Here is a 72,089-nt window from a genome sequence, read left to right on the forward strand (position 1 = left end):
GGAAGGAGAAATTGCTTGGATAAGAATCTGCTTTTTATTTGAACTTTAAAAGTTACATTTCATTATGAAAATGAAATCAATTAGTGGCAAGGGACTATGTGGGAAGTATTACAGTGGTCTATTATTTAGAGGCATTTTTACGGGCATCTAATGTAACAGCTGTGTCCTAGGCATCCTGCAGCCTGGGATGATGACAGAGCATGACTCTCCTGCAGGACTGGAAGATGGAAGAACCATTCCTAAGATCCAAAATAGTAGGACCGTAGCTGAAGAGAACATGATTTGCCAAGAGAGTGAAAATGAGATAGTTTAACGTTTTCTGTAGTTAATGGGTTCCTTAAAAAGTCCCAAATTAATCTTATTTTTTTGCCTTCCTGTTGTGAAGTACTTTAATAAGAGTATTCCAAAGAACCTTCAGATACATGCAACATTAAAAATCTGAAATATTATAAATGAAAGTTGATAAGCATCCTATGTGTGGCAGAGGGAAAAAAATGAAAAAGCACGTTCATTTTTGGAAGAGCAGAATTGATTATTAGGTTGTCAGAGGTCTCCCTACTGACAATTCCTGCAAGGCATCATGTTTTTTTTTTTTTTTTTTTTTTTTTTTTTTTTAAAGCAAGAAACAACTGAAGAAGAATAATTGAACTGACCACGGAGGGTCCTTGATGTTCCCCAGTTTCTCAGCAGCATCTGGGGAAGGAGGCACATGGGGAATGGAAAGTTAAGGTGATATGGTCCACCCTGGTCCACTTCTCTCTCTGCACAGAAGTCATACAAAATCTGTGGCTTCTGTGCATCATTACCAGCGGAGGACTGCTTACCTTAACCAGCTTGTCATGGGGTTTTATGGTCTTTCAGGCTTTGTATGAAAGACAATACTTGTTTTAGAAAGCCACTTCTTTTGTCCTTTGGAAACTAATACTAATTTGAATAAAGAAACAGTGACAGGGGAAAGACAAAAACAACAAATAAAAGGCACAGCAGATGTAAATCAGCAAGAATCTATTGACTTCAGTGGAGCTACACCAGTGCAGACAAACTGAGGTTATCAACTCCATTATCACTGGAGATGTGACATTCTCTTTGGGAGGAGTTTTAACTGTGACAGTTTATTTTATTACCTTTTCTCTGCTTAGCCCATACTTGCTTGAGATTGCATTGGCATCTTCTTCTCTTCTAGATGCTGAAGTTAAGCATCTTTTTCTCTTTTAGGTGCTGAAGTTAAGCACTGTGCAACTTTAACAGTGCATCAAGCTGGAGAAGTGGCCACTGGCATCTTGTAACTCTTCAATGATTGTGCATTAAAAGAAAATCGAAGAAACTAGGACAATTTGGTTAAAAAGAATGTTGTGTGAGTTTAAGGCTGCTCAAGGGCAACCTTAATTTATGTGCCAATAAGTTACACAAATATTTTCTCTACTATTCAATTAAGAACAAGTAGTTTCCTTGGCAACGGCCACATTACATGGAACTTACCCGAGCCCTGAGTTCCAGCAGAGTACTTTCCCTAAGAAAGGAACATACTCATCTATCATGTAAATGTCTAATTTGTACACGGTTTTGAGAGAGAAGGGAGAAAATGGAATTTCCGGCAAATTAACACAGCCCTTCTCTTGTACTGGAGTCAGAGATATGCTCTTTTCTGTAGTTTTCTCCTGCTTTTCATTTCTCTCTCAATGTTAACTTGCCTATGAAAATTGTGAAAGAGTAGGATTGTGAAGTGGATATATTAAAAGCTGCGAAAGGAGGGCAGGCTGTTGGCCAAAAGGATGGATTGGGGGGCGGTGGTGTCTGCTTAAAAAACAGGAAGGTGGCAGTCTTCTCCATTCAGCGTTGCTGCTGAAAATGTGCTCTGTAGTTCAGTTATGATGACTGCGATTAGTCCTTTTGTGGGAAAAAAAAAGATCCCAGCCTGATTATGCTTCAAGTTGCTGCTTCCTTTTAAACTATCATCTTTCTCAGTGATACAGTTACTGTGGCCCATAAACGTTGCCAAGTTTCTGGCTTCTTGTGTATGCAGGTCCCTTCAGAGATGTACCTCCAGAATGGCTGTCACCATGCTAAGAGACCTCTTCAGTTCCTGAGGCATTCCCCCAAAACAAACTGAAAAGCTGCCATTGGATCCAAGAGTAAACATCATCCCTGGGTGTGGAAACATCCAGCTCTATAGAAAGGGGGAAAAAAAGCCTGCTCCACCTTCCCCTTGGAAGCAATCCATTGTTTCCCTTCCATAGACTCCAACCCTATTTTCAGCTGAGGCTGTGATGGGCTTCCCCAGCAAAGTCCGTGCTTTGCTCTCCCACTCTCATGACCCAGCCATGGAAAATGGATTTGACATTGTCAGATTTAATCTCCCGTGGAATGTTTCTGCAAAGCTGGAATAAAATTTTTCCCTCTGCTTTTATCCTGTGGATTACATTCAATCCATAAGTCAATTTTAGGTCTTTAGGATGTTGTTACCCCGTTCCTGTGTCCATCAGCAGTATTAAACTGGAATTCATTATTTTGTTAGTGAGAATATTCCTATAGTGGCAGGATGCTGCACTCTGTGCCTATTTCACTTTCCTCCCATCTGTCTATTTGATTTAGTTCAATTAATATGAAAATGAAAGGTCTCTGGTTTAATCACATCTTTCATCCTTTATACACACAAGCACATTTAGGATTATGTAACAGGCTTCTTATTGTAGCTCCCCTATCCTACTGAAACAGTCATTCTGTGTAGCCTTGCAAAATCATAGTAAACAATTAGATTAATTATTTTCTGTTTTACATGTCTCTAAGGTACCAAACCCCAGAGAGGATATGTAATTACACTGCTCCAATTACAGGTCGGCATGAAAGTGTGATTGTGATGAAGCACACACTTCTCACTTGGTAAAACGTACAGGGCAGGCTATTCTGTGGCTAATGTAAGATTTATGGAGCCTGTCATAATTTATTTTCTCTAAGTGCCTGAGCATTGTATATGGTGCAATAAATACATTCTCATAACGATTGACCTTATCTAGTTTTGCTCCCCTCCTCCCAGCATTTAGCCACACATCCTTCAGCCAGCCATCTCCCACTGAATTACATGTCATAACATGAATTTCTCTGGGTAGTGGCTGTTTGCAGGCAGGGATATGAAAAGTCACAGCAAAGGCACCTCATCTGTGAACTGCCAGAATAGGGGTGAGACAGGAAGCACGGGTCACAGGCTGTTGCTGTGTGTGAAAACAAGATCTAATTTTTCTTTTGTCCACAGGGAACAGAAACATTTTTGCTAACTTTGGGATATTTTCCTTGCCCCACTAACTCCAGTCAGAAGCTGCTACAAACTGGGATTTTGCTAGTTCAGGAGATGGCGTGAATCTTTTCCTCATTTTTGTGGGATGAGGTAAAAACTGCCCAGCGTCTGTGTGGTGACTTGCAAGCCTGTTTGCTTGAATTTTGGAGAATGTGTAAATATGTAACTTCCCCCCCCCCCCCAATATATCAGTAGTGCTAAGTTACATCATTAAATACTGTACTGTCCTGCTATGCTGGAAAGAAATAACTTATAAGACCCATTTTGAACTAGATGCTAAATATTGTCCTATCTCCTTCTAGTTAAGTTGTTTGACAAAGTCACCAGGGACACAAACAAAACCTGACTTCTCTTAGTCCCTTAAACTCGTCATATCCTTCTATGGAGCTCTGACACATTCAGCCAAACCATTCTCATAAATCTGGACATACTTTCAAATCAAAATCACTCTGACATACTCTAAATTTTCCTTCCTTCAAGTCATAAAATACGCCTGGCCACAATGCTGAATTTATTTAGCACTATCTTAGAAAATGTTTTCCATACCCATTTCATACACTATCTCCTTTAAAGAGGAAAAAATATGCTTGAGCAGCAAAAAGACGTAACTGAAACCGTCACTGTGCATACCAAGGCCACTAAAAAGGCACACACACAAAATAACACACACCCTTTGACATTAGCCATCAATAAAATCATAATTTCAATATTTGAGGGCAATAACTGTAGCATCTTCTTTAAATGCTACAAGAACACACTTATATGTGTCTTGATTAGGCAGCACAAGGTTTTCTCACCTCTAGTCAAATCACACCCAGCTAGGAAATCATCTGTAAGGGGGTTCAGAGATGGTGGTGATAGACAACTGCTCAACTCATCGAGGCATTGAATAAGATTCACTTAACCAATGCTGGAAGGCTAAACACCAGCATGGGCACAGTGAAAAAAAAAAAAAAAAAAAAACATTTTTCTACAAAAGTCATAAAAGTACAAGATTTTATTTGAATCACAGCAAGATAACATTTTTCTTAACTAGTACTTTGCTTATTTCATCTGTATCAAGAGTTAGTAATTATCTGTGTGAGGAAATGCAGTTACTAACCAGGTACTAAACTATTTTATATTTGACTTTTGTTGAAATAATGAGTCCTTTCCACCACTACTTATCAGTAACATGTTCAAGAATGGTTTTCACTCACTGGAGAAAGGCGTGTTACCTCCAGAAGGTAAATGTAGGATCATACTGATGATCTGATTGGCCCTATACCTGCCTATTTTTACAGTTGGAATTAGATGTGAGCTTTATCAATTTGGCCCTATCTTTTTAATAAAATGTGCCAACTTATCTTTATCAAATCAAATAGTCATGGTTCTCTGTGCTCTATGATAGCATATATCCTACTCATTTGTCTAATGGTTATGTTTTTGTGAACATACTGTAATGTTGAAATGGTCATTCTAGAGAACAGAGACCATTTCCTCTGAGTGAAACATGTTCTGATACTGTGAAGATTTCACTATTGTTTTCATCTTGGCTTCTGATGCCCTTCCCACTGAAAGCTTGAAGTTAGGAAGAATGTAAAGGATGAAAGACTATAAGATAGCTCTATAATGAACTAGGTGTCACTGATATGTAAATTACTATTTAAAAGATTGTCTTCTAGCTCTGACCTTCAACTCTCTGCTGTAAATAAGAGTCTCTACTTTATTTTGAAGAACCTCTTTGAAATGTTGAAATGCTACAGCATTTCAACAGACATCTGTGACACAAGCACAAAAGCGGTTTTAAACATTAATCATTTCCTCTTTAATTTGTTTTCTGTGGAAGTGAAGCAGTGTCTAATTATTTATTTTGCTGATAGAGTTAAATACGTGACTTAATTCATGCCCCATTCCTGGAGGTGTTCAAGGCCAGGCTGGATAGGGCCTTGGGCAACCTGATCTAGAGGGTGGCATCCGTACCTGTGGCAGAGGAGTTGGAGTTAGATGATCTTTAAAGTCCCTTCCAACCCAAGCCATTCTATCATTCTATGATTCTATGATTGGCATTCTTGTTGCCTGCTTTAATTATTCAGCTGCCTAATACACCACATCTCTATTTTCAAGACAGCTTACAGTGCCGATTCTTTTTGATGCATTTTTTCCTGAGTATATAAAGCCCTAAAGCCCACAGAGCAGCCCACAATTTGATCTACCAGTCGTAAATGGAAAGTTTTGGAACAAGTTCCATCAGCCTGACAATGACTGCATTGACTATATTATTGAGACAAGAGTCTGGTCTTCTGCAGTCACAAAAATATTGTGAAAGAGGTGTGTAGGTAAGGAGTCATGTGCAGACATGTGGAGACAATAGCCCTTCACCCTTTCCTCTTCAGGATCAAGGCAGAACTATTGCCTTTACACAAATAATATGGCAAATGCATCCCTCAGTTGCTTCAGTAGCATCCTACTACATTTCAAATTGCAGTGGTAATGATGTAACAGAGTTTGGTACAATATGCTTTGTTCAGCCATCTGCCAAATTTAATGATAGGGAAGTGACAGAGAATCTTTTAAGCTGGATTTGGCCTGCATCATATGATTAAATGGGGGAAGTGCCCCCATTATGTGTTAGATGTGTACTTTTGAGTAAAGATGAGATTTGCCTGACTGGCTGAATTTACAGTATTTTACCTTTCTGGCTCCATCAAATCTGATAATAATTTTCAGAATTATTTTGTGCCCCATTCAGATCAGCTGTCTTCCATTCTGTTGACAAGGAGCCAAGTTCCTTGTACGCCTTATTAAACTTTATTTACCATCTTTCTACTTTTCATTATTTCTATATTTTGAATCAGTCTCTTTCAACTTCATTAGAAAGACCATTTGGTCCAGAAACCAACAAAATGCCTGTAGATCTATCCCCCCCCCCCCCCCCCGCCTGTAGGGCCAGCTAAACATCTGGAACCATTATAAACAGCTTTTTTTTTTTTTTAATTAAAGTTTCCTCTTGTTATAGGAAAGTCAAAACATTTAATCTAGGTGCTGCTGCTCCAAAGGCCTCATGGAGGCAGAGGTATAACAATTAACAATTTCTTCCACTTTTTAGTGGTTTTGGGGTGAGTGCTCAGAACCTCCACTCTCCACTGGCAGGGTCCAGGCAGAAAATCAGAACTATTTCAGCACTACCAAAGAAAGAGTGTGGTGGAGGTGAAACTCAGACACCAGGCAGAACATTTTATTTAGTATTGTTCTTACAATAGGATCTGAAAGTTTCAGCTAAAATTATAGCTCCATTTTCATAGACACTGTGGGATGGTAGAAAGACAGAGTAAAAGATACAGCCTTCAGGAGTTTACAGTCTAATGAGAAGAAGACATAGATATTAAAAGTGGACAATTCCTACAATTGTTATTCTATATTTTGTTTGTTTGTCTGTTTTGTTCTGCCTTTTTTTTTTTTTTTTTTTTTTTTTTTTTTTTTTTTTTCTTCCCAGGATCAAAACTCATTTTACACAGGCCTTAGGGCACTAAATCAGGGAGTAAACCTGAATTAGTCTCAGAACCTGGGATACACACATCCATCTCATCCTCTCTGCCATAACTGAAAGTTTGAATATGGTGAAAACATAGAATAATGTAAATCTATGTTCATGATGCCTGCAAATCCTTGCAGCCACATGATATTATCCCAGGGGCAGAGCAAATGTATCCCTGACCCATTCACTCTCAGTTGTTGATTCTGATTCCTAATCAGCCTGAAGCTAATCAGGCCAGAAATGTGGCATAGACATAGCTGGAAAATATTGATGTAACATGGAAGACTCTGACAGCACATGGAGCATTTTTTAAGTAACCAGACTTGGATATATGTTACTTGTATGAGAAGAAAAGTCGTGCTTTTATGGTGATACTAGCACCACTGCACATAGGTGGCAGGCAGGTGGTAAATGCTGTAACAGGACTTGTTCTGAGCAAAGCAGGTGACACTATAGGCTCAGTTTGCAGCCACATTTTATTACTTAGGAAAGAGACCGGGGGAGATTTTAACTGGGGGGTGGCAACAGAGTGCTGGTCATAAGGTTTCATGACCATTTCACTTGTGAAATATGGGAACACAACTGGTATGTCATGACATTGGTGGTGTGGAGTGAACATCATGCAACATTGCTTGGTTTTGATTATGCGGCTGTTATGACTGGGGCTTTTGTTGCACGTTGGGGCTCGGTGTCTGGGCTGTGTAGCACTGCTTTAGCTGCAGCTGCTGCTGCTAGCAGGCATTTCACTTCCCTGGCCTTGATCTTAAGAGCTGCACAAAGAAGCTTCAGACTAGATGGACTGGATACAGTGCTTTTTCTATTATTCAGGATGATGAAAACAATGACCTTATAGGGTGCTTCTTCCCTTTCCTACATGACAGTTTTGGCATAAAATTTTCCTCAGACTTGACAGGCGTAAGAGCTTTGCAGCACTTTCCTCCAGAGTAGAAATATTGTTTCCTGCAGACAAAGGACATAACAGCTCTGGGTAGTACTGGTATTTCATATTCATATTACAAAGTGGCAATGTCACCACTAGTGTGGCACAAGAGGCAATATTTACGCAGGAAGCAGCAGCTAAAGGACGTAACAGGTTGGGTGAGGACATCCTGATGCTGATGTGGTGCTCTACAAAGAGACATCTCTGCTTTGCTTATGGAGATCAAACTAGAAGAAGCAGCCAAGCTGCCTCAGGCTGAGCCAGATAAGTGACTGTTGAAGGCTGTTGTCACTAGCAAGTCCCTCAGGGCACTGCAGGCCTCCGTGGATGCTGCTATGGCACTTCCATACTTCATTTGATATGTCCATGCAGAGCTTTGCCCCACCCTGTCTCCTGGCACTGCAGGCTCTCAGGAACATCTGCAGGGTGCTCCTTGGCACTGAGTGGATGTTTTCTGGTATCTTGAGTCTGGCAGCATGCAATTGCTGTATAGGCAGTTACTGAGTCAGCCTGGTAAGCAGGGGTGTTGCTCCATGCTATCGACAGAAAGGAAATAACCAACATTATCTTAAAATTAAATATGGGAAGTGAGATTTCAGAATCAAAGCAAGATAATTTTACATTGCTTTGCCAAATTCTGCATGTTGTAATAATGACAGACTGAGTACTACAACCAACACACTACCTCAGATGCCTCTTGAGAAAGATGTACATTTAAAAATGAATTTGTCATACAAAGGTGGATACCTTACAGATAATGTCTGTTACCATTCTTCTTTGGTGACACTGGGAGTCTGTGCACTAAGGTACAGGACAACAACCTTCCTTTGCTTGCTCAAACCTATACATTACATCTGTCAAGCCAGAGAAAAGATATGAAATAGTCCAAAAATCATAAGGACCTTGCATTTATAACAGCATGACACTTTCATCATGTAGCTGACCTAAGAGGAGTGATGTAGAAGTCACTCTCTCTTCCTTTGCATCAGGGCTGTGCCTTTGCCCTTGACAGAAGCCACTGAAACAAAATATGGTCAGAAGAGGCTGAATCACACCCATATTTATTTATTTATTTTTTTTTTCACTTGTTAGGCAAAGGAAACAGCCAGTTTCAAAAAAACAAGGTTCAGTGAGCTCCTCTGAAGCAGTTGCAAAAATATACTTTCCCCTCTACCTGTCATTCTGGGGAGCTGCACACATATTGACACATTCTGAGTGATCTGGGCAGACTGTCCCATGCCACCACATTAGGAAGGATGGTGTATCCCTCAGGGGCCATGCCTGGAGACGGGCACAATGGAGAAAGCCACCTGTGGGTGACCTAACATGCAAGTGGTGGGAGAGGAAAGGGATGGGCCAAAATAGTCACTGATTAGAGGCCTGGCACCCCAAAAAGAAGTTATACTGCTCTGGTTACAGGAAGAAAGCCCTGTGCCAGCCAAGTCTCCTGGCTAGGATGAAACATAGTAAGTTGTCATGATTAATCCTATACTGTGAGGCATCAAATATACCCAGTGCCCACCACGTCACTGACACTTTAGAAATTCATGGAGGAGATGGAAGTCCACAGGCTGTGAAGAGCTGCCAGTCAGTGGCAAACTAGGGCAAGGATAAACATTTCATCAGGCTGCTTCCTGAGACTTAGGGCTCAGAGGCTGACCTGCTTCTGGATCCAGTATCCTACATCTTCCACAAGCAGTGAGTGAAAGACCTACTGGGCTCAGCAGTTGCACCACCTCTGTCAGTTTGATGCTATTGTTGTGGTATATCCTTAGAGCCGGAGGGGCTTAGGTTCATACACTATGAGATGCAAACTCTGTATTCCCCTTTTCCTTATTTTAACTATTATCTTTTTCCTTGATTTTTTACAATGGCATCAGAGAATCTTACAGCCTTGCAACCCGTCCAGCCCCACAGCAACTCTTCTGGCGGCTGTCTTACTCTTAAAACCACAAAAACCATGGAGAAAACAGGAAAGAAACTTGAAGTAAATAACAGATTGACCTGAAGTCTCTGAGGTCCAGGTTATCAAATCAGAAACTAGTTTTTGCTCAACAAACAAAAGCCCATTTTGCTGTTGTTCACTTTCCCAGCTCTTACCGGCAGACATCCCTGTACTGCACACAGGCAGGACCCAGAAGAAAGAAAAACAACTGCAAAATAATGTTGTAAACCCAGCCAGTGGCATTTCTGTGAAATATCTCTGAAACAAATTTTAATCAATGCATCATATCTGATAGCTAAATATTTTCCAGTTGATATTACACTCCAAAATATAAACTTTACCACATATGACCCAGATGTATTCAACACTTTTATTATTCAATTTACCCATTCCTTGCTTTACTACTAGGTGAATATATTTCCATTCATGTCTTCTGAACAATAAGCTTGTCCTTGGGGCCACTACAGATATTGTAATCCAAGCATCAAGAAATGGGTGCGTGTTAGCTCAGATTGTCTCTGAATTCAGGTCTCCTGACCACAGGTCTGATGCTGGCAGTCAGTGGTTTATACAAATTTTAATTCTTTTTAGTTTAGTTTTTATAGCCTATTTATGTTGTGTAGCTCATAAATTCATGAGCTGTGATGAACTCCTCTAAAAGCATTTAGACAGCTGTTTAAAATAATCTTTGCTGTCAGCTGAAGAACTTTGGGAGTATCTTGCACAGTATTTCATTCATGTAGGTAACCTTAACAATTAAACTTCTATCATAATTCCTGCGACAGCTTGCAGTCAAGACTGTGCTGCAGAAAATAGGGTCTGTTCCCATTCTCCTTTGGGAGAATGGGTCTCTCCCATTCTCTCTCCAAAGCAGAGAGTCTAGTAGGGAAAAGAAAGCTCCTTCTTTAATGGGGAAAATCTCTCCTACATGTTGATCACACTTAGATATACACCCTTTCTGTTGATGATTTTTTTTTCTTTTTTTCTTTTTTCTTTTCTTTTTTCTTTTTTATATGTGCAACCCACTGGTTATTGAGTAAAAATATGGTTCTAACTTCACCTTGTAACTCATTGTAATGCATAGGAAAAAACAGAGTCCTTTGGCATTAGAATAGTCTAGTACATGAAGACACAGTAGAGGGACTTTTCCTTACCCCAGTGATCAGACGTAAAACAGTCATTTTTCTCCTTTGATGTTCTTCCTCTTATCTGTGATATTTTGAGTAAAACACTATAAAATAAGATCCTTTATAATCTGTATGCTTGTGAAAGGGATGTATATATATACAGAACAGTCTCCTAAGAGGAAACAGTTTCTTTACAAGCATAACCACATTTTAAATGTGAATAGTTCCAGAGATTTTTATTTTTGGTTGTGACCTGATGTTCAGACTACCTTAAAGAGAGTGCATTGTAAACAACTCCAATTTAGGGCAAGAGGAATACAAAGAATTTGGGATTTTTATTTAATTTTTACATTGCTAATTTAATTCAACATTTGTTTTCACTAATCTTAGTTATAAATGGAGCTAAATTTCAGCCCCAAGCATTTTTTGCAGGGAAGATATATGGGCTTGCAGTGGAAATGCTGAACAAACACCAGCTTCCCTCAGAGAGAACGAGCTATGTAAGGGGAAGGTGGGGAACACAGGAAAGCACAACTCCCTTCCAATCATTTGGGATTTTCTCTGTCTCAGCTTTCTGTATCAGGGATAATCCCTTGGAGTGCTGCGAAAATTGGTTACTGGTGGTGAAATTTCCATGACTGCTTAGAGGGGTTACATGCTTCGGTCCTACTGACTGCAGTACAAAGTAGACGTTTAAACCCTTGAAGTGCCTTTGAGAAACTGATACTGAAATGTGCACAAAGGTTACGAGTTCAATTTGAGGCTGCTTTGCAGGCACTGGGAAAGCACAGTCCTGGCTTCTGCTACCAGCAACTTTATGAGCAGTGTCCCAGGTATTCCCACTCGATTCAGCGGTCTCCCCCATGTTGTAACAAAGACCCCACAGCTTCCTGACAAAGACCAGCATGAGCTGAGTGTACCTTCTCCTCAGGCCTGATGCTGCATTTCCCTTCCTCAGGTTTTGACCGCTGAGTGTGAAATTCAGAAAGGCTTATCACACTCTGTGGGTGGCACCAAGGACTGCAAATTAAATCCCCGCCACACAGACAGGTTGAGAAAGGGAGCAGCTGACTGTAACCTTTTGAACTTTCTGAGAAAGTCAAGTATTGCCTCACAGCCCAATGTTTCTGTTTGTCCCTCCAGTAGCTGTTTATATTATTCTCTGTGGAAAAAGCAAGATGTTGGAATCTTGAGGACTTTTTATATGTGCTCCTGAGTAGCCCAGTGCACAAATAAACCGTGTAGGTGCTTTGTGATCAGAGTAATCTCTCATGATCAGTCATACATTGTTCTCTTGTCAACGGCAGCCATCTAGGACCAGCCTTGTGTCCTGGAATGAATCCAGAATAAACAAGCACCCTGATGGAAATGCTCCATAAACACCCAGAATCTGGAGACATTCTCAACTTGCAGGATGCCTTTTTTTTTTTTCCCCTGGGAAGAAAAAAACCCTGCTGTATTCAATATACAGCCATTTAATTGGATGAAAGATTTAAATATAGAAAATTTCAAGAACATTAACATATGAAGAAAGTTTGGAAGTTGTTCTGATCTTAATCCCTCCTTCTTCCAGTATTTTTTTGTTTTGGAAAAAAAAAAATCACTTTTCCAAAATACTGAGTAGGTTATACAAAGGGCCAGATCTCTGATAACATAAATGAGAAAATATGCTTGGAGCTAATGAAGCTGCTTCTCATTTTTCTCCTTAGGTTTTATGGTCCCCTCATGTTGCTCAGAGGACTATGTGAATTTATTATTTTAGCACTGCACCCTCTGCTCCCTGATTCTCCAGAAGGATATATCTCCTCATTCCACACAGCCAGGTCAGGGCATTCCTCTACACCTAATGCACATTTGTAGTAGATAAAGGTGAAAGTGTTTATCTGGCATTTGTGCTTCAGCAAACTTCATTTACATGTGGAATTATCTGTCAACGACTTTCAGTTTCAATTAAATAAAGAAAATGCATTCCAGACCAGAGCTGAACCTAACCTATTCTGGGATCCATAACTTTAATGTGATTGTGAAAGCCTTACCTTGTATGTAGGGGTCTGATAGGATTCTAAATGAGCTTGCTGGTTTTTGTTTGTCTTTTTTTTTTTTTTTTTTTTTTAAACTGATCTGCAGACTCCTGGTGGGGATGCTACAGATCTGCAATGTGCAATCAAATGCAATGTGGTGCTACCCCTTTTGGTCAGTAGCCAGCTAGTATGTCCAGGGCTGGCTCAGCACCTCTGTACAGCACCCATGTTACATTGCACAGCAGTACCCAGAGTGGCATAGGGCACCAAATGGATATAGACAGCATTCATAAATGAATGATCCTGTGGAATATACAGAAATAGCACAGGTTCGTATCTGACAAAGGGATCTCTAACTACTCTCCAGTATTATCCCATTTACGGAAATTGCTGTTTCTCCATAAAATCAGTAGTAAGAATACTTCCTCTGAGAAAAACATTTCCATCCTCAAACTGCCCAAGGGAGGAATTAAAGGGAAAAGTATATACATCACAACAGGATATACTCCAGTGTGTTACTGCTATTTCGGTATGCAGGCCTCTATCTCCGTTCCTGCATTTCCACTTGTTGCTGTTCATTATCTTTCCCTTTGCAATGAAGCACCAGGGCATTTCCACGCTCTGAAACTGAGAAGGAAGGGATACTAGTGATGAATTAGGTGAGGGTGTGGAGGAGGAATTCTCACACTTGGGGTTATGCCCTCAGCAAGCTGTGTCACAACTTCTGCGTGTTACTGTACTGCAAAGTGTCCCATTCTGATGGCCTCCTATGCCTAGGGAAACCTCCCAGAAGTCCTAGAGTTTTACCCTATTTATATATTTGATTTAATCAGACTTTAAAAAGGACTGGTTGAAACATTTGCATTCAAGTATTTATTTTCACACACACACAAAAAGCTATTCAATAGATATGGTTTGGGAGAAGGGGGGATTACTTTGACAGAAGGAAACATGACACTTATCAACAGGCATGTTGGGAGAATTGCAGAAACATCTCAGAGGTAAGAAGAAAAAGAAACAAGAGAATTGGTGCACACTTTCCTCTTTCTCTTCTTTCTGCACTCTGTAGAAGAAATAGAGATCTACCAAGAAAGCTGTGGTCATGTTGGGTCCCAGCCTAAGGAAACATTGCGGATTGGGTGGTTGCTGTGTCACACATGAGGGAAGTTGTAATGCCTTGGGGGGCTTTGAGGAGATCTTTAAAACACGTATGAATAAAATGTTAGAAGGACATCTCTTTCAGGAAGTGAAAGGCATTGGCTACTTGGATCAGAAGGGTATAATAAGGAAAAATGTGACAAGGCAAAGAAGTGGTCTGTATTGTTTGCTCAGTTATCAAGGACAAAAATAAAAACAACTGAACTAGAAGTTAGTCCGAGCCTGGACTTGTCTCACATATATCCGGGATTCCATGGCGAAAACCCTTCTCGTGAGAGTCATTTAGGACAAAATCAAGATGATTTTTACATTTAGGACAAAATCAAGATGATTCGGAGGTCCTGTTTTTGGGAAGGGTGCTCTTGAGAGAGCAGGATCTACTCAAAAGCTTTGGCATGTGACATGTAGGATTGCAAGGGGTGTCCAGACTGTGCAAGATGGTCTTTTACATCTTTCACAGCTCTGTTTCCTCCAGACCTGAAAACAGTGGGGAATCTTGTAATAAGTCAAGGGTGAGTCAGATGGTGAAATGAAAATAGTATCTTTGCCTCGAGCTGTCTCTTTTGTATGATTATTAACGCTACAGGGTTATTTTCTGCCAGATGTACCCGAGACTCTCCCATGTGTTTCTTTATAAAGATAACAGTGAATGGAGTCTAAGGAAAAAAGTCAATAAAGCTTCATTAATGCAGTGATGTTGACAATTATTAGGCATGCACAAAAACAGATTTAGAGAAGACATTTTTACTAAGCAAAATACATAAGTGTTTTGCAGAACATGGAAATAATCTCCCAAATAGTTACTAATGCAATAGTGGTAATGGTTAACTACCTTAGTAGTGGTTAACTACATAACCTTGTTTGTAGGAGCCATCCACCAGAACAATATTACCTTCAATCTGTGTGTACATATCTAGCTCTTCAGCATCTGAGGACAGAGCACTGGCTGCTGAAGTCTGAGGACCTTTATTTGTATCAGCTAAGGGACTAGCTCAGAGCATCTTGCCTTCCTGGTGAGACTCTGAGTATTGTCTGCATAGGTCAGAGACTATGAACCCAGCAGATATGAGTTTATAGTCCTGAATAATGAACTCCATGAGCATCTCCACATGGTAAAGCAAATGTTAGGAGGCTGAGAGCTGGTCCATATTGAGTGCCATCAGATTCACATAGGGTCATATTCTGTTCTGTCTCTAATAAAGGCACCATGATTAGGAAGGTATAGAAACTCAGCAAGGGGCAGATAATGAAAAATCTGTCCCCTGTAGGTCCTCTGATCTTAACAGAGAGCAGTCAGGTCTGGGATGTGAGGTGGGGGTTGGCCTCTAGCGAGGTGGGGGTTGGCCTGTTCTCCCACGTGCCTGGTGACAGGACGAGGGGGAATGGGCTTAAGTTGAGCCAGGGGAGTTTTAGGTTAGATGTTAGGAAGAATTTCTTCACTGAAAGGGTTGTTAGACATTGGAACAGGCTGCCCAGGGAAGTGGTGGAGTCACCATCCCTGGAAGTCTTCAAAAGACGTTTAGATGTAGAGCTTAGGGATATGGTTTAGTGGAGGGCTGTTAGCGTTAGGTTGGAGGTTGGACTCGATGACCTTGAGGTCTCTTCCAACCTAGAAATTCTGTGATTCTGTGATTCTGTGATGTGAGCTCCTATAGCCCTTTGGAAAAAAATTTTCTATGGAATTGTTTCACATTCCCATGGATATTCAAAGGACCATCTCTACTTTACACCTTGCTAAGTTCAAAACTTTTGTATTAGAAAACTGTCCTTCTCCTAAAGACAAGCATCCACTACATATTCCTCTGAGCCCCAGCAGCCAGTTATCAGAGATGAAGGCCAACATTTCAGCAGCATCTGCAAGTATGACAACACCTTCTTGTCCTAAAACTTTGCTCTGCAAAGGCAAAGCAAATTTCCACGCATGAACATTATACCTATATTAATGCCGTAAAAATATTCTTGTAATAGTGTTGCGACACTATTGTGTTAAGGAAAAAAGTATTCATCCCATTAAAAAACATCCCACAAACAGCATACAAAGATATGAATAGCGTATAATAAAACTACACATTCATTCCATGAACAACATACAAAGTCACATCTAAATCTGTTAGTGGAGAACTGAAGAACTTGTCTGGAGACAGTGAGGTTGCTCAGAGGACACATTTCACATTATATGGACACATTATATGTATAGCATAAATAAATAGCATTCGTTTATGTGTATAGACTATGTTTATTAGTGACAGAATATGGTGATTGTATTTTATTTACCTCTTTCCAAAAATATGACTAAATAATAATAAAAAATAACTCCATGCTTGAGGTGTTTTCCTAGTTTTTGCTTCTGCAAAGGCTGAGAGAACATAGAGGAGGAGCAGTGAGACACAAGGGAGGCTTTGGAGAGAAACTACATTTAACTCTGATTTGTGGGACTTACAGAACTGCCATAAAAGGAAAATTGTGCAAATTTCAAACATGAAGCCAAATTGATTTCAGGGGCTGTTGAGCAAACGTCTGTGAAACCCCACCAGAAAGGGCTTTAGTGTAATATTGTATATGAGGAATATGTGAAGTTTATTCTTCTAAAGAGAAAAACTTGAAAAGATCCTAACATTACACCATTACGCCTTGTTACTTTGGAGCCATAATTCAGCTGTTACAAAAGTTAAAATCAAAAGGCTGTTTATAGACAAATGTGCTGCACAGCATGGATGTGTACAACCATGGCTGCTGTTGCATGAGACCTGTCCTTTGCCAGCACCTTCTGGGCCAGCAGCACCTGTGTAGCGTATGCTGGAGCTGTGGTCAAGAGGATGGAGCTGGTGGTTCCCATCAGCCTTCTCTTGCTGTGGTCCTCAGCAGCAGCCACGTCCTGATCTTGTTGGCATGCCCTCCCTCCCAAGCTCACTTGTTGACAGGTCACCCTAAATCCCAGCGAGGTCAGTCCATCCATCAGTGCCTTTCCAAGTGTGAAGGTGCTGCGTTGTGAGCCAAAGACTGAGGAAAACATTCAGCTGATAACCTTTGCTGTGAACAGATACTTGGTTTGTCATCATACCGTGTGCACCCTGATGAAAGCCTAGAATTTAGAGCTGTATATTAGAATCAGTGAGACACCACAGAGCTTGGCAAATGGAAGGTATGGTAGAAAAAAACTGGTACCATGTTTTGTCAAAAAGCTGCAAGATAAAAAGCATTTTGACTAGTACTACTGAGAGAAAATGTATCTGTATTCCTACTGCGGTCTTGAAGACACTTACGTGGAGTTAAGTACAAAACCAGATTCCTGCTTTATATGAAGTGAATTGGTAAATCCCAGTACAAATCCTTGTACACAGATCTTTTGGACTTTCTTGACTTTAAAGAAGACATGCAACCCATTTAAGGTTCACAGGACTTTCCCGAAAGGTTGTAAAAACATATAGCTGCAAAAAATTACTGTAAAGTCAAACCTGTTGAATTGCCCACATGCTTGCCTCGGCCCTGTAGTTTGCTTCACTTATTCATGCTTTTGAATAAAAACTGCTGCTTGCAAAAAGTGTTATTATTAACCCTATTTCTCCCTGTGTGATGTCTTCAATAACAAGTAACTTCTTGGCATATGACTGGAACAAATGTACATAAGCTTTATCCATAAACTTTCAATGTCTTTTTATTTTTTTTGTTTTTAATGAAGTTTTCATTAAAATAGATAACAAAAGAAACCATCACCAGTGGAATAAGCAGGCTCTTCATCTAGTGCCAACAGAATTATTGCCAGGTCTTTTTATTGAAAAAGAATGAGATTCTTTGTGGAAATCCAAACAAGGTTGCTTCTTAGATGTAGGGCTGGCAAGTGGCAAATTAAAGAGTTCAAACCAAAACCCATTTGTATGACAACGAAGCTTGGAAGGATTCTGCATCTTCTTTTCCTCCCATTTCAGCTTTGTTATAATTATCTCTTAGATACTCCAACTTAAATTCAATATGATTAGTGCTTTTCTAAATCATCCAGAACACAACAGTACGAGTCTTTTTTTTTTTTTTTTTTGTACTGCCAAAACATACATGTACTCATTCTATTAAAAATACCATTTTCGTGTTTTAGGCATTTTTAGGCTCTGATATCAAGAAGAGTTTTTATAAACCTTTCTCAAAAATCACTTGCTTCTTATGCAGTGTGGGTTATACCCAGGCCCAGTACAGATTCAGCTGCCACAATTTAATAAATAAAACAGCGCTGTCTGAAAATAAATGTGGTGGATATCTGCAATCCTTCCAAATATATATATCATTTTAGATGAAGGGCAATCAAAATGCATAAAAGTACTCACTGTATAGTAATGCACTGAAGATTACAGGTGAAGCTTACTGCTTCACTTGCATAACTGTAAACTGCAGGATTGGATGTGGGTGCAGGCATTAAGATCTGGACATGAAACATTTGTGGACAGACACCAACTGAAAAAGTAGGAAAGCTAATGTAAATGTCTTGAATAGTGATATGAGTCCTGATCTTGCCTCAAGAACAAAATTCTTAGTGGATTGCACATGGGATGGGATCTTCCTCCTTCTGCGTTACTGCAGGATTCAGCAGACCCAGAGCACTAGAGGCCAAAGGTTTTCTGTATAGATGGAGGAAATGCAATGCAATGCAAAGATGGGTGAAAAGTCTAACCATATGAATACCACAGAAATTAGTGGATACTGATGAGGTCAAAGATCAGTGGCTGTTTTGCTGTGCAGCAGTGCAGGTGTGCAGCCCAGCAAAGAGGGTAAAAACAGCAATTTTATTCTGGTAAGTACTGTTTCTTGCTGGGTTAATCAAACTTGTTAAGATGCCAGGAGCAATGGAGGGTTGTTTTAGTTTTACAGATATATAAAAAGAGTATAATCAGTTAAAGCTGCCACTGTGCATACATTCTAATCAGGATGATTCCCTTCAACTCTTTATCAGTGAATGGCATTATTCAACACATGTAATCCTTCCGAGATTAAGAAACATTAGCTAATAAGCTATGCCTTGGTGGATCTGCAACATCTGCAGTTTCCTGGTCACAGAAATGCATTTGTCACAGCAAGTAAAGAGAGGAAACAGGCAACCCGTCCCCAGCTGAAAACTTTACGAACAGGGGGACCTCAGGGAGGAGGCCAGCTCTGCACACTGTTTTATCCCTTGCACAGGGAAAGGGTAGATGCTTAAAAATAATCTGCCGAGATCCTGGGTTTTAAAAGATAGCCCCCCCCCCAAAAAAATAAACAAACAAAAACAACAAAAACCCCACAAACACAACACACTGCAATACTTGTGGATTTTCAAAGCAGAAAGGAAGGCACCTTGAGAGCAGCGAAGGCAGCTCACCCCTGTGAGCAGCTCGCCCCGCGCTCACCAGCCGTGTCTATCTCGTCACAACGGGTTTAATTGTGCACTGACACCAGCAGGCAGCGAGACGACAGGCGGCCCCAAGGAAGAGATTTATCCCCTTGTGCAGGGCAGTTTGATAAGAGACGTCGGCTCTGCGCGGCCGCACAATGGCTTTTTTATTTGTTTGCTTAATACTGGGCTGTTTCAGAAGCGTGCGCAGCTGAACCGGCAGGAGATGCAAACAGAGCACACTCGTTTGGGAATTACGGGGGTGGCGATGAACAGGAAAACAGCCCCTGTCTTCTTCACAGGGAAGTCAGCTGATAAACTGATCTGAAGGCAACGTATCTTCCTTCCTGTAAAACGCAATAACAGGCAGATCTTATGACCTTGGTGGCCCTCTGCCGCGTTGATTCCTGGCTGGGGAGGGGAAGGGGGAAGCTTTCCTTGGCAAGCGTCGCGTGGGCCCTGCATGAATCACGCGGCCACGCCGACAGCGCCAGCCAACAAAGCCGGCGCAGTGGGCCGCGCCGCCCTCGGAGCAGGCCCCTGCGCGGGGAGATAAGCTGCAGCAGCCCTTTCATCACACATCCGCTGTGGCCTTCCCGTTGCAGCCACCGGCTGGGCCTGGAGGACAGGATGGGCAGAAAGGGAGAGCCAGGGGCTGTGGTGTCCTCTCCTGGGCAGGGCTTTCCCCGCGGCTCTGGGTGGAGGGCACGGAGCAGCACGCCGTTTGTGCCATCCCGCTGTGCGCGCTGCTTTTGCCCCAGCCGATCCCCTCCCTCCCCGCCTTGGCAGCATGCGGCAGAGTAAACATCATAAAGAACATAAAAAGGAGTTTTCCTGAGTTTTTCCTCAAGTTCCCCGGCAACGGAAAGCTTTTTCAGGGTGGGGTTGTTTTTTTTTTTTTTTGTTTGTTTGTTTTTTTGTTTTGTTTTGTTTTTTTTTCCTTTGAGAAAACATTCCTCCCGCCCTTCTTCCTCCTCAAATAAAGCTGGCGAAATGTCAAGCCTTGTGCTCGAGGGCATTGCTCAGGGGTCCCACCAGGAAGCTCTGGCTGTAAGAGTTAATGCCTCAGTTCACTTGCCTGCTTTCCATCACACCCTGCCTGCAGCCCTTTTCCTCCCCTTGAATTAACTTTGCTTTCTCTTACCCAGGTCGTTAAGGTTGACCCCTGCCACACAGGACTGGTGGCAGTGAGCAGGCATCAGGCCAGGCTTTCCTCCTGCATTGCACCTCAGAGAGCCCTTTGTATACATTCTATGTGAGTGTAAAACATGGCCATCTTGGATTTACTAGTATTTTACACTGTTACTTCTAAAAAACCTCATACATCCTCTAAAAGATTTGAGCAGGCTTCCACCTAATCCTCTCAGCATTTACTGCTGTTAAAATTTGTGCTGGTGGAGAACCAAAAGCCTAGGGCAGGGCCCAGCCTTATGAGGTGCTTCATGGAAAATGACAGTCCTGACTCAGGCTTCTGCCAGCCAAAAAGCAGCAGGAGTGACAAACAAGTCAGGACGGGGTGCAAGTAGGATGCACACCCTCAGTATGGCATGCAGATGTATCTTAGTCTCTCTGAGGCTTTACCATATATTATCCTTCTGGTTATGATGGGGAAACTGAGACAGAGCACTGAAGTGTCTGAGTTATTTTCCAATGAAAGAATGTGTCTGAGGTGTCGGGATAAGAATCCAGAAGAGATCCTGAGGTCTGTAATAAGACCATGGGTCAAGGATTTCCAAACCCAGATCTTCAAATCTCAGTAAGACTGTCCATGACTTGGCACAGAGCTGAGAGCAACGGTATTGGTTGCCACCACCAGTAGAGATATTTGGCACTCAAGGGTTGTGGACTGTAAATTAAATTGTGTATTAAATAGGAAGGACAAAATATTTGATCATAACCAACTAGTGATATGTCCTCCTCAGGTGTCCAGTTGGAGAGGTTTAAAGTGTTTACCCTGCAATAGAGGTGAGCACATAAAATGCAAGTAGCATCCCTCTACCATCCATTCTGAGTCATGGTGCCCATCATTGGCATTCAGTACTGAGAAGCATTGCCACAAGTCAGATACAGCAACTTGTGAGGGCAAAATTCATCTGAGGTATCAGATGCAAGTCATATTTTCTGACCAGCCAGTGGTCAGTGGTCAACCTGCATGTGCTCTTCATAACTAGGAAACTTGGAAATGATCCCAGATCTAGGTTATAACTTTAAATGGAGAAAAGAATATGTTGCAAATTGTCTATTGGGCAGCACATTCACTGAGCAGTGGAAGTTCAGGTTCAAAATCCTGTCTCCTAAAATGGGCTCAATTAAAAGAGAAAAAAAAAAAAAAAGATGGATGTTTTCCCATTATGGAAATTTTGCCACTCTCACCCTTCTTCTTCTCTATCTGGAAGGGTGAAAGATTCCCATGTAGTCTCTCCAGGGCATTTCTCAGGAGAAAGCCATCCTTTCCTCCTTCTGTGATGCAGTTTAACTAATGCAAACACAGCACTAGCATGTCTGACCCCAGTAAATCTTTGCTCAGTTCAAGGCTTATTTTGGCAGAACTCAGTGTGGATCTGTTACGTGGACTCTGAAAATCACCCAATTCATCTGGTGTAGGTCAAATTAATGGCAGGGGACATGCTAACAGCTAAACTGTCATGGACTGCCTGATCCTATACCGTACCTTCTCATTGCCTAAATGAACACATCACAGTTATAGAAAAAGATGCTGCAGAAAGTCACCCATACTTTGGTCAAAGAGAAAATTAACTTTCTAACACAAGATATTCTATAGGGCGAATTTACCTTGGCTCTGAAAGCATCCACATTTTTTCATCTTTGAACATACAGCAAATTTCTCCTGAGATTACATTTCCTTACAGGGTGAGGTGGAGGGTAGGCAAGTGATGACTCATTAAGTTTATGCTGAATGCATTTCTAGTTTGAAACAATAGTACACAAAAGGTAAAAATGCCTAAGAAGAAGAAAGGGCTTTTTAATAGTATTAAAAAAAAAAAAAAAAAAAAGAAAAAAAAAAAAAAAGAGGGAGAAGGGAGGAAGTCTTTTCCCTGCCCTCTTATTACTGCATAGTTGGGAAGGTTGAAGCCTGAATCTTTAACCCCCATAAAATTTCCATGTGAAAGAAATGAATTCATTTAAGACAGCTCCATCTTCCTACATGTTTCTTCAGCTGTAATAAAATTACTAACATATCCCAGTGATCTGCTTTAGGTTCCCTCACATCAAGTATTTTGTACTTTAGAGCCAAAAGAGAACAAGACTGCATATTTATATCAGACAGTTGTAAGGGCTACTATTTTAATTCCCGTTCATGTGCTCTGACCACAGAGGGATGATCATGCACATGTGTTGAGGGAGAAGCCTAAGTGTATCAGTGGGCAATTTCTGTAAAGTGTGTCATTTCTCAGGACAGTTTGTACATACACGGGTGAAAGAAAACTTTGGCTTTACCTAGTGGCTCCCACTTACTTGCCCCAGTCAGGTAAATGGGAATGTTGTGTAAAATAACATGAAATAATATATGAAATAACATGAAAGGTAGTGTTTCTTCATGGTACATAGATCCACAGCTGGACAAGGGTTTTTAGGACAGAACCTCAGTTTATACAATGCTACATGATAATATATGGTAGACAAAACAGAAGCTTTGCATTGGGAATGGGCTAACATGCATGGACTGAGTGATGTGTAAAGTGCATGCCATTTCAGCACACCCAACATCATCAGCTGTAAATTATGCACCTCTTTTTCCTGAGCCTTTATTCAGAGTGCATTTGCTCCGTGAGAGGCAGTGCCTTTTGGTGTTTATTTTTCAGGATCCAGCTCTAGGGGTCTACCTTGGTTTCACAGCCCTGAGATAGCAGTTTGGTATGAATAACAGCTCTCCTGCCTCAGGAGAGGGGAGTACAAGTGTGGACCTTATTTATTTTTTTCACCTCCCCCAAAAGGGAGTGAATTGCTGCTCAAGCAATTATATCATGTTGCATGCTTGTGGCCATGCTTCTCTTCCCAACACGTACCCTCTCTCTTGACTGTGGATCATTAGACACTCCAGACATCCTATACAGCCTCTGTACCGTAACACTCATGAGGTCTTTCATCAAGCAAACAAGCAAATTATCCATGACAGTCTTGGCCAAACTCCTGATAAAGGTTCTGAAACAGCGACACACGCACTTTTTATTCCTTGTAAAATCAGTCAGACTTACATTTTAAACTGGTAAGTGGCTGAAAGGAGAGATTTTCCTAGACTGGCAGGGTCCTGGGAAGAGGAGCTGTGGAGGGTCTCTTGGCTTTTATTTATTTATTTATTTATTTATTTATTTATTTATTTATTTATTTATTTTAATATTATTATTATTTTTATTACTGAAAGACAGGGGGTTTCATGGAATCTTGTGGTAAATCATCAAATGCATAGAAATATTTTTAAATAGCCTGTAAACAACTGGCAATCTCCTTACCCTCCTGGCTGTATTTAGCATCCTATATTCTCCCTTTCTGATTTTGCTAAGATGACAAGCCATTGCTAGAATGTGTTAAAATCAGTTTCAGGAATACATGAGGTGACTGATGTAATTGAGCATGATGCTTTGGCCTGGGAAATTCAAAACAAACAAACAAACAAACAAACAACAACAACACAGTTTGCTGAAAAGCATGGCTAACAGGGCCACAGATTAGAAAGCAGCTGCTAAACCTACAAAGACAGTTCCATTAAAACCTCTCTAATTTGCACAGCATTAACTGGCACTCTGTATAAGTTACGCATCGTGCTCTCCACAAAGTCCTGAAAGGTTCCCCTGGTTTCCCAGCATTGCAAACAGGGTTTCCTTGGTACAGTTTCTTGTACTTTAAGTGCTTTACAGAATTAATATCGTTTTGCACATAAGTGATCAAAATGTGTTCTGTGATTCATTACCTTTTCCTGTGTTTGCTCTTTTATGTCTCACTTTGCAAAAATATGCAGTTTGCCAGGGTTTTCCCACTCATTGGTACAAATTAAATGAAGCTTGGCTGTAGACATTCATTGATTTTAAGTCAGAACTGCCAACACAAGACATTTAAATATATTGAGCCAGGCCCACATTTTGTGCGAGTGACTGAAAAATAACCTTCCTCTCTCCCCCTCTCCCCTTCTTTTTATGTGCCTTTTGGATTTGGAAACCTCACCCAGCACTTGGGTCACATTTTCAAGCCTCTTTTCACAACAATGTGATGCTTTTGCAAAAAAAAAAAAAAGAGGGGGGGCGGGGGGGGGGGGGGGGGGGAAGAGAGAGACAAATGTCACTCCAAGACATATTAGCAGGAATGCTGGGTATAAGACAAGAGAGGTAATTATTCTGCTCTACTTGGCACTGGTACAGCCTCGGCTGAAGTAGTGTGTCCAGTTTTGGGTGCTGCATTTTAAGATAACTGCAGACAAGCTGAAAAGAGAGCTAGTGAGCTGCATCAAGATGATAAGAAGTTTAGAAAACATGAACCTCTGAGAAAGGTTAAGAGAACTAGGACTGTTTAGTCTAGGAAGCAGAGACAGAAAGAAGATGATAACACTTCTGCAAATACATAAAAATTGTTTTAAAGAAGGCAGAAATCAATTTTCCCTTCTCTGCAGAGGGCAGGACATGAAGTAATTGGCTAATTCACCGCTTAGATTTAGATTAAGTCTTAGCAAAAAATCTGATTACAAACACAGTGTAGCATTGGAACAGGCTTTTCAGAAACAAGATCTCCTTTACAGGAGGTTTTCAAGCACAGATGAGGCAAACATCTGGCATGCATCATGCAGGCTGTGTGCAGCCCTACTCCCTTGCCCTGTGGGAATAACCTGCCAATGTGTCTTCCAGTTCCCCATTTCTGGAATTCTGTGGTTCTAAGAGTGAAGGCAAGGAGCAGACATTTAACAAGAAACAGAATAAAGTAAGTTGAGCCTGTAACACAGCTCTTTGCCTCCAGGCCTTGACTTTGCATGTAAAACATTTGGTACTGTGGGAATCATGGCAAAATATCACAAATCTGTAATATTCTGGAAAGCATGTGGTGACCCTTTGCTTGGACCTCATACATAGCACAGGCTACAGAATGTTCCTCCTTGGGCGTCTCATTGAACCCCGTAATTTCTGATTGATCTAAACACATATATTATACAGATGTCCAATTTAGTTCTAAAAAGTCTTTGTTTCTTTCTCTAGCAAAAAAAAAGATTCCACTACATTGCTTTCTGTGCTGCTCCAAAGGATAATTATCTTCATTGCCAGAACTCTACAGCTTATTCATTGCCAGAAACCTACAGTTTACTCCTATGTATCCAGCTTCATCTGGCCCCTACTCAACCTCATTAAAGTTGCTTCTGCCAGCAGATGTTATTTGTATTTATAGACTTAGAGATGGTCGGGTTACCACCACATGGCCTTGTGATCAATAAGCTGAACAAAACTCTTTCAGCTCATCACAGTAAAACATTTTCAGTTTCTATAAAGACTCCTATATTTCATATCTACCACCAGCAATGGATAAACACAGATGCATAGAGCCATGCAACAAACAATATAGGCCAGTGTGTGGCCTATTACCATACGAAGAGGCCACTTACACCTGCACATACTGTGAGCATGAAATGGAGTGCATAAGCAAAATATGCAATATAGATAATTTTTAATGTCATGCTCCCTACCACATAAATGGTCTCTCTCTCTCCTTCTCTTTGTTTCAGGCATGCATGCATACCTATCCATTTGTTCTGGTTACAAGTAATGGTATGAATTAGAGTTTTCCCCTAGTATTATGTATCAAATCAACTCAAACACAAATGTGAATGTTTGCTTATACCCATAATTAAGTGGTCCATTTTCCAGACTTGCTGACTGTTCTTTGCTCCTGTGGAGGGATCAAGAGCTGTGGATACTTGGGATTGCTGGAAGTCAGACTGACCAACTAAATTTCTCAGCACTGATTAGAGAGGTAAATATGAAACAGAATATACTGAAGTTCTCTGTGTCTGTATTTTCTTTCAGGAAAATACAGCAGTGCTAACCAGTCTGTTTCACTCAGAAGCTATGTTTCTCTTGTAGATTCAATATCCAACCTAAAAGCTTTCCTTCATGTCCTTGTCAACAAATCTTAGCCCAGAAGAACCCCTTTAATAAGGATCATGAGGCACTTTAGTCTTTGCTGATTAAGACCCTGGACAGAAGGTGAGGTTACTAACTAGGGCTAATGCTGAGAGTAATTTTCCTGCTGACATTTGTCAACTGTCTAGGAAATGAAATAAGACCACCATGGCATCTTAGAGGGTCTGGTAAGATGCTATTAGACAATTGTGCCTTTCAATATCTAGGATTGGCTCTTGCCAGATTTGAGCTAATTATCTGGAGACAGAGTTGGGCAAACACTTTGTTTGGAAAGTGTTTTGTCAGTTTTTTTTTTTGTTTTTTTTTTTTTTTTTTTGTTTTTTTTTTTTTGAGTGTGGTCCTCAGTTCCTCAGCTAAATAGAGCAGTTCTTGAACTGCAAATTATTTGCAAACATGTTAAATAAAATTAGATATTTTGTTGGACCTACTAATAAGATTGTAAGTTTCTTCTGCAACTGGGGCACAACAACCTCATGAAACACTACAGGCTGGGGGAAGAGTAGCTGGAAAGCTGCCCAGCAGAAAGAGACCTGGGGGTATTGGTCGACAGCCAGCTGAATGTGAGCCAGCCATGTGCTCAGGTGGCCAAGAAGGCCAACAGCATTCTGGCTTGGATCAGATATAGTGTGGCCAGCAGCACTGGAGAAGTGATTGTCCCCCTGCACTTGGTTCTTGAATGCTGTGCTCAGTTTTGGGCCCCTTGCTACAAGAAGGGCATTGAGGCGCTGGAGCATGTCCAAAGAAGGGCAATGAAGCTGGTGAAGGGTCTAGAAAACAAGTCTTATGAGGAGCAGCTGAGGGAGATGGGGTTGTTTAGCCTGGAGAAATGGAGGCTCAAGGGAGAACTTATCATCCTCTTCAATTATCTTAAAGGAGGGTATAGGGAGGTAGAGATTGGTCTCTTTTCCCAAGCACCAACTGATAAGAGAAGAGGAAATGGCCTTAAATTACACTAGGAGAGGTTTAGTCTGGTTATTAAGAAATAATTCTTCACTGCAAGGGCCGTGACATATTGGAACAGGTGGCCCAGGGAAGTAGTTAAGGGAAGTAGTTGAGACTATCTCCCTGGAGGTCTTCAAAAACAGGTAGATGTGGTACTTAGTGACGTGTTTTAATGTTAGACTTTGCAGTGCTAGGGTAAAGGTTGGACCAGGTGGTCTTAGAAGTCTTTTCCAATCTAAATAATTCTATGATTCTATGATTCTCGTTGTTGAAAAAATATAACTTTAAAATCATACACTGCTGGTACAAACACATAGGAGAGTGTGCTCAGTGTTTTTATTTTATTTTATTTTATTTTATTTTATTTTATTTTATTTTATTTTATTTTATTTTATTTTATTTTATTTTATTTTATTTTATTTTATTTTTTTGTGTGTGTGTTTTGTTTTTTTTTTTTTCTCTCCATGTCTCTGTAGATCTAGCCTAAGCATTCTTTGTTCCAGGGAATGTTTCCTGGAGTCAATGAATTCATTCAAACATTTGCAGAAAGTTAAAGGAATGAGAATTCACTTCAGGAATGTTAAGAAATGCACCTGAGAGCTATTAAAATCAATGGGAACCTTTTAATCTACAGATACAAGTTATTTCCAAAACTTCTACAAAACACCTGAAATCCTTCTGCTGAGCCTCGACTCACTTTCACAAAACAAAGTGCTAAACTGTTGACTTCACCCTCAGCACCAGGTCCAAGTATTGGGTATCAGTCATTAAGTGCTGGTTACACAGAAAATTGGGGCATGTCTCAAATTGTCAAGTCTGCTTGTGCAAACTCAATATTTATATTAATTGAGGTGAGAAGTGATTCACAGTCAGACAACTGCTGTTTCCTTTGTTCAGATCTGATTGGCAGAGCTGGATTATGCTGTGCAGTAACTGTCAAGACAAGACAGGACAAGTATCAGCCCTTCAACTTTAAACTGTTTGTTGAGATCTTTCATGACATAAACCTGTTTCACGCTCGTATAAGTGACTTTTTTTTAATTAAATAGTAACATTAAATGAGTGTGAAATGTTTTATTTAAAAAAACAAAAATGTTACCAACTACTTCAACAATGCTACTAGACATATGCTTTTCCTAGATCCACATTTCCCTAAAGTTATGCTGCTTGAAACCACAGACTGAGATTGGCTTAATTTCTCTATAATATATTGTCTGCAACTACCATGTACAAAAGACAAGGATTTTTAGGTGAAATCAGTAACACATGAGGGTCTGGATTATGCACTTGCACCATATATTGTTGGCAGAAACAATAAACACCTATATCAAGGCTAGTCAAGTATGAGTCACAAAGCAGAAAGACTGGTAATAACTTACAGCGCGTTCTTAGAAATTACTATAAAAGGATAGGGATGACATGAGGAAAAATTGAGCCTGAAGCCTTTTCTCTATTTAATCTCATCTGAATGAGCCTGGAATCAATGGAATTCAGTCCAAAGGACATGGTGTGCCTTATCAGGTGGTGATTACACCTTGGTGCTCTGCATATTGCTTGTACCTTTTGAACAAGTATGCCAAGAAACTTCAAGTTGCAGTATACCTAACAATCTCTTCCTTCATGATAAGCATTCATAACACAGCTCCGAAGACAACCACTAACTCCTAAAGACTCACAGAGCATCCATTGCTTACCTGTTTTTCAGAAATTATTCATACAATAAGTGTTTTAAAAGTGAAAGTGAACCCCAAAGTATGTAAGATAAGAGGGGCATGTCCAAGAAGTCAGTGTTTTTTCAACTGTTGAACCCTGCCCCACTCTATTTTTTTCCCTTTTCTTTTCCATGAGTAGCAAGGCTGACATCATATCTAGGCTGGGACCTCCACAAAAGACTTCAGAACTTCAGAGATTTCAGAAAACAGAGAGGAGAGGGGCTTACAATAAAAGACCACAAGCAAGGAACATAATTTGTCAAAGGAAGAAAAAAGACAAGTCTGAGAGTACTGGTAATAGCCTAGATATCTCATTCAACCACAGGTTAGGTGTCTGTCCACTCAACAGGCTTAGTTTTAATTTTACTCTTCTGTTTCACATTTCAGATGGTAGAAGGATGATGCTGGGTGTTGTTCTATCTAAGCTGGTTAGTTCATCCTCTGCCTAAAACCACAGTCTTCATGTTTCTCAAAGGTTTCTAGTGCTTCTAGTTTCTGCTTTACATCATATGGTTTTCTGCATCTGATGAAGTTTCAAGTAAACTCTTGAAACTTAATTCAAGAGGAGAAAGCTCTTAGGCTCATATAATGTGGCACCTAGTAAGAAGTGACCTAAGTCATTGGGAAAATAAACTGAAACAGAAGCAACTATTGAGGGAAGCAAATAATGATTCATGATTTCTCTCCTAGATGTCACTGGAAATGACACTAAAAGACACTAAAACTAACCAAAAAACTCCAACAAATTCCTGGCTCCCTCAATTAGAACAAAAATAACAGTTCCAAATTACTGAAAAGTTGCTTTACTCTGAAAGCACCATTTAAAAACATTTGCAAAATGAATGGCTGTTGCTAGAGGGATCACTTGAAGCAAAAACATGGATCCCGTAATCCACCACTAGCTCTGTTCACAGGCATATAGAGGGTGGGGTTGGTCCAGCAGATGGAAAAAAAAAATCTTGTTTGTTTGTGTTTCTAAGGGAACCTCCACTTGTGTGTCATCACGTACTCTTGCACAGGGGCTTTAAGAATTTGTGCCTTGAGGCTAAAGGATGAATATTGTTTTAAGTTGTAGATAGGAGAGGGATGATGTAGTTAAGTGCATAATGGTCAGTGCATGCAATATTCCTTTTCTTTATTTCCTAGTACTCTTAATACCAGGTGAGAGCTCTCGGGATATTTTTGTGTGTTATTTCTGAGACGCTGTATTAATAATGTTTGTTTTCTGATTTTCTTTTCCTTTAAGGTGAGGAGAAAGACAGATGCAAACTTGAAAAGAAAATTGCAAGCTCACCTGGAAACTAATTGCTTTTAGAGTGTTTGTCCTCTGATAAAGAAGTCTTTACAGGCTCTCTCATATTTTGAACAGAAAGACAGGCCTATTCAGCAGAGAATCAGAGAAGATCAACATACCCAGGAACTTGCAAAACAAGCCAAACGTTCAAGCACCCTGTGTTCCCAAAGCACACATCAGCTTCCATGCTTGTAAGTCAAGTAATCTTCTTGCTTCTCCTACTTCGGGTAATTAATCATTTCTGCTTTTGTGAAGTCTCAGTCTTTATCAAAGTAACATATCCCATATGTTACTCTGATTGATCTTCCTAATACACTTAGCTGTCTTCAACTGCTTGGTTGTTGTTGTCCAGCTCCACAGACTTACTGTAACACAATAGTCCGAGCTCCTGCAAGCCAAGGCAATTTATTTATTTATTTATTTTAAAAAACGCTTTCCTTTTGTACTTAGATTCCCATTGACTTCTAGTTAACGTGCTAGGAGCAAAGGCTGAATGGATGTGCAATAAGGACTGCAGGCATTGATTAGTACAAAGCAAAAAACAAAGACTAGTGGTCATTTACAAGAGGTTAAACACACATGTTGCACTCAGAAAGACTACTTTCAATTTATATTTCTCTAATAAATTGCTTTTGCAAGTGGAGAAAATCACAAAATTAAGGTTGGGCTCTGTTGTTGCTGGTGCCATATTGCACGGCAAGCAAAGCTTTAGAAAAGGTTTATGAAGGGGCTCTAGATTCCTGGCACAATGCAATGCATGTAAAGGTTATAGCTGGCTTCCTTCTGATAGGCACAAGCCCTGAGTGTGCAGACCCTTCCTCCCCAGGTTTCAGGGGCTCTCTCCTCAGTGCTAAACAAACATGCACAGGGTGGGGTGGGCATTGCAGATGTCCCAGCATCGTTGTTCCAACTTTATTTGAAGTACCCTCTGCATTGCCATGGAGCTGTAAAAATGATTGCAGATGACTCAGAGACGTTTTCATGTTCTTTCTATAAATTGAAATGCTGTTGACTTCCAGAAGACCCTTTACCTGCTCTGCTCTTTGGAAGAAAAAGAATAATGCTTTTTTTGTTCCCTGTGAAAATTTTCAGGGACGAAGAGAGCTGTTGAAGGCAACGTGGCACTCATGTAGCTTTTTGTCTCTGCTAATGTCAACTATGTATTCACTATAATCAGCCAGTGTGAAGGTCTCTCTGATGTGTATCAGAGAGACAGCTTACTCCACACCGCTCTGTCCCACTGGCTTCCAAATGACTTTCCTAGTAATCGTATTTGAAAGGACAATCATTTTTGCCTTGGATTAGTCTAAAAGCCTTTCCCTCATTAACCCATTTTTCCTCCCATGCCTGAGGCAGCCTAAGATGAAAAGGTACTGGATGTTTTCAATTATTTGTTTGCTCAGTACTTTATACACCACCTTCCTTGAAAGGATGGGGACGTCCCCAGCCCTGATACATTCAGCCCTTTGGTCCCCTTCCTCCCTTCATCTGGCAGTTATCAGCATTGTTGATTTTAAGGTAGCCTGCTGTGTTGCAGCTCTGCCTGCATTGCATCAGATGTGCAAGTGATTTTAAATGAAAATGAGCAAATCACTGCAGAGCCTCCCCAAGTGTGTGTAGAGGGAGTTGTATAACTGATTTAAAAATGAAAAGAAAAAAAAAAAAAAAAAAAAAGAGAGAGAGAGAGATGGACTGCTGGCAAGAAGGGAAAAAATAAACCTAGGGCAAGAAGGAAGTGCTCAGAAGGCCTGAGAAAATGGTGCTTTAGTCATTGTGCATGAAGGGCTTTTAGGAAAAAAATCAGCAGAAAACCAGCACTCGGGAACAGGGAGGCAGTGGTTTCATGCCATACACCAGGACTCATGCTAACACAGAGCGTTACTATTAAGAAAGGAGGAGGGTAATGGGGGAACAATGAGGCCATACCTGGAGAAAAATCGGATAAACTGGAAAAAAACAAAGGCAGTGAAGAAGAAGAGCCACAGAGAAATGGGGAAAAAGAAGTAAAATTAAATAGGAATAATGTGAAAAGGAAGAGAAAGGAAAATAAATTAAAAGGAGAATTTTTAAAGTGATGGATTTTACTTCAGATTTAATTTCTTCAACATGTATTACAAGGTTGGATTCCACACTAAAGTTTAACACAGGACTGCTGCTTTGAACTGCCATCCTTGGGAAAGATAACCTAAAATATGTAGATGAGATTCTCTGTCTTGTCCACTAACAAGCATAAACATCAGTCTTGGATCAAAGCAAACCAGTAAATGACTCAAAGTTTGGACTGTTGGGCTTGATTTGCTCCCAGCAAAGGGAACATGGCTGATACAGAAGATATTTCCTCCTGGAGTGACTCCATGGAAAGACTAAGTGCCAGGCACATACCAGGAGCACGGGATAGTGTAAGGGTTGCAATGTGCATTCTCAGTGCAGTCCTGAACAGTAGTCTCTGGATAAGTGCAAGTCCTGAGTCATGCTGTGAGCAATGTTTGAATAATTGACCAAACAGCCTGAAAACGGATACCCTTTCCTTCAGAAGAAGGGATATTTTTCTTAATTTAAATATATATACAATATATATGAAAATGAATTAATATGCTATTGTAAAGATAAATGTAAAGGTACAGATGTTTGAGTGAATTGTGAGGTTTCCTCTTGTGCACCATGTTAATTGGAAGTTATGTGGGTTATTTGGAAAACCAAGTTCAGCAAAATGCAGTTACATGTTAGCGCAGACCACCTTTGGACAAGACCATGGGCTATATTCATCCCTTATGACCAACCTTTAGCGGGTCATCATGGAATGGATCAACACTGCGGTGAAGTCTAATGAGCCACACAGAAAGGAAGGGCAATGTGGGGTGTACTGGTATTACTATGGGAAGTCTACAACCTTTGTCAGTCCTGGTTTTGTACCGGGGCTGTGCAGTTCAGAGATGAAAGCAACATCTGTTGCTCATGAAAGACTTAGGTTGTGGCATTAGTCACAACAAAGTAAGAAGTCTTGCACTGATTTTTGGCACAAATGCACTTTAAGGGAGTAGGGTATGTTTTATTGCTTTTCTAAATGTGAAACAAAGCTTTGTGGCTGTGTTCCCTTTAAAGGAAAATCACCTTGCCATTGAAAGAAAATGTAGTCACATTACCATAGCTGTATTGATAATGTTTCCCAATTTAAGTGTTCCTGTACATTAAACACTTAAGCAAATTTACTGTTTACCCCGATATTGTTTTTATTTTTTTTTTAGATGAAGTGAAATCAATACAAAAATGTGATATTTTTAGATTATTTTCTGTTGACAGTATTCCCTGTAAACATTAACTCATTATTTATCTATCCCAAGGAATGGTATGCATTGGAAGACAATCGCCTTGCAGAGGAATGTGACCTTGGCTAGTCCATAACAGCTAAAAAATGCCATCCCTCTGACGTTATATTGTTTTGATGGAAGGGAAAATTAGCTAACTTATTTGGAATAGTTGCAAAGAAATTTTCAGCTTCTTAAAAAATGAGTTCAACTAACTTTTCGACTCTCTCTTTGGGAATGCTATTAATTTGTGGTTTCACAGTGTCTTTTACCTAAAAGTTTTTCTCAGACCATTAAGGAAACATTAATTATGGTTACAGCATTCTGAGGAGGGGGGAAGCAAATTTTACTAACTTAACTTTGGAAAGAGGCAGACTGATATTTAAGGGACTTAATGTAGCTGTGTGCAGTGAGCGCCAGAGCTGCAAGAAATAAAATCTATAAATCCTTAACTTTATTCGACTTAGTAAACCACCTACATGTGCTCAAATAAAGTATGCTGAATGTTGAAAAGGCTACAGATGTGCCTCTCTTGTTCCACTAAGGCTGTACAGGCCTACTACATTCCCTTACCTCCAACATAAAACCCTTGCTGGCAGGTTTTCAGCATCTATTCCCTCAGCTGAGAATGCTGCAAATTCTCTGTACCTCCAGACAGTAGGAGTTTCCAACTGATAATTTTCTGACACACAGTGCTGGGCCATGGGTGTGCCTGTACCCAACCCTATCTTTGTCTCTGGGTTGTTGGCCCCATGTTGCAGCCCTGCCTCCTCTGCTCCTGACTGGGCTCCCTGGGAGACTCCAGACCTGATTTGTCACGTTGCTGCATGCAGGGCTGTAGATGGAAGCTATGACCAACACTAGGCTCTGGCCATGGGTTCAGGCACTATGGGACTGGTGGTGAGGGCATGTCCAGCTCTGGAGTCACCATCAGCACCTTACTCATCCCTCTTCCTGCAGCAGACCAGCAAAAGAGGCTTATGTGGCTGTCCTGACATTCTGTCTATGGCCTTTCTGCAACAAAGGATAGCTTCTCCCAGAGCATGGTGTCCCAAAAGCTGTCTGTGCCAGTCTGTCAGATGTCTGTTTTGGGACACCTGTTTGAGCACTGGGGAACATCCACTGGGATGTGAGTACACTTAGCCATTAAAACAGCCTTTACAGGAACATGGTGCATCCCCAAAGTTACATGTGGGCCTGAAGAAAATGTTACTATCAATGGCTACACATTTTACTTGGGGTAGGTGGGACATGAGGCAAAGCACGATGCATAACCAACTCTCGTATATTGTTTTTGGAATAGCTGTTCTGGGCCATTTGGTTTGCCATAAATAATCCATGTCAGTTATACTCTCAGAAGTTCTCAGAATACAGCCATTAATATCACTCACTTTGAAATCAGCAGAGGCACCTCTTTTAAGACATTGTTGGTACGTGGGTTTTGGGTACAGAGCCATAGCAAGGAGACTGACTATTGGCAGCACAGCTGAGATTTTCTTCCTAAAAGAACAGAAGCTTCTGGACATCCAGTTTTGAAAAGCACACTAGAATTATTAGGTTGAAAGGTAAATTTAGGGCAACATTTCAGTTGGAATAGAATGGCACTTTTGAAAAAAAAAAAAAAAAAAGCCCAATTATTACCACTTGGCTTATTTAGGTTGATATCAGCGGGCTCACTCACAGCCCCTGAACTGGTAAAACCAAACTGATGGATGAACCCCCAGTGCTTGGGGACTCACTGGAGGTCTGAAATATGTATGAGGTAGACACCAGGTTTCAGCACAAACTGCTCCCCCCTTCTATATCTATTCCCAGAGCTCTGCAGCCTGTGCTGCTGATGATACAGGCTTGGGAACCTAACTGCCAGCTCCTAATTTGGATCCACAAGCCATGGTATGCCTGCCTGTGTAGTGTCAGCTTAGCCATCACAACCTTGTCCCCACTGCTACAGAGCACTCACCACTCCTTCTTTACAGAAATGCATGTCTTAGGAGAATTGCATGTCTTTTTCTGTAGTCTTTGGAAAGTAAACAGATATAAGTGGAAGGTGTCTCTGCCCATGGCAGGGTGGGTTGGGATGAGGTGATGTTTAGGGTCCCTTCCAACCCAAAGCATTCTAGGAATCTGTTATAACCATTGGCCTGTCACATCTGGCATTTAAACATAGAAAAAGATACCTCCCCCTTCTGCTACTTTTTCTAGTACTTGCAGATGAAGTAACCACACCTTTTCCTCACTAGAACTCACTTCCTCACTGTGTCACTCCTGTGGTTTCCTTATATTTGTATATTTCTGCCTGAAATCATGCTATCTTGGGTGAGGAGACTTACTTGGTACTAGCTTATAAAAAGCCTGAACCATCCTTTCCCCAGCTCTCTGAAAGTTAAATCATTTTCCTGCAACGTTCTTCATTGTGTATTCCACACATAAGGCTATTTTTTTTTCTCATCATAAAGAGTCATTTAGGTCTTCAAATTCACATGGTTGAGTTTTAGTCTCTAAATCAGTTACATATGCATCAAATTCAAATTTGATTTAAATTATTCTTGACTGCATGTTGGAAAACAAAACAAGACACTGAGAAGAAGAATCTCTCTCTCTCACTCTTCCCCATCTCTGTCTCGTCCTGTCTGCTTCTCCCCAAAACAGGGCTTATTAACTTTTTCCATCAGATTTTCATATCAGAATTTATTTATATCAAATTTTTATCTTCTATTGGTTTCTCTGTCAAGTATTATGACATTGCAATATTGTTGAGCTTGATTCTAGTCTGTGAGTCTTCAGAAAATAAATTTAAACTGCAAGCATTTCAAATTATTCTCTAAAGGGATACTATTTTTTGCAAGCTCCTCTTGCAAATCAGAAGATTTACAGACTCCAAGAGCTGTATGCTTCTGTCATACATATTGATTAATGAGTGCCAAGTAGAAGGGTAATTACTGGAGCTACAATTTTTGTTGCAAGGCTGGAAAAATATTGTCACAACAAACCCAAAATTCATCTGGAATTTGTCAGAGTGAAAATATCCATCAAATTTCATTCTTATGTCTACTTCTCCCCCAAAATGTAGTTCACTTAATTTCCTATTTTTCAATATTTTCCTAACCTTTATTTTAAAATCAAGATTAAAATGCAAAAACAAAACAAAATGAAAAGTTGAAAGATCATAATTAAAAATGTGAAAACATAATATTCATCCAACAATTTCTCTTGTTCCCATATCAGGATTGCTGAAAGAAAAGACGCTACATTTATAATTGTATGCATATCAAGACATCTAGTTTAATCAGTTGAAGGGCTTTAAAGCTGTAAAATACCACCAAATTCTGCTTTGACTTAGAGCTCAAGTCATTGTTGGTGAAAATGAACACAAAATTAAATGATCTGTGTGGATGAGAAAGCATGCCCAGCAGGCCACATCTGGGTGTTGATGGCACAGTTAAGCTTACACTAGGGTTACAACATCTGATGAGCATACCTTTAACCTCATACCAGCCCACAGACAGAGGCAGCCTTAGCATGAAACCCACACTGCAATTTGCATCAATTAGCCATGATGCTGACAAGATTTGTCAAGAAGCCACAGTCTGAACTTACTTGGAGAGTGAGTTCTTACTACTCATCAAGGTGGCCCAAAGAGGGCTAGCAAAGCAGAAAGTTCTTCAGTGGAGAAGCCTCTATGTCTGCTCCTTTCTGCATTAAACAAAGATGAATGCCTTCTAGGCAAGAGGCTGTAATTTGTATATGTGCATCCTCTAAATATTTTAGTGAATATGATTTCTGCTGTACATCCCACCTTATGAGGATGTTGCAGATAATTTGCAGAAATGAGATTTCAGGGTAAGAGTCATGAACATGTACTACTGAAACCCGATCATCAGACTGCTGCTTATCCAATCAGGACATATAACAGGATCGTGTGATCTGAACAGCTTGCTTTTCAGTACTCCCAGGGAGCCAGTTACAGAAATAGCTATGACTTAACAGCTATTTGCCACAAACCTCTTAGTCAGTAATTTAAATACCAATCTAATTAGTGAAAATCAATACCTGTACAGAAAGGTAACAATCACAAAATTAAGATTTTCCTACAAAATATTTGGCCAACACAAATCCCTATTACTGAACCACTGTAGTTGTCTTTTCCCTTCAGGCTAGTTGCTTGCTAATTACAAGCTGACCTGACCTTGAGGTATAGAAACTAATGGCAACATTGACACAATAGCTAACAGAGGTACGCAGGGTGGAGCATCACAAGCCAACAGAGCTAGTGTTATTACTCAGCGATCACATCTTCAGCCTGTTGTCCTAACTGCAAGTAAGCTCTGGCACCTCTGTGCCAAAAGCAGCTCCTGCTGTTTATTGATCGAGCTTCTACTTTGGCCACAGATGAGAAAGCATTGGAAATTACCTGGCTGAGGTAGTGTTTCATTAGCTGGTGGAAGTTAAATGCAAATCTCTCAGTTCAACCACCAACCTGCCAAACTCCTCATGCAGCTTCAGGTGTTCTTTTCTCTCAAATGTGACCTTTATTTATGTCAAAGTAACAAGCAGGGCTGCCTACTACCATGACTCAGAGACAAAAACCAGGATCTCACTCAGATGTGCCCAGAAAGTGTTACCTAAGCCTTATTAGAGGAAGCCTTAGCTCTTATTATCTGTGACCACAGACTGATCCAGTGGCATCAGATGCTGCCTAAAGAAATGGTTATTAGTGAATGCTGTGCCTGTCTGCCCTTTGACCTGTATGTCTGCAGGTCACTGCTGGCCAAGCTGTTGTGCAGGTGATTATAGAATTACAGAATGGCTTGGGTTGAAAGGGGCCTTAAAGACCACGCAGTTCTAACCCCCTGCCATGGGCAGGGACACCTCCCACCAGACCAGGTTGCCTGAAGCTCCATCCAGCCTGGCCTTGAACACCTCCAGGCATGGGGCATCCGTAGCTTCTCTGGGCAGCCTGTGCTACTGCCTCACCACCCTAAAGATGAGAGATATTTTCCTGCAGAGAGCCAAAACATGAAGTCAGGCTTTGTGAGTGAGCCCTGCTGGGAGAGGAAGCTCTGTGCTACATGTCCTGCCCATTGACCCAGCACCACGCTGCCCAGACCCTGCAGGGGACTCTCCCTTTTGACACCCACCCACAGCAAGGGACATCACGGTGGGGTGCTTGGGGAGGAAAGAGCCCAGCGGAGCTGCAGAGATGCAGGGAGGGACCAGGAGCCAGGACAGCCCCACGGGTTCCCGCCCTCCTCCTGGGGGATGTCCTGCTCTACGTGCAGATCTGCAGGAGAGGGGAGCCAAAGGCTTTGCTTGCTTTTGAAAGGGGGTGGGTGTTTGGCACGCTCCAGGGAACAACTGGCTTTGGAGATGTCCTTTTCTGGCTTTTCCTGCACGAGGGAGAGAGTTAGGCCACTTCCTTGTTTATAGAAAACTCTTGTTTCAGCCTTCTTCTGTACAAACAAAGAATTATGACAAAATATAAGGTGTCATGGAAACTTGCATTTGAAAGATGAATTCCTGAAGCTTTTATAAGAATTGGACTACATTTCCAGTTATGGGGGCTAAACCTTTCTCTCAGTTGCCTCACATAAATCCGGTGTAGCTATCCAGTGTAAGTGGAGTTATCTCAGATATCTCTAGAGCAACAGGAAAAGACATCTGATTACATTCAGATCTGCAGCGTTTCCCTAATATCTTTCAGTTGCACTTAAATTACTTTTCTAGCAGTTAACAGGATGGATGTTGCTCAGGGAGTGATCAGTCTGTAAATATTTTCTTTGTTAAACAGAAATACCAGCCCCAGTCCTGTCCCCTGGGAATGTGGCACTGACAGGTGTTAGGGTTCAAAGATCAGAAAACAATAGTGTTCACTTTGGAATGGACATGGGTTCCTGACCTGCACTGTGGAGAGTGGAAAATTTACTCATCAAAGCCCTGGGAAATTAAACACCCCCTGGTCTTTGGACTTTTTCATACTGTATTAGTTTTTCTTCATGAGGCTTACTTATTGCTTGTTTTGAAGCAGGTCAGAAGATTTTGTTATGGGTATTGCACCATGTAACTTTTTTTTTTTTTTTTTTTTTTTTTCTGTGGGATTACTGTGGAACAGAAATGTTCAGATCCTCAACAGTTAACATCCCAAAGAGCTGTATTGACAAGCTTGGAAGGCTGTGTGTGTGCACATGTGTGTGGCGAGCTGTCATTCTGTATTAAGATAATACATGTGTTTTTTTTCTCCTTAATCCTGTTCTTGTTGCATATTTATGGCCATCTGCCTGTACTTATGCAGTGGAGCCATGTTCTGTGATATCAATATTATGATAACTCTGATAGATGACCATTCCATACATCATTAGAAGAGGGCAATCCCCTCAAAGTGAGAACTGCATTGCCTGGCCATCTCTGTTGCAGGCATTATATTTGCCCTCCAGCTCTTCCAGTTCTGCCAAAGGAGCAGAATTATGTGTGATTTGTACATTCCTGTGTGACAACTTCAGGCACCTCACGTGCCTGTACATTAAGTACAACCTATATTTATCCCCAGATAAAGTCTTTGTTTTTCAAGTCACCAGTATTTCTTAATCTGCATCTGGAGTTTTGTCTTTTCCGTTGCAAGTGGCTCATCATACTTCTCTGTTGCAGGGATAGAGAAGCCTGAGAGTTGAGTGTGTGTATTTGTGTGTGGGGGTGAGCAGGCAATGTTCCCACCGGCTCTAAAAAGAGTACTCACATTCTGTACATAGTCCAAACTTGCCTCCTTCCTGGCCTTTATTTGCAATTCAAACAACAACAATAATAAGACAAACTGCAGCCAGAGTTTTCTCTCAAAACTTGGCTGGGGTTCTTCTGCATGGATCTCTTCTGTCCGAGCCGCTTGTTTGTTCTCTTTCAAAGAAACGAACTCTTCTCACATCTTAGCTGGAGCTAACAAGATCCACCTGCCAGCAAGATGCAGCCCTGTATTTTTATGCAGGATCCAAGTAGCTGGATGCAGTAAGACTAAACAAAGTTGCTCACTTTGTACAGGGAGTGGGGAAAGGCTATCCAGTTACAGGGTTGTGTCCAGATCCTGTGTCCACATCTTAAGGGGAAAGGAAAAAGTCGGGATCAGCAGGAAGAATGGCTGAGGTTACCTTAGTTATGAAGTTATGAAGTTATGAAGGGCAAATCAAATGATTTAGCTTATCAAAGAGAACTTAAGCAGGTGACTGATCAGTTTGCATGTTATCATACAGAGAGGGTATCAGCTACTATGGAGATATTTAATCAGGCAGAGGCTTAAGAAGACTTAATGTCTAGGTGTTGAGGCTAGATGGATTTACACTGGGAAAAAAGTGCATATTTTTTAATGGTGGGATTAATGTGCTTTCAGGCTAATTCTCTAAGATGTGTGGTTAATGCCCTATCATATGAAATCTTTTATCCACTTGAGAAGCTGTGCATCTTCATGAGGAAATTCCTGAGAAAAAGATGTATAGAAAGTAGAAATGAAAACTCTACAGCTCAGAAATAGTTCCTTGCCTTTGAAATGACAGCTGGTCCTCCCTATCTTGCTGCCAGGATAGGTCTTATGGAATATCAAACAGGCAATATGACATTGTTCCTTTATTCCAGCCCAGGGCTGGTATTTTGTTGCTGATCCCACTCATTAGCCATATCATACTTCTGACTCTGGGACAAAGGCGCTGAGGTCAATATGTTAATATGCTTCAAGGAGAGGTGCCCCAGTGCTGCCCCCACTTTAAGCATGGTTCAGAAGTGAGCATTCCCAGAAAACACCAAAGAAAGATCAAAGGTCTTCCTTATCAGCTGGAGTGCTCGGTGGCTTGTGTTAGCTTTTTACAACATTGTCCCAACACAGATGAGGGATGAAGTGACAGGTCCTGTCATTGTGCCCAGGAATTTTCACTCCGTGATCAGAGTTTTGACACACAATGTGGACAAAGCAGTAGGGAATGAGGGTGCTGTGTGCACTCACCCTCTTTCTGTGGGATTCATTTATTTTCCCCTTGAAATAAATAAATAAATAAATAAATACATACATACATAAAAATCTCACTTTACATCAGGTATCATTGCCATAGCAGATGTCCTGGACATTATTTTGTGGTCCAGCAGAAAGACACGAAGCCTGCAGAAGTCAGGATTTCTGCAAGAAGTGATTCCTTGCTGACTGGGGGGACTCTGCAGAACAGGGAATTCTCTTCCCGTAAAAAAGGCTGTTTATTTCACATTAAGTTTTAATTTAGCAGAACAATTGCTTGCTTTCTTCAGAGCAGGAGAACATGTTCCATGAACAAAGACTGTCTATAACCATTAACTTTGGCCCCACTAAGCAAGAGGTCAGGTTTATTTTCCATATGCTGTGCCTGCCAGACCCTTTTTTCTCTTGTTCCATTCTACTGCTTTTCATCAGGTCACTCTTATTATAATTCATCCGTGAAAAAAGAAGGAAGAAAAAAAAATCATTTCTTTAAAGTAAAGTTAATTCAAACATAAACATGCAAGAAGTAAATCAAAAAATAACGACCGAATTTAGGAATGAGCTTCTTTCTTTAACCAAGCAGCACATGTCCCACAGCTATAACAGGACAAGACCAAATACTTTTCTGAGACCCCTGCAATTAACAACAACAAAATGTGACAGTTTTAAAGGACAGAGAAATTCTGATTAGAATTAGCTACAACTTGTTTTCAAAAGAGTGTAATCACAGACAAGGGAGGGACGGGGGGAGTAATTCAAGATACATGTGACCAAATTTTGCTCTGAGCAGCCGAGATTTTGGCATTACATCAAAAGACTAGTCCATTAATCACATTTGAAATAGTCTTTGCTTTTAGGTTTTCCTTTTCTGATGAGCAAGGGAGAAGACCCAAGAATATTTTGTCAATGACAAAGATATAAAGTCCCACATGCAGTTTCACTTAGTGAAAGAAATCCCACAGACAGACTGACAAATTTATTTGTGTCCAGAGAGATCTGCTTATAAGATTCCTGAGAAAACCTGTGGAAGGAGATATTATGTTACACTGCTGTGTCTTCCAAAACTCAGTGAAGAAGAAGCTGGGCCAGTTTTGGTGTCCAGGGCACATGAATAGCAGTCCTAATTCAGAGGAAGGACACCAGAGCTCGCCTTAACTCCAAAACTCCCTGCAATTAAGAGAACATGACATCTCAGAAATGCTCATGGAAGTGGGTCTAGGGAGTTGGCTGCTTAACTGAGACCTGGGCAGGCTCCAAGATCTGATGCTCTTGAGTTGTCGTCTGCTCTGTAGCATTCCCTGGAGTGACAAACATCCATCAGTGGGCATGAAAATGTGTTCAACTGAGGTGCTGACTGAAGTCTTTTAATCTGGCTGAGGGACAGCCATGGCAAGTGGCACTACTCTCAGCAGAGGGAAGGATCTGGACCTGGAGAGAGGAAGATAAGTGAAAGGCAAAGAAAGTCCAGCTGCTGTTTTAGGCACTTGAGCTCACCTGGATGAAGAAACACTGCACTTCCATGCTGGAGAATAATTCAGCTCATCTAAACCACGAGAAAAGCCACAGAGAGAAAGCTGGCATGATGAAAGGCAAGGTGCCCATCACTAAATCGAGGTATAGCTGTGACATTGAGAGTGTTTTTTTTTGTTTTGTTTTGTTTTGTTTTTTTTTTTTTTTCAACAAATAAACTATGGAACCCCAACTCACATCTTCCCCTGTGGAAACACATTGGCCTCAGCCATGAGCCTGTTTTTCCCAAGTTCAGTTTATTTTATTTATTTATTTTTTTTGTGTGTCTGTTTCTGCAGTTCATTTGCAGTTTCTCTGAAGAGGATGTTAACATACACATGCACACGAAGTGGAAAAAATAAATGTTTTGCTTTCTGGAAACCCCATGGCTAAGAACAGCTAAAATGTCAGCTGCCAGTTTATTTAGACATGACAAGGCGTATTGCTAGACATGGGACACAGCTGAGACCAATTCTGTTCTTTCTCATTATTATGTAAAGGTCTTTTGGAAAAAATAAATAAATTAATAAATAAAAATTGGCAGGCATTGGACTGCGGAGGCCTACCATATCTAGAGCCAGTCTTCTCTTGTTATTTTCTTTCCATCATTAGGATTACTTTTCCTTCCCTCTGAGAACCAATGTTACTCAAAAGGTTTGGAGGGAAGGCAGAAGTCTGTCTGGTCCTTGGTCAGCCCATGTCCCCAAACCCACCTGAAGCAGAAACTCCCTGTGTTCCCTTGAACAGAGAGAAGGTAACTTGATCTCAGCTTTCTCTGCTCCTTGCCTTGGCTTTATAGCGCTGGCTGGCTGGAGGGGCAAAGCAGGGGATGCTGCTGGGAGACCACCTCTCTGCACCCCACAAGCCATAGCTCTAGGTCAAGCCCCAGTGTGAAGCACATTCCACCCTTGCCCTCTGAAATTATCTTACCTTCTTCCTATGAGGTCCATTAAAAGGAAGACCTGGGGTTAGACAGCAGGATATGAAAGGAGTGCCTCTCTGCATGGCCTGTTTTTTAGGTAATGAAGGTCATCCCATGATAGTAAGCTGAATATGGTGATGTATACAACCTAGGAAAAAGATACTGAAATTCCTTAAAATGATGTAGATGAGGAATCCCATCTGTTAACATTTATCAGGATATTACTTCTCTCTTTCTATATATTGTATAACTAAGGCAGAACTATGTCTGTTGTCTCTCTGCTGCTGCCTTTCATGAGGAAAATCCTCATTCATCACAATGCCAAAGCACTGGAGGCTCTTTATATGATGTGTGCCCCAGGACCTGCAAAAGGAAGAGGCAATTTCCTGCTGAATTCTGCAGAACATGGCAAAGGGTCCCTATGCCTGGCCTCCAATAAATTGAAGGAGGAGATGGGGCCAAGGGGCCATGGCAAGAAGGTTCCTCAGAAGGCTGAGATGCTGGAGGCTGAGAGGCTACAGGAACTGTAGGAGGTCACCAGCTATCAGAAACTGCACAGCTCGGTGGCAGACCCTTGAACTTCATGGGGAAAACTTTTCTGTTTGAGATGTAAGACTGGATAAAGAAATGTCAGGTTTCCAAGCAATCTCTCTCTCACACTTTTTATTTATGTATTTATTTATTTTTATGCCAACCAAACCACCAGTAACACATGAAGCAAGTAAAACATGCTGTATCATGATCAAGATGCTAAAGAGCTGATGGCTCTTGGAGTAGCTGAGCATGGTTGCTTCCCCCATCCGGACCTGGGGCTCACTGCTGGTAGGGCATGGCTAAGGTAGTGCAGGAGGGAGCTAGTGTGTGACCTTTAATTCCACGGTTAGAGGAAACTGCCTGCAAAGAATGCAGGAGAAATTAGAGGAATTAACTTTGTTCTGTTAATACTAGACCTGTCAATCTAGTTCCTTTGGGAAAGTGCCCTGCAATTCCCATAAACAACCGACAGCTTTAGAGGCCTTTAGCTAGAAGTCTGGTCACTTTCCATCCCACTTTTTCTGACCTTGAGCCTTAATTAGAAGGTCTGTGATTCATGACTAAACAGCATAATTGCATAAAGCAAAGGAGAAAGGCATCCAGACATAACTGGATTTACTCTACATGTGAACGTTTGTGCATGTACTGATAAGCACCAGGATAATAAGGTGGTACATTCCAGATCTCTGTATATATTAGTGCAAAGCAAATGGCCCCAGGTGTTTTCTGAAATGAACAAAATCCTGTTTTCAGTCTGGAACTGTTAATTGTTAACTACTCAGAGAGGCTTACATTCCTCTTACTTCACAAATTAAACCCACTTGTCATCTGTTGTTGATTTCATAGCTTTCACTTTCAGGGAAGGAAAACAGACTGGGGGACAGAAAAAAGAAAATCCATGTTAGGATGTGATCCGCTGTGTGTGCCGTGTAATAAAAGACCCATAAGAGATTATCTCTCTGGCATTGTCCAGCTTCCTTGTCCTTCGCTTTGGCTGGAAAACAGCAGAGAAAAAAGGGGGTGCAGTTTGCAGAGGCAGGTGAGCTCTGATGAGAAAGGCTTTCTCCCATGTTACTCTGATGTATCTCTGCTCCCTCAGCAGCACGACTGAGGTTAGCACTGAAATGCAGTCACTGAGCAACATGGCATGAACCTCATTTCAGGCTTTCACATTGACTTGGATTTTTCCCAGCACTGCCTTTCAAGACACCCTTTTGTATCCTCTCTCCCTCCTGGTTTTTGGAGGTGCTGGTCTTATACTTGTCCTGGGCTTCTCCCTCTGAGAGAGGAGACCCAGCACATTTTCTCTGGGCACAGGCCATAGGCACACAATGCCTGCAGGGGTGGTGGAGCAGCTGTTGGAGCAGGGTCCATGGGACAGCCCTGCCTGCACCCCCAGAGGGAGAGGGAAAAGGAGGCCATCATGGTACTGGGATGCTAGAGGGCACCTACCCTGCTCAGACCAGAAAGGGGGCAATGTTTTTTTTTCCCTAGTAGTTCCCCATTTACAGAGCAGCCTTCACTTCTGGGTGTGCTCTCTCAGGACCCTGGGCACATTCAGCAGATATTTGTCTTCTTCAAGCAGAAAGTTTTGAATACGACACAAATGCTGTGCTTGTGCCAAGTGCTGCAACCTCTGAGAGTCAGGATACAGCCTGTAATTTTCTTTCAGATTTTTAAAAATTATTTGGGACAAATATAATGAGAAATTTTCTGAATTCAGATGTAATCCAACATCTGGCCACCTGTCAAGTACAGAGATCCTCCAATACCAATTGATGCACACAGTAACGCCCATCACACTCCTAATTTCATTAAATCCAAGGACTGGGTCTTTAGTCCTTTACAGCAAGGAAGCAGAGTTCCCACCTCCTGAGAGTTCAGGGAGACCTGCAGCATGGCTTCTGCCCTTCCCCCCTATGATATTGCTGCTTCCAGAAATGCAGGCTTCACTCCTTAAAATGAGGTTCTACTCCTGTAGGTGTGGTGGTCACAGAAGAGATGCTACCAAGCAGCATGTTATTGTCTGCAACATGTTGAAGATGGAGGTCATATTTGGCTGGCAATTAAAATTTTATTAAATGTAGCATTTATTAAACCTAGCTGCAGTAGGAATATCCCTCCTTGATGAAGCAGATCAGTTGTTACCTGGATGCTTAATCTAACTTAGTATTAGCAATGCCAAATGCAGCATTTCTTGTAATATATATGGGGTCAAGATTTTGGAGACCTTCCTCTTTCCAGCTTGTGGGAAATTGCCCTGGTACTTTGAATTTCAGAGAGTTCCTTCAACTAAGATACACCCTTGATTTTTAACCCTAGAAAACTTTGTTTCCTTTACTGTCTTCCTGTGAAGTTGGATTTCTCTTTAAGATGCTGGGACTCTCTTCATGGCTATCTATACCTATACAGCCAAAACCACAAATGATGGTATTCCATTGTGGTTTTGAGATAGTTTGGGGAACCAAATCTCTTTTTATTGTGAACAATTTCACATACAGGTTGCCTTGGATAAATTAGTTTGGACCAATTTTTTTATTTTTTATTTTTTTTACCAAAATCATGTCCCTCTGTGAATGCTTACCATTCACAGGTATTTAGATTTGGACTTGGTGGCACATATCAGACCATCTGTATATTGTGTAAGGAATGAGATCAGTGCGTTAATATTCAGGCACCCTCAGTGCCACCATTTCCTCCTCTGCTTTTGAGACCTTCTCTCAGCTCCTGCTGAAGGGTAAAACAGACTTTGAAAGAGTACTCAGAGTACTGGTCCATTACCATCTGGCAGCTGTCCCTACTGCTGTCTTCACTGTGCACTGCAGGAGCAAACTGCTAGCACAGAGTGATCAAGAGAAGAGCATCACAGAGGAAGGTTATTAACCTCCACCATGTCTTCCAGAGCGCTCCACCCTCAGAAAGGTTAATTTACTGATCCCACTGATAGTACTTGTCTGATTTCACTGTTTTGCACTTGCTCTGCCCACAAATGGAAAACACATATTTTCCTAAATCAGCAGGAACCTAATTAAAATATGTGTGTCTTTGAAGACATTTCTGTGATGCTCAAGAGTCCCAGTTATCTGACATGAAAATCTAAAGGAGCTGAAATGCTGCCAGTGGGTTAAATCCTTAACATTATGAATCTGATGAATTTTGCCAACTTCCAGACAGTGTCCCAAACTCAGGCTTGCCATGACTCTAGCACAGTTACTTTTGGCAGACAGGAGAGTTTCCCCATGTAGCTTTCTCTCTCAGGAGAAAACGATGAAGAGGCAATGTCACAGTATCCTATCTGCTCTGGAACAGTACTTCTTTTCTTCAGCAGTCAAATCAATCTGGCACTTTGGGCTGGTAGATGAAGGCCTCAGCAGGTTATTCTGGTAGTATTATAATTTTTATTAAAAACAAACAAACAAGCAAAGAATGGACATTTGCTAGATGTTCCCTGTCTTTGCATGTGTTTGTATTTTCATACCACAGCCAAAGGTCTTTAAAATTATTTTTATTGTAATCTGCTTTGTTTTTAGGCATTGGAACAGGTTTCCCAGAGAGGTGGTGGAGTCACTGTCCCTGGGGGTGTGTAAGGAACTGTTGGACGTGGTGCTTAGGGACATGGTTTAGTGGGTGACATTGGTGGTAGGGCGATGGTTGGACCAGATGATCTTGGAGGGCTTTTCCAACCTTAGTGATTCTATCATTCTATGACTCTTTGAAGAGGTGTTGATATTTTTTATGGTGACTTTTGTGAAGGCAGCAGGGGTACTGATGAACTCCTTGAGGTACCACTGACTGTTGACGTGCAGTATGCACTAGGATCACAAAATAACTTTGACTTCTTGTGTCAAACAACCTGCTTCATTTACTGCAATACGAATAAATTAGACAGGGAGGTGCAGTGAGTTGTCTTGAGGTAGATGAACCCAAATGTTGTGTTTGGATTCAACCACTGGATTCATTTTTGCCACAAAATTGATGCAGGCAGGTTGCTTATTCTGACCCTTGTATAAATGGCCTCTAGCTGTGCTTCCCTCACCTCTGGCACTGATCTGAGGCAGAGCCTGGATGCAGGGCTGCCAGAGATCCTCTCCTATAGTGATTGCAGCACATGCTGCCATTATCACTGCAAGCTGGCCTTAGAGGAAGCTGAAGCCAGAAGAGGCAGTGACACCTCCACACCTCCTCCAGCTCCACTTTCCTGCCCTCTACTCTGTGCCCAGAAAGCTTGGTCAGGCAGAGTTACACCTCTGGCAGGCTGTGACCAGATTCTGATGACAGATTAACTGTCACCCACCAGGGATGTTGCTTCCCCTCTAGTTTTCTAGGGAACAACCAGGTACTGATAGACTCAGCAATGTTTAAGTAAGAAAGCCGTACAGCAGACATCAGGAGCTGGGACATAAATTCAGCCTTTTCTTTCAATCTTAATCCCCTCCGTGCATCCAAGTCTCTTTTGTAGTGTCAACCTAAAGGCTGCAGTGACAGCTAGTAATTATCAGGAAAGCGATCCTGTAACAGAAATGTAACAGAAATGTCATCATTGATTAAAGACTAAAGCAAATGGGATCAAATTAAGACTGTAAAAGAAACCTCATTTCTGGCATTTCCTAAAACCTCTGTGTTGTATTTTATACATTTATCATTATTTAAGCAGTTGCTTGTATTTCATAAATGTCTCCTTAAGAACAGGATGAGAAGATAAGCTGAGAAGAGTCCAAATGAAACACTTACTGCTTCAGCCCTTTCTACACACAGTGTCAGGGAATGCGAAATGCAGATGCAAAGGAGCACGAATCTAAATGCAGAAAAGAAAGTCCACTGTCCCTGAGGCCTGTAGATGAAAGATGATCTTCCAAGTCAGGGGAAAACTGCAATTATAGGAATTCCCCAGTATAAGATTGTTATTTTGTTTATGGTCACTGTTGATTTTATTCCTAACAATGTCTGGACTGGGTTATGAAAAGTTGCACTTGCTCACATGCGCAGCATACAAGTATGTATGTAACACATAAAAAAAAGGACCAGAAGAGAGAGAAATCTCTCTTCTGACTGCAGGGGAGCAAGTCACGGTCTGGAGAGGGTGGGGAAGCTGGGACCACTGCCCTAGCCACCCCTTTGCTCTGCAACCCATGGAGCTGATCCAGCAGGGAAGCAGTGGGCTGTCACTTGTGTGCTTCTAGCCCTGGCTCACTTTTGCCATCACTCACCTCCTGCAAAACAAGTGCTGGTAGAAAATCCTATCCTAGCAAGGATGCACCTGTACTGAGCCTCATCATCGTTAGTGTACTCAGTGCAAGCAGAATTTTGTTTGCTGTAACTGGATTGTTGTATCTGGCCCATTTTCTCTATGATGACTACCTGCCACTGCCACTAAAGGACAAAAGGATTTTATATAGGGGGGAGAGAAATGGGGGAAGGGTAGTATCCTGAAGGCAATAACCACCAGAGCCCTGCTGTGTAAATAGTCCCAGGTTTCAACATGCATTACTTCTGTCCCATTTCAGAACAATTTGCCTTCAGCCCAGTGACTTTCAGCCGTTAACTTGGGCTCCTCTGGTCCCTTATTAGTATCTGAAAATGAGAAGAGCCCAAATGCACTTACTGATTTGAGACCTGCAAACCCTGGGCATCCAGGGAGGAGCTATTGCTAAGTGATTACTAGTGGCATAAGCACATGGAGGTGGTTTGGTTTCCATTTTCCTTTGATCACCTCCAAAGACCAGCCACTACTTTCAGCAGCACACTCGATGCTGCGCTCCTTTGTGCCGGTTTGCGAGCACAACGCTAGCAGCTTCGCGGTGAAAAGCTATTCTGAGAGTTTCTTAAACAAAGCCTTAATGATATATGGCTGCCAAAGTTAGCTGTTTCGCAGCTGTAATAGCAGGCTGTAGGCTGCATGGCAGCCAAGCTGTCTTTGTTACTGTATTAAGGGAGGTGTGAGAGCCTGGAATGCTACAGGCAGTGAGAGCCGTCGTGGGTGGCAGCTGCCTCCAGAGTCCTTGAAAGGATACGCTGGGATAACTCGATAAGGTGTTTGCATGTGTTAGAGGGCATGACATCCACACAAGGCTGGGTGATTATAGCACAATTTTCTTTGGACGTGAGGCACTCCCAACTGCATAGAAATTGGGTGGAAATTATGAAGCACGTTGTGTTTTTTTCCACTGGGCTCTAATTGTTTCACGAGAAGTAGCCTCCCTGCTACTGTCTGGTTCAGTTAATGTGTTTGTGCAGAGCTTGTCATTTTCTTTTAGACTGCCATCGACTTCCCTGGTCAGGATGCACCACGTTTTGTTGGAAATCCTGGCTGTTGTGACACTGGGACACAGGGTGACATTCCCAGTCTGGGGGCTGGGCTCTGTAAAGCTGGTGTAAATCAGCAGGAATTTCTCTGGAGTTATTTCAATATAAATATGGGTTAAGTCAGATGAGTCTTAGACGTGCCATATCTACATTAACTTAAACTCTCCAGATACTATGGTGATTTGATCACTAAAATGGTGTTCTCCCCTTTCTCCCCAACTTAAAACTCATTCATATGTTTCTTGAAAACAATTTGCATTTCTGTCTATTATGTGAAAACATTTTTATGTAAAAGAAAGACACGAAACAGGGTCTCCTCATAATCAAATGCTGTCCCCCTCTGCTTCCATAAGCAGAAAGCCCGCATCACCCCATCCTTGCACTTGGGTGCCACTCAACAGCTCTTGCTAGGTTGCTGTATTTCAAATTCATCACTGCCAACCAAGGCAGCTCTTTTTAAAATAAGCGCATGGGATCCTATATCTAAAGGTTTATGTTAGTGTGCATGCAGATGATTCTCCATGCAGTTGCATCAGTCTTTGGAGCTATGTTAGCACAAGAGAGTGAGACACAGGACCCATATATAGTGTGAACACTGGCATTCCCTGGAGAGGGGTAAACAGCATGCCCAGCTTCTTTAAATTGCCTCTGGTCAATCAGAGGTAGTGAGGCTGCATTTTCCAAATGACTGAGAAAGCTGATTTTAACATGGGTCTGTCTTTCAGAAATGAGGATTACACTGTATGATTGACTGGCATGCTGAAGTGAGATGTGTATTCCATGGTGATGGAGTATTTTAAGACTGCATCCTGCCCTTGATGAACAACACACAGCATGAGCAGAGTTAGGTACCATTTCCTCTTGTGAAGCCTCTTAGACTAAGAACACAGGTTCTTGGGGCTTCTCCCCCTTATGATTAATTTCTCTAAATTCCACTGATGTTGTTGACTTATGAGAGCTTATCAAGAAGAAAATAAGCTCTCAGTGACTCTCATGTTATGAAGGTTTAAATGATTTAACTTTATAATTAAAACAAGGATACAAGCCAAGTATTTCTGGTTCTGAGATGAACACAGATACTTAAACTGTTATTGATATCAGTGAACCATTTCCGTAGTAAGAACCTGAGATGAGTGATTTGGATGGCATACACTTAGCTTATAGCAAAATCTGTAGTGCTTAAACTTGACAAGACAAAAGCACGTACTATCTTGCACGTAGCTGCTCTTGGGTTTCCAACTATATTTTTATAATAGAAAATACAAAATCCCTCACTCCTTTCCAAGACATCTCCAGCAAGAGAGAAAGCTGTAAACTCAGCTGTTTGTAAATTGCTCTTTTTGGCTAGCAGCATTTACAAATATTTCTCTCTTTAGAACAAGTAAATCAGGGCCACACCAATCACAGTTGGACTAAATGTGCTGCAGGAGATCTTTTTAAAATATCAGTTGAGATCCCCTGTCTATGACTGACCAAGATCTAGATAGTGGATAATTTGCAGTGAGGGCACTCAGGCGAAGTTATTGCAAAGTGAGGTAGGGTGAGAAATGCATATGTACGTGGGATTACCCAACAACGAGTGCAGAGTGCATTGTTCTACTCCTTGCTCTTGCAGAACGTTAATAACTATTTCATATTTACTACAGGCTCCTTTGATGCATGAAGCAAGTTGTGTGGTGTAAATCCACATCTTTCCTTATCTTGCAGTACCTTGTTCTTATGTCTGTAACTTGAATGTCTTTCTAGTAATTCCTTAATCTCATTATTGAACAATGTGGAGTATAGCTCACTGACCTCCACATTATTTCAGGATGCTGGAGACTGGATGTAGTTAATGATATTGGGCACAAGCTGTAAAGTGGACAGATACAGAAACGAACTTGGATATGGATTAGAAGTCAAGGGAAATAGGGCTAAATTTCAAAAATTCATTTAAAGAACATCAGAAATCACCGCTTCTTTGGACTGGTGTTTCCATGCTGTGTAGTCAAATGGACAGTAGCTATACAGTTGTGAAGAAGCTTTACCCTTAATAAAACTGTTGTCATGCTTTCTGAAGCTGTGTTTGTTCTCAGTCTATGTAATCTAGTACATAAAAAGTTTATGCTCCAGTAACATCTTCATATCTTAAGCACATTAGCTGTCTTGAAGATTCAGATGATCTGAGAGTAAGTTGACTTTTATCTAGTGGTTTCCAAATAGACTTTCAAGTTCCAACAATGCTTGTCTATTGATGTACATTGGAACTTGCAAATCTGGTGGAAAATACCTCAGGAACTACAAAATCAGGATGTACAAAATTCCATCTCTCTTAATATATTTCTGAACTCTGCATCAGCATTGTGCTTCTAGCTGAATACAACATATTTTCAAGTTATTTCTTCTTCTACCTGACCAGAAAACCTTACCTTGTAGTATAGTCCAATGCATAGTCCTGCCTCTTGCATGCAGACTGAGTCAGAAGGAAGGTCTATGATGCCATGGGCAGATGCTGAGTTTCGTTCCAGAATCCAGGTCCTGGGTACTTGGCTGGTAGGTCTCAAAGGGCGTTAAGCCCTGAATTCAAGGAACACGAAGACGTGAAATGCTGTTTCTGTTCCTACAACTATTACAGCAAAGATAATATTCTGTTTTATTATTAGTAGTATTATCAACAGGCAGAAGCAGTTAGTTTTCACCTTAGTAATAGGAAGAGGTGGCCTGAGGAGCAGCAGTCCAGTGAAAGTTCACATGGTTTCTCAGCCAACATGCACAACAGACCTGAGAACTGAACTACTTAGAAATGACAGGTAGACTGAGAAATCAGTAAAGGGTGATGTATCTTGGGTGCATATTAGATTTATGTATTAAGCCAGCCACCTGGGAGCTATTTAAATTAACTCAAATCATTCTGTCAACAGACGAAGATAGCAAGTAATCATTCATGGTATGGCTGCTATTCAGAGAGCAGTTGGGTTCCTGTCCTGCCTGTTTCCCCTGCCACATGGAAAACTTCATTTTGAATTCATGTGGAAAAGCATAAGTAGAAAAATCAACCTTCTGGGAATTTACTTTTTTAATAGTGTGTGAAAGGACCGCTAAAGCCCCTTATGCAATCCTCTGCTCTTCTCTGATGGCTTTCCCTTGGCCTTGTTCCATGATTAAGCCAGGTGGCTGTGGGAAAGACCATTTCTTGCTGCTCCATTCTACATTTAGACACAGACAGAGAGCAGAAATGATACTATAAAAAGTTTTAACTCCAGTGAGAAGTTCAAATCTGCTACTTATCCTGTAGGACCCTCTGGAGTGCTGCACTTCCTCCTAAGCCCCTCTCATCCCCTGGCACAGAGGCAGAAAGCTCAGAGTCTGAAACAGCAGTCATGACTAAGCCCCAGGGTACTTATTTTTGCAAGCCCTCCATGCAGAATGAATAAAGTAGTAATTATAAACTTTTCCTCCAGTTTTATTGGAAGTGCACATGAAGGGACAGGTGGGATCTATGCTGCAGGGTGACTGGTGGAGTAGGTCAGCTGCAGCATTGGCAGAGGAAATCCATGGATGTTCCTATCAATCTCAATGCTCAAGTGGTGCAGCTTTTGCTTGTATGGAAGAAAGAAAGCAGGGAGAAAAGAACTCACAGATTGGGAAAGGACTGTAAAGGGGACTGTCTCTGTTTTCCATTCCCCCTGGCTGCTTCTTCCAAGGGAGCAGAAGGGCTTTGGGTGTGGTTGGCTTTTCCAGGCTCTGCTGCTCAGTTATTTCCAGCTGGCTTCACTTCTCTTTCTTTCAACCATAAAGGTGAAGCTATAAAAGCCAAAAACTTTGTGGACATCTTTGATGCTGCCTTTAAGTGCTCTGTATTAACTTCTCATGTGATGGAAGATCATGAAGTGTATGCGTATATATGTATATAGCGTACATATGTATATAGTTATATATATGCTCAGTGTGTTTCATTGTTAATTAGCAACCTTTGCCTAATACTAACAACCTTGGAAGAATTTCACTTTGCAAACACTTCAGTTCAAGAGATATCATACTTTGCCCTGTAGACAGGCTATGTATTATCTGACATAATTGTGTGATGTATCTTGGCAAGTATCAATTCTTTGTAGCAAAGATGGTACCTGCTGTGTGCCCAAGATATTAACTGTCGTGCCTTATCTATCCTGTATGCATCCTTACCAGTACGTATAGGCAAGGCTCCTGAATTTGCTGCTAAATACAATAACTTTTTTGAGTCATGCTATGAAGCTGTTTGAATTTTTGTGCACATAATGTCTCATTTAGCTCTCAGATTAACTTGGATTTATTTCTAATGGCAGAATAAAACATGTTGCATTATTAATTCTTAACAATGTAAACGTGTGAAATGTCCTCAGTCTGTAAGCCAGAAGGTTAAACTCCTGCCACCATCTTGATGGGAAGGGAATGCTGGCAATTTCTGGAGATACCAAAATTTACAGGAGTGGATCCAGAGGTTATGAAGTGTTTACTTTGAAAACTTGTTTTGGTTCATTCTGTGTTGAACATTGTCGCTTATGCTGTAAGTCCCTGTGCTTCACCTTCTGTAGCACTACCAGGATTCATCGCTTCCCTCTCATGGGTCAATGTTAAAGAACATGGTGAGGGATGAGGAGCTGCTGAAAAAAAAAGAGGCTACAAGGAATTTACTTTTTGCTTGAGACGTGACTTTTCATCTCACTTAGTAGTTGGGTGGTCTTGCTGATTAGTTTGTCTAAGAAAAAATGTTCATGTTGAGAGACAGAGATAACTTTCATCCATGTTTTATTTTAGATACATAACAGCAAGGCTCACAAGCCAGCTACATTCTGATGCCATATAAAAATTATTTACAGTATTGCAGCCAGCCTGATTTTGCTATAATCATTAATCGTGTAGGACCACTGCTGTTTTCCTGATAGACCTTAGTTATTTACATTTCCAAGACTCAAACTAAATTCCAAATTGCAATTTTGTTTTCAGACAACAGAAGAAACCCAAACAAGTTTTAAGATTCACCATTAGATACGACAATCCCTTGTCTATTATTTTTAAAGCAGCTGCTATCCCAAGCACAAGAGATTTAAATGCTAGGAAATACATCCAAGGAATGGTGAGTTTACAGAACTGTCTGAGATATGGATCTAGAAATTCAGCAAAGTCATTTCAGACTATGATTGTGCTAAAAAATGATTGAACACTGATCATATTGAAGCTGTTATAAACACATGAATCCATTTGGCTTTGAATAGCTACCTTGATTAACACAATATAATAGATTAATAAATGTGTTTAGCTGTCAAATTATAATTGGCCATTTCCACTTTTTTTTTTTTTTTTTTTTTTTAAATTATATATAAGAGAATAGCAAAGCTGGCAAAAATAGCTGATGTCTTCATAAGCCTTCAGAGAAATGAGCATTCACGAGTAATCTTCATTGTGGCATCGTCAATGGCAATAGGCATTTTGGAGATATATGCTTGTGTCCAGAGGTGTGCTTACCTTCCCTGGGTGTGGAGCAGGGTGGCAGGGCTCTTTGTGTGAACATCTGCACTGGCTTTATTTTCCATTGTTTAGACAGGAAGTCCCAAATGTTCCTGGTAATTTGGATAGGTGACAATTATTGCTCCATATGGCTTTGTCCCAAAAATAACTTTTAAAATAATTTCTAAATACTGTCTTTACAAGAAACAATTCTGGAAAAGTCTGGGCAAGCAGTTTTATGGGAGAGATAGAGTATATAAAGGAGGTGCATTTGAACATTGTGTAAAAGGGATAACCACTATAATAGCTTCTATGGCAGTAGGCAAAAAGGAAATTTCAGTTTCCTGAAACTGGAATAAATGATCTTCTCCTAAAAGAAGAGAAAAAGAATGGACAAAATAGACAGTTTTTGTAGATTTAATTGCCCTAATGCAAAGGATTTGCTGAACTGTTTAATTATTTTCTGCCCAAATGGAATTTTATGCCGCTGTTACAATCACTTTTTTTTTGTGGTTAAGGCTATCATGATTATGATAACCTTAAGACCTGCAATTCAGTTTTGTGTAGAGAATCAAATCTCACACAAAGTGATGTTTGTAAAAAGGCAAGGAGATGTATGAATGTAGATGAGAAAATTTGTACTAATATGGTTGTCAAGTGTTTATTATAATTTTCTATTACTCCTCCAGGTCAAATTAAGATACATAAAATCCCCAAAGGCAAGAAGATACTATCCCGTTCTGAACTCTCAATCATATCTATATTTTTATATTTTTATTTTTTATCTTTTCCTGAAGGTGTTCCATTAGGACAGTGTTACTATCAGGAGACAGCACCTTCCTTTGCTTCAGATAGGAATTTATTTTCATTTGCTAAGGATGATATCAACATGTTGAGTATTAACTGTACTTTTCAAATGGTTCACACTGCTGATTAGCAAGTATGGGAGAATTCAAGGTCTTTTGGAAGACGGTAGACACTTGCCTTCCCATTACACCTACAAAATTACCTATAAACATTGACTTCAATTTCCACAGGAAACAGAGACAGAAAAAAAGGGAAGGAAAGGAAAGAGATCAGTTACTGAAAAGATAATAGGCTCAGGAGAATGGTAAAAACAAACAAACAAGCAAACAACAAACAAAAACCCAACCAACAAACAAACAAAAAAAATCAATCAAAACAAAATTCCACAACAACAAGAAGAAGGAAAAAAAAAAAAAAAAAGAGAGAGAAAGAGGGAGAGAAAATGTCCAGTCCTGACAGTGAACGGCTTTTTTTGTCTGGCAGTAATCTTACAAGAACCCACAGCTATCCAGGCAAAAATCAATCTTCATATAACTACAAATGTACTATTGCTACATTTTTAAAAAGAGTAAGATCTGTCTTTACTGCTATTCCTATGCTCTCAGAGGGAATTTCTTGCATATATGTTACTCTACTGACATTTTCACTTTTTTGGCCTTATTTCATCAAAAGAGTGGCTGTAAGAATAGTACTTGAAATACAGTATTTTTTTTTTCATCAAAGAGAATCATTCTAGTCATCCATAATAACTCTGTTTCAATGTAAAGAATTAATTTTCATTAAGAACTTAGTTCATATGTTGCTGCTATTAAATACGTGCAGTTTTTCCAGGAAAAAGTAAAGACATTCCTTGTGTTATTATTTGGATACATAAAAAACAAACAAACAACAACAACAAAAACAGAAAATTAATATGCAAGTTGTGCTCACAAAAGTGAAATAAGTGAGAGCTTCAGTACAAGAGCTTCAACCAATATAGAAACATCATTTAAAAAATCTGGTCCCCATTTTATATTAATGTACACATGAACAGTTATGGCAAATCCGGGCAGATCCTTGCAAATACACTGCAGGAAGAACAAGCACAGAGAGACTTCTTGACATCCAGAGATTTGAATTTCTCTTTATTGGTCTGGCTGAAGATAATCTATTTAAAGATGGCATTTGGTTAAATATGAAGTGAGATTACCCAATTTCAGGTTTGTAGAAACCAAGGCAAAATATCCGCAGGACCTTGTGTTCAGACACAATTTCCCCTGAAGCAGAAGGGTGCTTATTTTCCACTGTAACTGAGGCCAGTTTGTCAGCTAGACTTGTGCAAGTTTCCCCTTTGTTTCAGATGTTTTCATGAGAAGGAAAGGAGAAATATTTTCTTCTCAAGAAACAATTCCAGTTTTCTTGTAACTGTGCATATGCTGCTGTGCTAAAAACTCACACAGAAATGCATGGCCAGAAAGTGCCAGTCTGAAGGTGCTGGAGAGGGAGGTGGGGGACCTGTAGTCTTCACAAACCTTGAAGAAGCTGTCTTCCACACTTGTAGGACTGCATGTCAAACATATAATTCTTTGCTTCCTACCCTAGAAGATATGTCATGGAGTTATGGGAGACGTGATGGATCCAGTGTGATGGACTGGAAAATGATAAAAGGCTTGAGGCATCTCTTCTGTGCGGAAAGGGTGAGAGAAGTGGGACTGTTCAGCCTGGAGAAGTGACGGTTCAGGCAAGATCTCATCACTGTCTGTAAATACTTGAAGGGAAGGAGCAAAGGGGATAGAACCATGTGGTAGAGGTGTGTCTGAGCATGGCTCTGGGGTTTTAAAGCACAGTGTCTAAATTAGCCCTATTGCTATACGCAGAACATTGAAAATCCTGCCTCATCAGCTCCTTCTGGTACTTAATCTGTGGTATATGTACTTTAAGCTCTAGTTTATCTTTGATCAGGACCAGCTGTAGCATATTGCATGGGGGGATACAGGCTTCCTGAGATGTTTCTGCATCCACGTTGCTGCACTGTGTTGCTGTGAGGCCAGCTGCAGCCATGAGGTCCCACAGAGTTGTCTTCAGTACAGTCATGTTTTCACAGGCATGTCGAGTAACTAATGCTGGTATCAAGCACAGCCTAAGGGGTCCTTTGATGTCACAGGTTTCTGCTCTCCATTCCCATGGCACACTGCTGTCACAATTATTTTCTTGTAATTTCCTGAGGCTTGTAAGCAGAATAGCTCTGCTGAAACAAAAATTTGTAATTCAGTATTGCCATTGCCTTGAAATATCTTCTCAGACCTGTCCTTTAAGCAGGAAATACCTTTGCATGGTCATGTGAAAGCAGGTTCTTTGATTTCCCTCAAATTCCTTATCATGAACCATGAGGTACCTCCATCAGGGAGCCATGCAGGAAGCAGAGAGTCATAACAACAGCTCTACTAGTCTCTTCCAGAAACAAAAATGCTGTCAACTGGGAGGCATTGAAGTTCTGAAACTTTGTCATTTCCCCAAACTGGGACCAAAAAAATGACATTCTCTGATACTCACCTGACGGAGGAAAATACTTGTTTATAAAGTTGTATCAAAATGGCTACCTTTGAATTTACTGTTAACATCTCTTACTCGACATACTGAATTAAAATGGAAACTGCTATGCTGACAGAAAATGTCCTGGCTTCTTCAAACCAAAATACTCCCTGGGACTGCCCATGGTAGCACATTCTTGGGTAGCACGTCAATTCAGCATCGTGTCAATAGTATTCAAAGACAGAAAACCATTGTAATGAGATTTTCAGCCATGGCTAATCACTGATCTCTCACGTTGGTTAAGGATTCTTTGACTCCAAGGCTTTGTTGGGTTTAGTGCACTTTCACACATGCATGGAAAAGAACCTATATCCATGACTCATTGTTCAGAGGTATTTCTTAATATCAAACCACCCTATCACTCTTATCGCCCAGGATTATCCTTCATTTCTTGTGTTAGTATTTGCATCTCTGAGCACTTTTGGAGGTGGGATGTTTCTTGTACAAGATTTCCAGGAAAAACAAAATATTATTGAGACCAAATGAAAGACACCTTAAATTAATGGGATGTTCAGTGGGAGTTTGCACTTCAGGATAAGGATAGCTACAATCAGCCCACAAAAATGAAAGAATTGCACTGCTTTCAGCTTTTTAAATCTTGAATGATCACTGATCTGTTGCAAATCCAAAATAAATACTCAGAAGTCACTTGGTATAGGCAGATGTAAGTGGGGAAAAGAGGAAGGCAACCACACTCTTTACTTAAACTGACACCTGATGCAAATTTCAACCTTTTATTGAAAGGAAAAGTGCTGTAGGGACAGTGCTGCTTTTATCCTGAGGATCCCATCATGTCTACTTTTTCACATAAAGTTTTGAAAACACAAATGCGTTGAAACATCTCAGTCTGGAAAGTGATGAAAATAGATGCAAAATTTGCTATAATTTCAACAGGTGACCTGGCACTATTCTGCTCACACACTGAAAAGCTGCTCTTCAAGGAGGAAGCAATGTCCCTCAGCATCAGGAGACGAGATAGATGACAGTGATCCCGGCAACAGCAGAAAGTTGCTGTCAGCCACAGCTAGTTCATTTCAGAAGATGATGGCATTGTGCAGACCACCACCAGTGCTGGGGAAAAAGGCGATCCTGCCCGCAGTGTGTAATAATTCTGCGCTGTTTCTTAATGTGAGTCAGGCGCATCCAGATTTCTGGCGTGAGCCGAGGTTCTCCCAGAAGGTCTATTCTGAGCTCCCAGTGCAATGAAATAAGAGCTGTGCATATGTCAGTGTATTAAAGGTTCTGCATGCTGTGAAACCCAGTTGTGGAAGTTTCTCACAGGCTCCCCGTGTTTTTACATTCGGAGCCCCAGCAAGCCTGTAATGACACAACAGTCAAGTGAGAAGCATGGCTTTGATTTCAGTTGATAAGTAATAGACATTTAAGCCAGATTTACCTCTCTTTAAAGGAGAACTTAACAGGTTGCTGTTCAATTTTGTTATTTCAATGCTACAGAGCCAAATAACATCAAATCAAAGATCAGGAGCTTCAAAATTATGAATGCTTACCAAAATTAAAAATAATCCCAACAACAAGAAGATGTCTGCCCAGATGCTCTAGTACAGATTACAAATAATGGAGTATAGAGAACTCACACACTGGTTTTATTGATAGCATAGGTACTTTCTGTTTGCCTTGAACTGGGAATTACTCAAAATGCACTCGCACACTCAAGAATGCCTCTTTGATTTTCAGTGGTGATTAACAAGAGTTCATCCAAATGTTTTTCAAAAATCGGTTTGCTACTGAACAACAGCTTGATTGACATATGTGATGATTACTCTGTGGTAAACAGAGGATTGTCAGTACTGGACACTGCAATGCTTCATACAGAAACAGATGTGGCCCAAGAGCAAAACCGTCATAACCTTGCCCTTCGATATGCTTCAAATCAACTTCGGATAGGTAAATTCTTATAATTCAGTATTCATTTATGTCTTAATATCTCTCTTGTTTCTGACAACCAAGATGTCAGTTGGGACCATGAGTTCAGGGCATAGATGTTTATCTATTATAAAACATACAGAAACTTTTATTTAGGGGTAGATGACTTTCCTGGCTTTATAGATCTCAGACCAAAGTCCAAAGCACAGAGGCATTACAAGATGTGTATGCAAACCAAAGGGAGAGAATGCGCAGAAGGAGTTTCACAGGCAAGGGATATAAATTCCTCATGAGTCCCATGTTTGGGGTTAGTTTATTGAAATGAAAGAAAAATGGAGACCTGCTCTTGTCAGGATAGCTCTAGACACATCAAAAACACATTGCTAGTAAGAAGATGAAACATTAAAAGACCTCTGATGAGCAATAACTGCCTGAATCTGTAAATAGACAAGCCTTTATTAATACACTATCAACTAACAACTGAGATGAAATAATTAATCCCATACCCAAACTATTTAGAATTAATGATCAGTTATGTTGATCTGCCAACAGCTCATATTTGGCCTGACAAGTAAAAACTAAATTTTCTCACAATAAAGTTGATTATATATGTATGTATATATATATATATATAATTTAAGCTCCTTGAAGACTTTCATTAAGATAACTATTTGACCAGAAAAAAAAAATGTTGCTGGAAAAATTGAACTTTAATTAAAAATAAACATTTATGTTTTCATTTCAACCAATTTCTTCCTCAGTACTGACCAGTTCTCATGCAAGGAGAACAACATGTAATGGCAGACATGTTAGTCAACAACCCTAAGAAAAGCTCAGTTTTCAACTATCTCCTTACAATTGAATTTGAGGATTAGAATAAACACTTAGGATTTAATTTTGCAGTGTATAAATGCCATCTTTTATTAGTCTGGTGCTATCAATAATTCACTGTTCTTGCTGGTCAATACTGGCTTCTTACACACCCAAAACTGAAGCTGAGGCTACTTCTGTAAGAGTTCAGACTGAATGAATTGTTGGTCATTAAGAAGCAGTGCATGTTAACCAGTGCTGCAGATGCAATGATTACTTAAATGCAGTAAGGACCAGAACCTGGTCAATTTACACTTTTTTGGGGATGAAGATTATTGGCTTGCAAAACCTGACAATCAATAAAGAGTTCAAATCAGCAGGATTTTGTCAGATAGTCAAAATATGATTTCAAAGCCACTAACTGGACTGTAGCTGTCTGATATATGTTTCACTGTGCCTTGCACACTATTCTCCCTAACAATGTCATAAACAGGCACAGAATCCAAAAAGTAGCCTCTGTAATATAAAGTGCTAAGAGGGAGTTTATTATTGTTACAAACTTGTTATTGATGAGGAAACTCAGGCATGATGTAAATGACTGTATCAATCCACAGCAGAAGTCACTGTCTGATATAGGCTCTACCATCTGGAAAGGAAATGAAATCTCTTGTTTACCTAGCAATCAGATAAGTAGATTCAGATCTTTCTCTAACAGTATTTAATATCCTATGCATATCTTTCTCACCTACATACTCCAGAAATATTCAATTGTAGCAAGAGGGAGAGACAAGAATTAGAGCATGCTGACTTCCAGTGGGATTCCAGTCAGTGTTATCAGCTTGATCCATATGCAACTTTAATTTCCTACCCATGGCTATGCAAGAAGAGAAGCTGTACAAAGCACATCTTCTACTGGAATAACACAAAAGGATATTCACCCAGGGCTCTCCATTAACAGTGGGATGTGAGCCCATCTGGAAAGTTGTTTACAGGTCATCTGAATGGGGGCAGAGAAAAGGATTGAAAACTAGTAGACAGATTCATAAACAAAGACCAACAAATTGTTGTTTCAGGAGGCACAATGCAAGAGCTCAGCTCCCTTGCAGAAATGTGTGCAGCCACTACTTATGCAGCAGATAATCCCAGCTGACCTTTCCAGCATCCAGAGAGTAATAGATTTACTAAAATGGACCAGTATAAAACATTTTTTCCAGGGTGTTAGGCAAAACAAACTCTTGGTTGACACCATCTCTACTGGATTTCTTCAACTAACATAGTTGTGGCAGAAGCATACGAACTGAGACCCACTGCAAGCAAAGGCTGTGGTGCTTTTGTTCAAGCTCCGCTACCTCCCCCTTTCATTGTATTTGAACAATATCTTGTTCTACACCCGCCTGCTGGGGGATGGGAAAAGCAATTAACCTTTAAAACTTTGGTGCCATAGTGTAATTGGTGTCCCCTTTCTCCCTTCACGGCCATTTCAAATGCATGCTATTAAATTCTCTTTAGTACTCTAGAATTTATTTCTAACATTGTAATCCAAACAAGTTCAGAGACAGGTAGGATTCCCAGAGCTCACCATGTAGTTATTTCTCAGTTGTTTGCAAACCCCAAGCACTTTAAAGCAGAAGAATAGTTAACTGCCTTCTAAACCTATGTTGCCTAGGATATTGTTTTTATCAGATACAAGACAATGACTGTTTCATTACAACATAATTATATGAACTCTGGCTCAAAATAAGAAACCACTATATTTCTTACAGCCTCAAAGAATAAACAAATTTCACTCTGAAATAAAAATTAAATGTGTGCATATTGCTCAGCCTGAGCTGCATCTCCAGACATAAGCCCACCATATGCCTTTTGTATTTTTATTACTACTATTTTTATATTCTGGGAAATGCCCAAAATAAACACTTCCATCCCTGCCTTGGTAGGTTTTGAAGTGGTGAAAGCTGACTTTACTGGCTTCTGTGTACAGGACAAATTAGCAGGACTGCACCACAGATACTTCTGACTTAGTATAGATTTAAGTGTATCTATGGTGCAAAAGTAACTGTTATTTGATATGAAGGTGAAGAAAAACTTCCTGACTCTGGAAGCCCCTCCAGAAAGTAGTTTCTGTGAGAGCTGTGCATGCTGAACCAAAAGGGATACTCGTTTCTTAATAAAGAGAAATCATCTCTGCCGTCCCTTGCTGAACAAAAGGGCTTCAAGGAAAAAGTATTTATAAAAACTGTCCAGGAGATAAGAAATGTTGTTGTCTGGCTAATGCAGATGATGCAGAAGCATCTGAACATTGTTATTATTTTGAGGAGGTTTCATGAGCCAGTCCTGCAAGCACACCTTCCCTTGGAGCAGGTGGCACAGGCAAATCCTGCCCCAGCAGGTGTAGGGCTTGTAGGGCTTTCAGCTGCTGGTGAGCTGAAAGCTGGGCAGTGGTGTGTGATACCTGCAGTGCCTAATGTTACATTTGAACAACAAGTTCAAGAAAGTCATTATACACCTCTGGGAGAGAGAAAGATGACCCCTGCAATAAGTTTCAAGGGTTATAAATACCATATCCACTGCATGTTATTATCCTTACGCAAGCATCATTGCACCCCATAACAATCTCATTCTGATGTTATAAAAAGATCTTCATTAGAAGATCTTAGGAACACAACAACATTACATGTGTCCAGGCATAAGGAGCTAAATAGACTGGTCTGGATCTGGCAGAGAGCTGAATAGGGTCTGTATAGTCTGTTTCACATAACCCCTGCTTTGTTGGGGCCATGGGTGGCAGAAGGCTGCTGAATTCATGCTTGCACTTAGAGCTATCACCTACATCCTTCCTTTCTCATTGAAACTTCTAAATACACCTGGCCATGAACAGATGACAACACTTTACTTAAAGGTGTTTGTCAATGTCTTAATGACTCCTTATCTCTGGTTTATAGCTTCCTACCTTGGCTTGTCACACAGAAGGATGCTTACAGCAATCTTTTATAGAAACCCTGTCTATTTCCTCCCAATCATAACTAGATGCACCTCCAGGGTGAGGCTGCAAAGCACCCAACACAACCAGCAGTGTAGTTCTTATTTTGAGGGGTCAGGGGCACAGCCTTCCCCACATCACCCTTTCTATGCTGGAAACTGGGACGTGGGTCCAGACAGGTAGGACAGGAGACCTCAGATAATTCAACATTGGGCCGCAGGATAGAAAAGGTCAAACCTCCCCAGCCCCATCATACAGCTGCTGAGGGAATTGCAAAATGGAGGCGGGTGGAAGGGCACCGGTGTCTGGCTGGCATAGAGGCCTTTTCCCTAACATGCCCTTTTGTTGTGCAGGATTCGTAGGCTCGATGCCTGCCTGCTCAGTCTGTGTGTGCTTCCTCTGCTGTGCCAGTGCTCCCTCCACCCCCCCCTTCACCTCTATCTTCCATTTCTTTTACCATAACAGATGCAACTTGTTCTTCCCCATGTGAGGACAGACCGCACATCAGAGGAGACAACCGCTCCCTACAGATTTACTAATGGAGCCAGGCAAGCTGTCCTTTGCAGAAGAGATTTTTCAGAGCCAAAATGCCTCAGCAGATTCTCGATCCTCGATTCTTTGCTGGACTAATTATGTTGTTGGAGGCTGTTCTCAAGCATGCCATGGAATGAAGTAGATAATTAAAGCCATAGAAGCGGCAAACGTCCTGTGTACTATTCACCTGCTCTTCCTGCCCTAAGGAAGGATGTGGCTTGATCTTGAGAGGAAAGACATCAGATCATTTCTGTTTCTTTCTTCTTCCAAAATCAGCTGCTAAGTGAAATAACAAAGTGTGCACAGGAATACTAACAGAGCTTTGTTTTTCCTGCTTGTTAAAAGCCAGCAGCTGCTTGGTGTTTCACAGAGCAAGATAAGCAATGTGACATTTGTGACCATTTGCATGTATTGATTTGTTTTACTTTATTTTGTTCTCCACTGAATTTCTTAGTGCTTTGGTACTGGAAAAAAAGCCTAAAGAATATCAAAATGATGAAATTGTTAGGAAGAAAAAAAATGAGTAAACAAATTGTGAGTTAATAGTTCTTCAATAAAGTGGCTTTGATGACAAGAGAATTAGAGCAAGATGATCTTGGCAAGCAGGATGTTGTGTTAGCTGCATAAACCTTTTTTGTGCTCATGTGCAGTCTCTTAATAGTTGGGTGGGATCTTCTTTCCACATTACATGGAGAGCCTGATTTACAGGTTCAAAAGAAGATGACTTTTTTTTTTTTTTAACTGCACAACATTTAAACAAAAATCTTTCAGTATTCCAAAACAGCTTTTCTGTTTAATTTATAACTAACTCAACTCTTCTCTATTTTCCAGATTTTTGTATTCATTTTTATTTTGCCAGTTTCATTTCTTTGCTTCCTTTTTCAGAACAGATCTGTCCTCCCCTCAGGTTCTACCTTATTTTACATTATTTTGAAAGTGAAATAATTAAAGATAGAGGCAATTGAGAAAGGTTGATGTCACATCTTCAGTCATGCTTTGGCTTTTCTAGATTATGAATTGATATCCTTTACTGTAGTTGGTATTTCTTGCAAAGACCGCCAACACAGCTCTACCTCCACAAGTGGTAAGAAAAAGACACATATATATGGATCTCCAACTAAAACCACTTCCAGAATCAAATGGTCACTGCCCTGAATTGTCACATTGCAAATTTCAACATGTCTGTGGATTAGGGAAAGGGAAGTTGAGGGGAAGTTAACATCTAAGAATGAGCTTCCTCTTCTCTGCTTTTCTCTGCCCTATCTCTGTGGTCCCTCCTGGGGACCAAAATAAGTGGTCAATACACACTCAGTCAATACAAAATTGCATCCTCTCTTCCCTGTGTCAACCACTCACTTTGTTGCTGTATTCATTCAGTCCTCTTGCAGCAAACATCTAAGTACTTGCTAGCTTGGGTCCCAGGTGTATCATACACAGCAGGCTCAAGATGTACTTCTTCTATCACTGAATCAGTAAGACCAATATTTTTGTCTGTCACATAATGTATTTTCCCCACAATATGAGTCAGTGGAATTAGCACGGGCTGGAGACCAAAAACAAGAAGGAAAGATTTGCTGCAATGTTCACAAATAAAAGAGAAGCCGAAATTGGTGTAACTTCTGAACTTGTAAAAGTTTCACTTGCAAAGGATTAGGCAATCTCTGACTTTCATGGAAATGCTTCAGCAGCTCCTATTTCACAAATGCCCCACACAAGATGAAATGGATTCACATTGGCCAAAAAGTCATGGGGGACAGTGTGGCTCCCAGTTCGTTTATCCTTAGCACAGAAAGCTGTTTACAGGGATATAAACTGGAGATATTTCCAGTAATGCTGCCGTCAGCTATGAAAGAATTGCAGAGACCCAGACCTCACTGGAGTTCTCTTTCTGGATCCCAGTTAATGCACTGGCCCGGCCACTTCTAAGCTGTGTTTATAAATTCATTGTTATAAGAGCATTGGTGTACACCAGACTTTTTTTTTTTTTTTTTTTTTTTTCCTAGAGGGGGAGAGGGGAAGGCCATGGTGTGTGGGGGATGTTGTTGTTCTACAAGCAAAACCATGCCATAGTTTGTAGTCATCCTTTGGGCTCATGTTTCACAGCACCATCTGAAGCATATCAAAATAGGGCAAGATTGCCTATCATGTCATATCGTAACAAACACAAACCTATTGGTTTAAAATGGCATTAGTGAATTATTTTTTACTGAAAGTACCATATACACTGCCCTTCACACATCCAAGGGAGGAGAGGTCCTTACTGTGATGACTTTGACCTAGCCTAAATAGTATTTTTCAAAAGGGAATCCATGTTTCTAATCTGTGTTTCACTTATTCTGTGACCGTACAGCATATTGTGGGCATTGTATGTTTGTGTCATGGTAGTGAATGGAGTCCCTCCAGTGTAGGAGTTGGGTGTGCTTATCACTTCTTCAAAGTGCACAAGTTATTTGGTAGGAAAAGGCTGACTATGTAAGAAAACATAGTTGCATAGTTGCAAGCATAAACAAGGTTTATGCTTGCATAAGAAACAGTGTGGCCAGCAGGGCTAGGGAAGTGATCGAAAATTGCTGGGGCTGGTCCTCTTTAATATCTTCATCGATAATCTGGACGAGGGCATCGAGTGCACCCTCAGTAAGTTTGCAGATGACACCAAGTTAGGTGCGTGTGTCGATCTGCTTGAGGGTAGGAAAGCTCTGCAGAAGGATCTGGATAGGCTGCACCGATGGGCTGAGGTCAACTGCATGAAGTTCAACAAGGCCAAGTACCGGGTCCTGCACCTGGGGCGCAATAACCCCAAGCAGAGCTACAGGCTGGGAGAGGAATGGTTGGAGAGCTGCCAGGCAGAGAAGGACCTGGGAGTGATGGTGGATAGTCGGCTGAATATGAGCCAGCAGTGTGCTCAGGTGGCCAAGAAGGCCAACGGCATCCTGGCTTGTATCAGGAACAGTGTGACCAGCAGGGCTAGGGAGGTGATCGTCCCCCTGTACTCAGCTCTGGTGAGGCCGCACCTCGAGTAATGTGTTCAGTTTTGGGCCCCTCGCTACAAGAAGGACATCGAGGTGCTTGAGCGGGTGCAGAGAAGGGTGACAAAGCTGGTGAGGGGCCTGGAGAACAAGTCCTACGAGGAGCGGCTGAGGGAGCTGGGCTTGTTCAGCCTGGAGAAGAGGAGGCTCAGGGGCGACCTTATCGCTCTCTATAGGTACCTCAAGGGAGGCTGTAGCGAGGTGGGGGTTGGCCTGTTCTCCCACGTGCCTGGTGACAGGACGAGGGGGGAATGAGCTTAAGTTGAGCCAGGGGAGTTTTAGGTTAGATGTTAGGAAGCACTTCTTTACTGAAAGGGTTGTGAGGCATTGGAACAGGCTGCCCAGGGAAGTGGTGGAGTCACCATCCCTGGAAGTCTTCAAAAGACGTTTAGATGTAGAGCTTAGTGATATGGTTTAGTGGGGACTGCTAGCGTTAGGTCAGTGGTTGGACTCGATGATCTTGAGGTCTCTTCCAACCTAGAAATTCTGTGATTCTGTGATTCTGCGAAAAAGAAAATCAACCAAACACAAACATAAGCCTTAATTGCTCAGGAAGATGGCTTTATCTCTATTACATTAAAGTTGTATTTAGCTATAATTTTGGTGATTATAACTAAACAATAAGCAGTCCCTTTTCCAGGCAAAAAATGTTATCAGAAAATTCATCCACTTTCTTCTTCCCCCTTTCTTGATAGAAAGGATCATCTCTCCTATAACATATTTGAGACATGCATAAAATATCTATCAAAATATCTCTATTAACCACATCTTTAAGATGGAACATAATTTCCTTCTAAATGAGCCTGTCCATAGAACTTCTCATGTGTTCTTTTACATTCTGATGTAAATACATGGGGTATGCCAGTACTACCTAAAAACAACATGCAAATATCACTTTCACGTTTACTTACCAACTTGTTTGCTTACCTGGCATGTTTCATAGAATCAATCATAGAATCACAGAATGGTTTGGGTTGGAAGGGACCTTAAAGACGTAAAGAGGTGCTTCAACGCTTTGATCACCTTTGTGGCACTCCTCTGGACTTGTTCTAATAGACCCGTGTCCTTCTTGTGCTGGGGTCCGCAGAGCTGAACACAGTCCAGGTGGGATCTCATGAGAGCAGAGCAGAGGGGAACAATCACCTCAGTCACCTCCCTCCACCTGCTGGCCACACTTCCTTTGATGCAGCCCAGGATATGTTTGACTTTCTGGGCTGCAAGCGCACATTGCCAGTTCATGTTGAACTTCTCAACCAGCACCCCCAGGTCCTTCTTCTCAGGGCTTCTGTCATCCATTCTTTGGTATGATTTTCATTGTTTTAGATACCCTAATCTGGGACTGTTCCATGTTACTTGCCCAACTATGTTATGGTCCTGCATTCTACTGGGGCTTCTTGCACTTAGAGAAATAGAGATGGAGATGAACGGTGTAGCTGCCACTGCTGACTGATCATTGATGCCAGTGCTGTGTGACACACTCCAAACCAGCAACTTGAGCCCAGGTGAGAACAGTTCTCAAGGGAAAGAGAAATAAAATATCAGTGTGCCCCTGCTCAGGGCCAGGCCTATGTAGCAGACAACAAGTCCTCTACCAGAACAACTTTCTTCACCTGCTCTGGATGTGAACGGACATCCTAGCATGGGAGAGATACAGACAGAGTAAATATTTGGAGGAGACTAGGTGTTTGGAAACACCTGGCATTTTGAAGATATATGTGGCCAAGTCTGGTACCTTTATTCTCTTTATTTGGTTGGAAGGTCTGGGGCTTTTAAGATACTCTGGGAGAGAGAGGTAAGCTCAAAAATAATCATTAAGGCCAATTCAAAGAGAGTTTTCAAGTGCTAAGGTTAAATCAACAGAAAGTTGTCTTTATGAACTTATAGACAACCAGAAACCACAATGCAGAAGAGGGTGAACTGCCTCTATTCTCAAGAGAAAGTTTAAAACAAGATCTTAAAAACAATTATTTAAATGTCAGTAACATTTAAAGTGATCTCATTGTGAGTATCTGCACATTCCTCTGTGATTGACATTTCATGTGGGGGCCTGGAATGAGCAGAGCTGTGGGGAATGTAATCTGTTTCCCCTAATCTAATTGATAAATTGGTGGGAGGAATAAAAATCAGAGGGATAGCTGAGACCTTGAGAGAAGTAAGACCCAGGGATGTTTTAGAGCATAGTGATTGCATTTGAGCTGCTATATATTAATATCACACTGCAAATAAGTGGAGGGAGTTCATACAGCAGAAAAAGCACTGTTATATCCTATAACTTTTAGTATGATTAAGATTTACTTCTTATCATGTTTAGATCAGTGAAGCCAGACAGTACCTGCCCAAGAAGCATGGACATATTAAAGAGGTACAACACATAGGATGTATAGTGCAGACATTACAAAATCAGAAGTGCATTTGGGATCACCACCTTCTCAATGTTAATCATAGAAAGAATTCAGGAGAATTCCACAAAAATTGCCTTCTGGTGAATAAGAAGTAAGGAAACAGGAAGGTCTAAAAGGCATTTCCAGGTAAAGAGTAGAGTAAAAATGAATGGGAAATACAGGCTTGGAGACAGAGCAAAGTCATCACCTTACTGTGAGGTCTCATGTTTCTATTGTTTTTTCTTCCCACAATAGCAAAGCTAAACGAAAACCATGATCTATTGCATTAGAATTGGTAATGTTATTGTAAGGGCAGTTTGAGAGTTTAATCCATAAGGTCTCAGTTTTGTTCCAAAGCAGAATAAAATACTAACAGAAGAAATCTCAAAATCTTGAAACCTTGAAACCACGAAATGTTTTTCATTTCTTGCCAGCCTTGCTACCTATAATCCTCTTGCCATGAGTTGTCAAAATGCTACAAATGAAAGAACAGATTGCATCCAGGTGATCAGAGGGCTAGGAGCACATAATGAATAACTTGTCTGAGCCATGTGAAAAACAAGGGAGAGTTTTAATGAAAAGTTTTCTCTATGTGCTCCTCTCCTCTTCCCTTTGATGTCTGGATGATGT

Source organism: Netta rufina, assembly GCF_964035555.1.
Source record: "Netta rufina genome assembly, chromosome: Z".
Lineage (NCBI taxonomy): Eukaryota > Metazoa > Chordata > Aves > Anseriformes > Anatidae > Netta > Netta rufina.